This window comes from Agrilus planipennis, unplaced genomic scaffold (genome assembly GCF_000699045.2).
Source record: "Agrilus planipennis isolate EAB-ADULT unplaced genomic scaffold, Apla_2.0 scaffold36, whole genome shotgun sequence".
Taxonomy (NCBI): domain Eukaryota; kingdom Metazoa; phylum Arthropoda; class Insecta; order Coleoptera; family Buprestidae; genus Agrilus; species Agrilus planipennis.
In genome coordinates this window covers 944,516-1,016,604 of record NW_020438956.1, presented here as the reverse complement: position 1 = coordinate 1,016,604, position 72,089 = coordinate 944,516, and the positions used below count along the sequence as shown (strand labels likewise).

At 35.1% G+C, this 72,089-nt stretch overlaps 1 protein-coding gene across 2 annotated transcripts; it reads left to right on the top strand.

Annotated features, from left to right (window-relative positions):
- The first annotated feature begins 30,777 nt into the window (after nt 1–30,777).
- Nucleotides 30,778–53,968, top strand: LOC108734001. Of its 2 annotated transcripts, none has more exons than XM_018465377.2 (8): nt 30,778–30,877; nt 35,386–35,476; nt 43,812–43,955; nt 44,957–45,899; nt 46,419–51,205; nt 51,304–51,423; nt 52,672–53,388; nt 53,444–53,968. In XM_018465377.2, the coding sequence occupies exons 2-8, from the start codon at nt 35,390–35,392 to the stop codon at nt 53,915–53,917; spliced, it is 7,272 nt and encodes a 2,423-aa protein (XP_018320879.1). In that variant the 5' UTR covers nt 30,778–30,877; nt 35,386–35,389; the 3' UTR covers nt 53,918–53,968. The 2 variants fall into 2 exon arrangements, with proteins under 2 accessions (XP_018320879.1, XP_018320880.1); XM_018465378.1 differs by having other exon boundaries at nt 53,440–53,532.
- The last annotated feature ends 18,121 nt before the right edge of the window (nt 53,969–72,089 follow it).

Sequence of the window (72,089 nt, the reverse complement as noted above, 5' to 3'; positions counted from 1 at the left end):
TAGTATAGTACGTATAATATTAGGAGAATTTGAAAATATCAACAATCTTACTAGGATGACTTATAAAGAATTTTTAATCGACTATAAGAAAATAATGTTATGTTTGCGTTTTGAAGCGTGAAAAACAGATGTTTCCGTCTACGAAATCCACGGTTCTGAAACCGCTCGTGTGTGCCAAAACACCCCCGATCCGGTGGGGGTTGTATTTTTGAATTGGAGTCACGTGCTCGACGGCTCGGTCCAGACGCTAGAAAGGAACGTCACGGCACGGCGTAGGCGTCCCGATGTGCGTCTCTTTAATACAAAATTTACTTATGTATGTGTCTGACACTTTTACCGCACGACTAAACCTTATGCAATCAATTTAAATACACTCAATAATTATGTCCCAGAAGTATATCGTCATTTAGAAAACAATGAATAGTACCTACCCACCGTAAATAGTGCAAGAAATAAATTAATTTTATTACGTGTTAGCTTTCATTTTCAAAAGTTTGTGCGTCCGCAAATTAGGCAGCGTATGCTTACTATTCTCACTCAAATTTGTCCTTACTTATTGCGAAACAAAAAGGTCTTATTCGGCTTCATCTACAGAAAGAGGGTTACTGCTTTCGAAATCCAGGTTCTTTAATTATTAAAAATCACCGATGTTGATGTATTGAAGGCAACAATTGGAAAAAAGTGGTCGGGTCTAAATATCTATATTTTGTGTAAGATTGGTTGCATACATTCGAATAACGTAATAATCATTAGGCTTTTGTTTAACGTGTATACGAGGGTGGATTGATAAGTTTCCGGCCTGACCAAGAAAAACAAGGTTTTTAAAAATTTTTTTTTTTTATTTCTCAACATAATCTCCTCCAAGGCTGATACATTTCTCATAGCGGTGTTCCAGTCTATTAATGCCATCTCTATAGACTGATTCGTCAAGCTCCTCAAAATAACCATTTACAGCTTCGATTACTTCTTCATTGTCCGCAAATCTCTTACCGCCAAGCCATTTTTTGAGATTAGGGAACAGAAAATAGTCACTCGGGGCTAGGTCTGGAGAGTAAGGAGGGTGCGGCATCAATTCAAACTTTAGATCGTTGATTTTAGCCGTCGCAACGATTGACGTGTGCGCTGGTGCGTTATCGTGATGAAACAAGATTTTTTTCTTCGCCAGATGAGGTCGTTTAATTTTCACCTCGTGGCTCAAACGTTGCAATAAGTCTGCGTAGTATTGACCAGTGATAGTATTACCCTTTGCAAGGTAATCAATGTATATAATACCTCTTGCATCCCAAAAAACAGTAGCCATAACCTTGTTCGCCGAAAAAATTGTTTTTGCCTTCTTTGGAGTTGGTTCCCCTGGTCCAATCCACTGTTTAGACTGTTCTTTGGTTTCAGGAGTGTAGTGGTGGACCCACGTTTCGTCAACGGTTACGAATCGACGCAAAAATTCGCTTGGATTACGCTTATACAATGACAATTTGCGGTAGAAATGTTTTTTCGAATCAATTTTTGGTCGACTGTTAGCAAACGCGGCACCCATCTTGCACAGAGCTTTTCCATATGCAAATGTTGGTGCAAAATATGTTGCACACGTTCATATGACATCTTACAGGTCTCAGCTATCTCACGCACTTTCAATCTGCGGTCTCCCAGCACTATTTGATGAATTTTTTCGATCATATCTGGAGTTGTGACCTCAACGGGGCGTCCTGAGCGAGGCCCATCAGAGGTGCTCACACGACCCTTTTTAAACTCGGAAACCCACTGCTTAACGGTTGAATATGACGGGGAGGATGTCCCCAGTGTTGAGTCCATCTCTTTTTTAATTTCCTTCGGCGTTAACCCCTTCAAATAAAAGTATTTGATGACAGCACGATTTTCCTGCTTTTCCATTTTTACGAAAACCACAGAGGCGTCTTGTTCAGCGTGCTGTCAAACCTACACTAGCAAGGAGATCGGGCTGAAACTATAGCTACAAGCTATCCAAGGATGGTACTATAGAATGTCACCTCAAGGTAGGCCTAGTGGCGTCATCTCTTGGTTAGGCCGGAAACTTATCAATCCACCCTCGTACCTACTTGGTTGCATATATCAAGCATATTACAATATAGAATTACTAAAAAATGCTCAATAGTTAATAAATAATTAGGTACAAATATTCTCCAAGCGGTAGTGTTACAGGGGGTGGTACATGGGTGCCTATTACTACTATTCGATTACTTTAAGAATGCTTCATATCCAAATTATTCTTATTTCTGCTTTTCTCTGTATAGTGCATGATTTTTACTCAGTCCAATCACTACATAGTATAAAACAATGTCGGTTCCCGATGTCTGTCCCTATGTATGCTTAGATCTTTAAAACTATACGCAACGGATTTTGATGCGGTTTTTGAAGTGAAACTTCTTTACGCACGGTAAGGTAAGTTCGTTTCATACGAGTTGCTATGTAACGAAATCATGCAAGGGATGTCTCCCCTCTACTCGGCCACGTAGTCGAGTTCGTAGTGGGGATCGCTTGAGCCATAAGCGCGCTTCAGTGCAACGTTCGTTACAGGCAACTCCGGCATGTATAGTGTAGCCCTAACAAAATGTATAAATGTATTTGTATGTGTTTGTGTATGTGTGCCTACACTCTACAGTCGAAACGACGCCACTGACGCCAATTCCTTAACCCCTATCCCGGTATGTTTGTATGTTTGAAGATGTTTCACTTCAGTAGCGTGTTGTATAATTACACGTTGTATTTTTTTTAATTTCCAAACAAAAGCTTTCTTGGGTATTTAAGTTTTTAATATTAGTACAGATTAGGAACTGGCAATTCCACCGACGTATTTTGTTACTTCTTAAAAACACTGAACACACCATAGCTATATTTACGTAAGTAAACTTGTAAACTTGTAAACTTGTAAACTTGTAAACTTGTAAACTTGTAAACTTGCAAACTTGTAAACTTAAAATATCCAATACACAAAACAAAAATTTTAAAAATTATGAGTCAGTGTCACCAAAAGTTAATAAATATTTTGAAATAAATAAATAAACTATCATCTTAGAAAAATTCGCATTAGTACATATAATCTGATCCGACGGGACGAACCTTGACGACTCTTGTATAAACTAGAGTGAGTGGATCGGTTTGCGAGTTTAGATTATTTAGGAAGCCGGACCATTGGTTCAACCATAATGGGGGGGAGGGGGTTCTTATCAGCATTGGACCCGTGCGAAGCTGGGGCGAGTCGCTAGTCTAATATAATTTGTATATGATTGCTTTATTATTATATTTGAATTATGGATTTACCTAATGAAGCCGCTATAACATAAATAATTATGTCAAATTGCTGATTCTTCTTTAGGCCTTATGATTTGATCTGATTTGGTCGTTTTTTTGTAAATTAAACGACTTCCATAATTTTATGAATCTTTAATAATCCAAGTAATGAAAACCTAAGATTGTTCAAGATTCATATTTTAAAGTCATGAAATACTTGACAAAACAATTACGATTTCTATTTCGAAGAAAAACGTAAACTATTGCAACAGTGACTTTATAATAATTTTTTATCACATTTTCTATAGCATAAAATTACTAGAAAAATATTTTTAACATTTTAATGTCGTCTATACAAACTAAATGTGGAGCACGTTCTAAAACTTGCCAATTTTCAACGGTTTGCAGAGAATTTTAAATGTTGCTTGCTTTTCTGGACGTAATGTGAGGCACTGTAAAATATTTCAGGAAATTGTATTTTAACGTCTGTAGATAAGTTCATTTTGCGGCCCTGCAATTTTACGGTTGCACGATGCTACTTTTTACGGCCGAAGATAAGAACAATTCGGCAAATTCAAATATTTAGCAGCCAGTTAACGTTTCATTGAGAAAACTCTGATTGCTGCGAATTTTAAATGCACGTATGCATTACGAAGGAAAATATTTTTAGGGGCCTTAAAACAAAACAATTTTGTTAAAATTAAATCCCCATGCAACTAAAGCTAAAATTTTGAAAATCTTGCCAGACAGAAAATTGCATCCAATTCGCATATTTAATTTAACTATTACAACAAAATAATAACACTAATTGATATAGAAACGTTTTTTCTTAAAAATCAACAATTTATTCGTAAATATTAGTGTCAGGAAGCAGTAAAAAAGCAAGAGATTCCCGTTGACTATGATAACATAAAGAAGGGGAAGACCTTTTAATTTCGATTTTTATACGAAGCATATTTTATCAAATATACTATAATTTTAAAACTCAGAAGGTTTTAAGTAAAGGCCAAAAATTAAACTTAACGGAAGATATGTATGCATACGTTTCAGCCAGTGTGATTAAACAGTGATTATACATAATGACTGGACATTATGTACATCGGCTAATTTTGATTTCAGGCTTTCACGGCCGGCGTTGTTTTCTGATATATATATACACTTTCCGGGCTGTTGTGCTTTGGTCGGTTAGGCTAGGTTGGGTTGATGGGTTGATGATTGTCAACAATACGTAACGCTACCGTCTGAAGATGCCAGAAGTAAGATCTGTATATATATCAGAGAATCTGATAATTTGACAAATTACTTTATCTAGGTGTTATGCTACTTGGAATAAGTTAATGTAATTAATACTGATTAATCCGTCAAACAAAATTGGCTTTTGTTTAATTTTTGTTGGTTTTTACATTCGTGACTTTTTCTTAACCTCATCTACCCCAGCAGTATCATCATCATCATCATGATAAAGTAGTCAGTTCTAAAACTTTTCGCTGAAACTAGAATATTTATGAGCAGTAATCTAATCTAGGTCTACATCTACTCCTCTTAGTTCCTGTGTCTGCTTACAATAAGTCTAGCTAGCTATTCATGCTTCAGAAGGAGTCCTACTAACCTATCTTGCCTACTTCTTTTTGATCCTTGCAAAACTAAACTAAATTAAAATTTATTGTGCTTTAGAGACACACCTCTGTTATTGACATATTATTTGAAGAAAAAATCAATAGATAATTTCCTTGCAAACCCTAAAAATAAGGATCCATGCTTACTACAAAATTTTCAAGTAAGTAAGGTTGGAGCACAAGTGGACGGCATTATCAGACATCCTGATTATTGCAACCACATTGTCCTTGGCTACATCAAAAGGCACAGTGATTATAGTAGGGAAGGGTGTAGATCTCTTGGTCATCTTAATAGATTTAATTTTGCCCCAATAATCACTTTGTTTAAGTTAGGTAGATATTGTATATAATCACTAGATAGTGTAAATACTATCCCAATTAATTACTTTGGCTATAACACATACATAAATAAAAATAATATATAACACCAAATTAAAACTAAAAATTCTCCATTTCTCAATTTTCTATTCTTTGTTATTGTAAGTATGAATGTTATATTTTACCGTACCATTAAATTTTGTGTTTCAGAACTAATTCTTTCTCGCAACTTCTATAAAACGATAAAAATTTTATCCGTATTTTCTTCCATTATTTTTTTCATGAATATATGAATAAATGTGGGTGATATGCTGAATTTTAATCGATACCTAATGTTTTCATTAGGTAGTAGTTACAGTGTACTAGTCATAAAAAAGATGAAAAATAACCATTTTGTACTTCCAAATTTTCCGATAAGCTATTAAAAGGTCGTAATTAATGTAAAAGAAATATGGCGTTTTGTAATTTTCTTCTGTTCTATTGCATATCTTTTATAATATCTTTTCAATAAAATGTTTCAAAGCAAAAAATAATCAAAAAATTCAAATTGAATATTATCATCCATCATCAAATATAAATTATTGCATATCACGAATGCGGACAAATCGGGATGTTAAACAATAATTACATTATTATTTCTGCGACGTTTCGACTCCTTTATTGAGTCTTCATCAGGCATCATAATATGAATTATTTAATAAACAATCCCGTTATGTACAATCACGTAATGCCAAATTACCGAATCAAAGAATTTTGTTAATTTTGTAACTGGGAAATTTGGCATTAGTGATTGAACAAAATGGGATTGTTGATTATATACGTCTTATTATGATGCCTGATGAAGACACAATAAAGGAGTCGAAACGTCGCAGAAATAATAATGTAATTATTGTTAAACATCCTGATTTGTCCAGATTTCTGATATGCAATAATAATAAAAATATTAATTTTATTCAAGGAGAACAATCAACTGTATTTTAAGTACAGGTTGAATACGGCGGATATGTTTTATTCCTGCCTGGTGGAAAAGCGATTTCAGTAAATTTTTTGTGCACCCTTCGGTTATTTGTGATCATATCGTCTTTTATTTATCTTGAAGTGTGTTTTATGGCATCCGAAGCCATTTATTCCTAGACATATTCGTACATATTTGATTATTTCTTGAAAACACTCGAAACAAGGAAGCATTCGAAATGGAAATGTAATGTGATCCTTTAAAATGTTATCCTGAACCACCCAAACGATGACTGAATATTCTTAAAGCAAACAAAGCATTCCGCTAAGTTATTAACAACGCACACAGAGTTACACCCCCCCTATTTAATCACATGCACGCACACTTATTTCAGTAAGTAAAACTGCAAAGTTAAGTGCTATAATGATGAGTACGAAAACTATTTTAAATTTCAAAACGTGAATTTGTCAAAGTGGATTATACCTAATAGGCATTTATAAACCAAGATTGTTATTGTCATTTACCAATACGTATGTATTTCTAGTATTCCGAAATATTAATAGATTAAGAATTAAGTAGGTAGATTTTAAATTTAAGAACAAAGGCATTCACGGCCGGAATCCATAGTAGAATGAAGATTCGGGCCATAGGGCCGTGGTCTAAGTGAACTATTGTGTCCAGACGTTTCGTCAGCTACTGCGGCCGACATCCTCAGTGGTAGTGCTGGATTGACAACGTGAACGTAGATTATATCTCGAAATCTCAACGTGAGCGTAGATTATATCTCGCTGTCGAGACTTTTGGCAGTGAATATGCCTTGATTTCAACTTCGAAACAAAAAAATATTTAGTTTCAATCTCTATTAATAATGAGCGTAAAACTTTTTAATATGTTTAAATAATAATTAAAACTTTAAAATTGCATTTATTTCAGACAATTATAAATATTATCATTATATTATCAAGTAAAAACGAGATTTTCAGCTAATTTTTCATTTTTTCCTCGATAACCATTTAGTGAATTTGAATAACCTTACGCTAAAGTGATTCTCCAGAGTTCAAGTTACTTATTATAAAAGTTTGAAATTTCTGGTAGCTTTTTTTCTGTTAATAAAAATAAATTTAATCTGTTCGGTTAACGAATCTCCATAAAATGGCGTGTAAAATTACAATTTTTTAAAATTTCAATAACTTTTTAACGGTTTAGTGAATCGATTTGTAATTTTTACAGGAGTTTCAGAATTGAATGAGGAACGTTCTTCCAAATTTTTATTTGTCTCGTAGCATTTTGACATACCTCCCAAACATCCTTAACTTATTAGGGAAGTAATTTTCGTTTAAGTCAGTGATACGGTGTGTTATACAAGTATCGCGCATGTTGTTGGAAAATAGAAACTGTATTTTTTTTTGGTAAGAGTTAACAGCAAAGAAACGGGAGACATCGCTAGTAAAACATCGAGATCTAGTCTCGCATATGCAGAAACAGTCGTTGCGCGAATAAAACTACCTACTGTTAGCCATATTCTAGTATTACTTCGGTGTCGGGCAACGACCACCCCTTCGGGAAAACAATTTTCCAAACCACCACTACAACCCCACGACCCTCTGCAGCACCTTTCACGGACGCCTCTAGCGCGTCAGCCTTTACAAAAATATGTTTGTGGATCTTCACCAAGATTTGCTTTATGTTTGAATTCCTGTCTGTCTGCGTGTTTACCACCACTTTTACGACTTGGAGCCCTAAATATTGAAAGGCGCGGGAAATGAAGGGATGCAACTACCGGGCTTTGTCTTCTTATTTGTTACCTGAATTCGGCTGTAAAACAGATTTGACTTGTCGAACCTCACGGAGCCGAATATACGACTACTGCTCGAAGGAGAAAAGTTTATTTTGGCTAGATGCCCAATAAATGTATCCATTATTTGCAGCAGGATCAAATGTGCACTGCAGACAGTTTGGAACGGAAATTTCAACCTCCTTTTGTCACAGAAGGACTCGCAAAATCTTTAAACAACATAAGCTGTCGTTATATAACTTCAAACTTCTGATTATCATCCATTTCGTATAAAAAGTGAACACTACAGAGATTCCATTAAAGTACAAATCCACCACTTGAGGGTGCAACAGATAACTTGATGACTAGTTACCCAATTATTAAAATCAAATGTTACAATCAAACAAAATGAAATATTTATCAGACTTTTCGATCGAATCATTAGGTTATGCTCCAATGTTACCATACGGACGCGTTACATTAGCTGAATAAGGGCACTTTTTATTGACATTTTATATATCGAATGCATGTAAATTATCACTTTTTTGCTTCTTCTGTCCCGTTCATGAGAAAAATGGTTTTGACAGAAAACATCAAATACTATTTATTTATATCAAAATATAACCCTTAACTCAGTGGTTTCCAACATGTGGGGCGCGAGACTGTTGCAAGGGGGGCAGCAGCTGTTTCCAAAATATTATTTTCGAATGCAAACCAAAAAAGTCGAATAGGTGTCAAAAAAATGAATCAGCAAAATAGGTATACGTAATCCACAATCCTCGCCGCGAAAATTATTATTTCTTATAATTTATAATTATGTTTGGAGCACGGCGTTGTACGGGTGCGAAACNGTTGAGTATTTATGAAATTAGATTGTTAGAAAAATTAAGGGGGCGCAACAATTTTTTTTAAAGGGGGGCGCAGGTACAAAAAGGTTGGAAACCACTGCCTTAACTTCTCAACTGTGACCTGCATATTTTATCCATTATGCTAAAACTGAATTGTTACACCAAACAATCGATTTGAAACTAAAAAGATCTAAAAATATTTTAGCAATATATGAAGAGACAAAATGAAATATATTTTCAAGGAAGGTTTTGTTTGTTAAGATGTAAATCCACAAATTCTGATTTTAAGCAACTGGCCCAACTTCACTGTGACACGGTTCGTAATACTTAAAGCTCTAGGGCGTACATATTCGACTTTATTATTCATTATTAATAAATTAAACTAACTTAAAGTCTGGTATCTAATAAAAATAACCATTTCAAATATACAAAAGAAATGGTGATTGGACAATAACAAATTTGTCAACGGATTCTAATCTAATTGATTAATTTTTTATTTATAAAATCTCTTTTAGGCTTTTCAGTTTTCGAATGGTTTTTTGTTTTTAATTTTTTATTTTAATCTTTTGTTTGATATTAGCTTTAGATAATTTAATTTTATAAACCCTTTCTTTCCAGCTTTCAGCGTTTTTCCTGTAATTATAACGCTCAAGTATTAAGTTGAACGGACTTTTAACAAGAGTGTACCCGTTGCTAAAGTGCAATTTAAATTATTAAATACAGATTTGCTATTATACATGCACCAAGGATAACCAGGTCTCTAATGGAACCATTTGTTTACCTGTCCGAAAGAACGTGCAATGAAAATATATGATCCCAGAACGCTTTAGACACTTATATCATTCCCGGAAAGCATTTTTAAGTGTAACGTACCTCCTTTAAACTTACAACAGTGTAAGAAGTCACTTGTATTTTATTAAAAATGAAAAATTAAAGATATTTGTACTTCTTCATTTTAATTAGGTATCTTCATAACCATTATTTTAAGTGAATTTTCTCCTTAATTCTACCAAATATAAAAAATAAAATGCGCTTTTTTTCGAATAGTGATATATTGTTAAAAATTTTAGGAAATCATCATCATGATAGGGTCGTCAGTCTTAAGACTGGTTGAATACATACCTCCATTCTCTTATCCAAAGCTCATCTTCGTATTTCCCTAAAACTAGGACATCTCACATTCCTAACTATTTGTGAACTTAAGTCTAATTTAAGTCTTTTTATTAACTCCTGCTTCTGCTCTTATTAAGTTTATAACTAGCTCTTCATGCTTAAGAAGATTAACCTATCCGGCCTATTTATTATTGAATTCCATAGCGTCCCATATTCCTACACTCAACAATAGGACCCTACGCTATCCCAAAATTTTAGGCAATCCTCATCATCATAGGGTCAGTCCTAAGACTGTTTAGACACGCACCTCCACTCTTTCAGATCCGGAGCTAATCTTCACATTTCCTTAAAATCAGAACAACCCACATTCTTAATTATTTGCGAACAGTAATCAAATCTAGGTCTACCTCTACTCCTCTTAACTCCTGTTTCTACCTCTAACTAGCCTCATGTCTGAGAAGGTGTCCTAACAATCTGTTTCCCCTATTTCTTATTAACTTGCATAGAGTTCTCTGTTCTCCTATTCTTTCTGATACTTCTTCATTTCTAACCTTCTCTAGTCACGGTATCCTCATCATTCACCTGTAACCACATTTCGAACGCTTCTAATCTTTTCTTCTCCGCTGCGCCCACCCTTAACGTTTCTTACTCGTACAGCGGCGTGCTCCAGACATATCCCTGGAACAATCTTTTTTAAATTTCTAAAATAACAATTCGCGTGCATAGAAGTGATTTTTTTGTTAATGACGACTCGACCAGGCGCTATTTTTTGTTTTATAGCTCTACTGATCCTTCCATCCTGAATTATCTGATTTCCTAGATAACAATAATATAATCAGCGACTTCTTTTATTTTTGTTGTTGTTTTGTGTAACTACAATTAACATAGTTGATTACCATTTTATAGATAATATTAGTGATCAATTTGCTAATTTTTTATAATAGAATTTTTGATGAATTTATGAAATTTATTAAGAAGATATTGAAGAATATTTTTAAAAATGTACTTATTAAAACTCTGCTTCAATTGATAAAAAAAAAACATTAAACCTCATAAATAAGTCCCAAGCGGGTTGCTATAAATCCGCAAAGAATTAATAGCCGACAAGAGAATATAATTCCATCGTTTCCTTCGCGAAACCAAAGACACCAAATGACTCAGGTGCGATTAGGGAATTATTATTTATTTGTCCCGCAAAGTACAAGTAGGTAATAACAAAGTAAAAGACGTAAGGAGTTCCGAGTGTAGAAACCTAACTGGAATCAGTGCCCGTGTTCCCGGAACGGTCCGGGACGAGAAGTAAAGTGACACTTCACGCTCAAGCCCCAATTTATCATGTTCAAGAAAGAACGCACACCTGTGCCTCGTCCTATTACCTACGTCTCACGTTCCCCGTATCCTTATAACCGTCCGGATTGTCTGAGTAATTAAATTCCGGGAAGATAGTAGTAGGAAAAAAGGACTGGAAACTGCGGTCCTAACTGATTGGGGAACGACGCTCGCAAACGGGAGCTTTTAGTGTTCTGTTCTTACAGCAGTTATCCTCGAAACTGAGATGTTGGGATTTGTTTTTATTCGAGACGTAATTTCGATTGTAATAAATAAGAGGGTTGGTGGTGCGAATGGAAATGAAAAACCTTTCTTAAGCGACCCTTTATGTTATCATTTTATACAAAAAGGTGACACAAATTAAGGACATTTTTTAATCTTAATAACTTTTAAGGGAGAGGGAGGAGATCGAAAACTAAAAAAATGGAATATTGTAAATATTGGATTGGTATACTGTAAAGCTTTTTTTTTATTAAGTCTTCCGTAAAATAGTTTTTTCTTAGCTAATACTTTTCTATAACTACTACATCTTTTACGTAAATATGTATAAGTATCCATATGAAATAAAAATTTAATGCCCTTCGTTGATATACGCACCAATTGAGAAGGGATGGACCGGTTTGACTAATTTATTTTTAAATATTCATAATGACGTTTTTAGGAAAGAAAATTGGAGCAATTATCCTGAAAATTGGAAAATTCTGGAAAAACTGAATGAGTTTTTTTCTACGAGACTTTCGTATGAACTTAAGAATCTAACTTGTGTGAACGACGGGAATTGCTTAAAAACTAACTGTTATTGTTGCGTAGTGCGAGACACAGTACAAGATAGGAACTCGAAATTTGGGGTAGTTCAAGCCTGCTATAGTCCAATACTGTAGTTTAAATATGATAGCAGATTACAGCATCATTTCTAAAGTATTAAATAGTGAAAATCTACCAAGAAGTCAATATACATCAAAAAGTACAACCATCATTGTAAAAAATAAAATAATTTGAAGTGGTCTGTATTCTGTCGAAACTGCCAGACGCGGATCGCGATTTCGATCTTTTTGGACCTCATCAGCGCGTCTGGCAGTTTCGACAGAATACAGACCACTTCGAATTATTTTATTCGATTAAGCTAACGTGCCTATCACGTTGAGGTTGGCTACGCCGGGATTCGTTTTCAGCAAGTAGAAATCCACACAAGTGGACCTTGTTGAAGCATACGTAATCCTAAAATGTAGCATCGTGCTACAGATGGCGTTTACTGCGTCATTTGTAGTATTTTTTGAAACATCATTGTAAAGTTTAATCTTTCGAAGAAATCACAAATTAGTGTGTTAAACACTTCATAAGAATTATAGTCCTAGACGTTTAATTATTTAAATATATTTATAGTATTGAAGTTCATTGGTACTGATCGCATAGACCGAGCGGTATAACCTGGAGGTTTAGACCATTGGTTAGCATTCGGGAGGACGCCGGTTCGTGTCCGGGTCCGTCTGCCTTGGTTCAAGTTTTTCTGTGGTTTCCTTGAATCACTTAGGCAAATGTCGAGCAGTAATATTCCACAGATAATCTTTCATTCTCTTCTATCTTCATTTCGTCCGTTTTCTCACCGGAACCACCACCCACCCATTCCCGAAAGGAGGCTGAAGAGGGCCTTCCGCCCTACCTTTCGGCGTAATCCGGAGAGACTTCCCACCCATCAGCCTTAGTGTTTTTTTTTCATAAACACTAATAACTTTTTGTCAGAGATACACTTTTAGTAAATAAAGTAGAAGAACTACCTCTCCTTAATTAATTTTTTTTCTTAATCAAAACAGCTTTTATGATTAAAACTGGACTATTTTCTGGACAATGACCTTCTTTTTAAGGTTTCTGCCACAGTCTGTAAAAATTTCCTGCTCAAGTTGTTTCACAGTTCTTAGTTAACGACATCCTCGGCATTAGTGTCTAAGACTGAGTCATGACTAGTCATCAATTTTTGTACCCATAGTTAAATTAATAAGATAGAAACTAAAATTTATTGTTTAGTAAAAATGGTTCCTGATTGAAAAAACTTCTTAAAGAATCTTTTTTTCAAGGTAAATTGATAATTCTTACAAGTTAAGGGTAATAAGAGAACGTTGTAATTATCATTTATTAATTAGACCTAAGGTTATTTTTGAGTAAATAGATTAAGACACGTACATAAGTAAGCGTCTCGTTGAATTTGTTAGGTACATGACAGTTGATTGTGTTTCCTTTACTTGTGTGTCCAACGGGACGCCTTCGCAATTTTCTTCCCCTCTGTTGTTCCGTGCAATGTGTTTGGGGGATGGCTGTCGTGCAAATTACCACATCGTGTGACCAGCATCCGACTGCCTGTCTGAATATTTGATGAATGCGCCGTGTTCAATACTAGTAAACAGCGAAACGTCCGACGAAATACGAGAAGGAGAACAAGAGAATTCTTATTTTCTACAAGTTCTTTCCATTTTCCAGACAATGGTCACTTTCGTTCATCCCAGTCTTTTTTTTTATTTAGATACAATAGCAGGTAGAGACGTTCTTGCATTATGCAAAAATCCACAGCGCGTATAACTTTTACTCTAAGAGCCTTTTCACACGAACTACATTTTGTAGCGTTTCCATTATCCGACAGTTGTCAGTTCGTATTGTAATGTTCGTGGATTTAACAAAATTAACTTCTAAGACTGATAACGACAAAAACTATTTATTTACACTAATGTCGATATATCACTATTCACTGCGCTATTTATTTCACTGCTATCACTGTCAATTTATTTCTGGATTCACTTCTGCAACGGCCAATTTATTTCTTCTTTTCTCAGCGACCGTCTCTTCCTTTAAATACTCTTTTGTTTACTTTCGGGGACCTTCTGGAAAACGTCCGGATAGTTTATTTTTTCTTTGAAGTGTTTTAACTGCTTTCCCAGAACGCAGGTACGACACAAACATTTACAAATACGGCGCACATGAAGAAAGGCGCCCGCGGCTAGTCGGCGAATCGATAAGCCGTTCACGCACACGTGTGCCCGATCGCACACAAACACACTCGTACTCGCTACAGTATGTATAAAGAGCGATTTTTACAGCGCTTCGATTTTGTAGCCGATGTAGTAACGTATCTATTCCAAATTTAAAGAAACAGTTATTAAAATTAATAAAAAAAGAAAAATATAAAGAATCGAAAATATTGGGTCGATCCTTACAACAGCAATCGATTGATAAAAGGATTTCTGTACATCTTTCCAAGATTTATGTCGAAATGAAAAAAGTTTTTGAGTTATTCCTTCTTCCCATGCATTCATTTATACAGTCTGAACTGCAGCTATTGCAAATGCATCAGTCTTCAATTTCGGTTATGAAATTTTCGATGTTGACATTGTCCATCATTGTTCTGTCGCACTACTAAAAACAAGCCAGTGTGGAAGTTTTAACTTAAATAAATGTATTTCTTAGTGAAGCGCAACGAAGGCTCTAAATTATGTAAAACATTCTTATAAATTCACGAACTATTGAGTATTTCATTATTAGGTGGTTTAAAGATTAAAAAGATCACCACAGTCCCTATATTAAAAAGCACTTTTGATAAAATCCTTCTATCAAAAACATCAATAGTGATCACTTAAAAAAAAAAAAAAAACTTTTGGGTGTTTCATTCCCACCAGCCAGTAATGCTGGTGGGCGGGCAGTCCCTCCGGACTATGCCGGAAGGTAGGGCGGAAGGCCCTCTTCAGCCTGCTTTCAGGAATCGTGGGAATGGGTGGGTGGTGGTTCGAGTGAGAAAGATGAGACGGACGAAATGAAGACAGAAGAGAATGAAAGATTATCTGTGGAATATTACTGCCTCAGCATTTCCCTAGGTGATCCAAGGAAACCACAGAAAAACTTGGACCAAGTAGACGGACCCGAAATCGAACCGGCGTCCTCCCGAATGCTAAGCAATGGTCTAGACCTCTAGGCCATGCCGCTCGGTCACTTAATAATAAAACTCTATCTATATAGGTCAAACGAATAAAACGGTTAAAGAAAGATTTCATATACATTGTAAAAATTATAATGGTATATCTATTTTCTTGATATGAATCATATTGAAGAAATGAGACAAGTTCAATCATGTAAAAGGAAACACTAAACAACTAACACGATTTCCCCTACTAATATTTAAGGGAAGAGAAGGGACTTTTCAACAAAATTTAGAATTAGTTATTATTGTCGTTTAACATCAGCGTCATCAAAATTGCGGGGGTGTATTTTCGACCGCTTTTGGTAAGCTATTTTGTAAATCGATACAATTTTGTGTAAAATTTTTCTATAGCTTTGCACGTATTATGAAAGTGTGACATTTGACCATTAATATTTTGTAACCAAAGATCTGAAATTTTTTTATATAAATTAGTATAAAGTCAATTTTGACTAAAGAAATGTACGTGCCAATACTTAAAACGACCACAGAAGGCATCACACATTTTGATAATTTTCGTTACGAAAGTATATTATTGTTAATGTATAAATGCTTATTAGAAAAATTGATTTTTTCAAGTTTACACAACATTGTACGAATTTATTTACAAAATATTCTAGCACACCAAATTTATCCTCATGAGCCATCGATTGAGTCCAACTTGAACCTTCATCGAGCCACAATTGGATCTTATAGCATCTTATCTTTTGTGCTTTTCTGTTATTATAAATATGCGTTATATTTTATATTTAATATTAGCTCCATTAGAATAAGCACTTAAGTGCTCCAAATGCTATCCTTAGTCTATGATTAATGCTTCGGAGTGAGTAAGTTAGACAATGTTGGAGCACTCTAACTAGTCTCCAATTTTTTATATAAACGGGAAAGTTTTCTAATTTATTTTGTACTTTATTTTGAGAAAAAAGTGAATTACATCCTCCTGTTACGAAACGCTCACGTTTTCGTTAATGATTTATTAACGGCGTTATTTCGAAGGAAAACAAATTAACTATTTTTAAATTTCAGTGTTCGTCAATTTGCTCGTTTCAGAAGAGAGTTTTACCCAGTAGTAGAGTAGTAGTTCAAACTTTCTTTCGCATTTCCTCCGCGTCCTTATTCGTAATGGGGACGACGAACGGGACGCCGTGGGGTGGCAGTGAATTAAGGCCGAGTAATTTTAATTAAATATCGTTTAATTGGGACTTATTTACGAACCGTGGTGTCGGGTATCGCTGCTGTATTATAGTTCGATGAATTTATGCTGCCGTCGTGGAAGCGGGGTCGTTTTCGGAGTCGAGTTGGCGTGCTCTAGAAACAAATGGCAGTCGCATGTGCCCGTTTCGTATAATGGAAAAGATGCTAAATTTCGAATGTCGCAAACCAGAGGTACCTACCCCGGGAAAATACACACGCATACAAGGTGTTTGCCATTAATGTATAATTCAACTGGATTCGTTCCAGTTTATTGGTTACGAACCTGTAATAGATGATGTATAGAAGTTTTTAGAAAAAAACTTTATTTGAGGATCTGAATATTTCTTACCAATTGATAGCGGAAAGGGAGCTGACCAAAGTGTGTTTATAAATAAATCTTCGCATTTTCCTTAAACTAAAAAATCTCGTAACCACGAATATCTACTTTGTTCTACCCCAGATATTACACACTTGTGCTAACGTTTTTTCCAATCCTCGAAGCACTTCAAAAGATAATTATTTGTGATCTTGTTCAGGTTCTCCTTCGATGCCTTTTTTATCTCCTCAATGGTGGCGTAGTGTCGACTTCCATGGGCCTTTTCAGTTTACAAATTTACAGGGGGCCATATCTGGGGAACAGAAGAACTAGATCTGAGAGAACTGCGCACAAGCAACCATGTGTGAGCGTGGGCGTTATCATGATGTAAAAGCCAATTTTTGTTCCACAAATTCGCGCAAATTGGGCATAACTTGTAGGTAATATTCCTTATTGACCGTTCTACCCTTTGGCAAGAACTCATGATGCACCACGCCCCTAAAATCGAAGAAAACTATAAGCAAAACCTTCACATTCGACCGAACTTGGCGCGCTTTTTTCGGTATTGGCTCGTGCGGCAGCTTCCACTGGGACGATTGAGCTTTGGTATCCATGTCATAACCATAAATCCATGCTTCGTCACCAGTTATGACCTTCTGGAGTAAATTTGGGTCGTCGCGGACAGAGACCAACCGCTCCTTAGCAATGTTAATGCGATGCTGTTTTTGGTAGAAATTGAGCAATTTTGATACGAATATCGGGGCGACCAGTCTCATGCCCAAAACATTGTTAAAAATCGAATGGAAGGAGTCAATCTATATGTTTAGGTCCTCAACAACGTCTCTGATGGTGATTCGACGATTGTAATACTATTTTCTTCACTCCATCAATGTTTTCGCCTGTTGTTCGGGTATCCGGCACACTCTTCGTCGTTCACATCTTGTTGACCTTTTGAGAACATCTTGTACGACCGATAAACGTTGCTTTGGTCCAAGGTAGCTTCACCATATGCCATAGTCAACATTCGGAATGCGTTTTTCGCACTTGATTTTGTTTTTCACACAAAATTTGATACAGATTCTTTGATCAATTTTTTGGAATAGGCAAAAATCGAAGACGAGCCAAAAAGATTAACTGAACATTCAACATGACCGAACTTATCGGTATAAATGAGAGATATGAGTACCAACATAATGCCACAAAAAAATCGAATATACGTAATCCGCTGAAATTCAAAATTCGCGATATTTTTTTAACAGACCTTGTATATGAAACCCTGTAAAATGCAGTCATTATAAGCAAACGACGCAACGTCATTGGCAAATTAATGAAGTAAATCCTTTCGATCAATATTATAGAGGCCGTTGCGTACTTTTACGTATATGAGCCGTTCTGTATATAAGCATAAGTCTCTTTCTCTGTCTAATTACTTCGTACGTGCTCTTAATTTATTTCCGGCGTCGTTCGTTGGTGGAGTATGAAGGAATGAACGGGAAAAGACGGGCGCGGCCAACTTGATTGCACCGCGCGAAATTTGCCCGAAATTGATGCGATACTAATGTGCACGTGCCACTTAGTTTACTGCTTAATAATGACGCCTGACGTCGTCACACTGTTAGCTGTTAATCGTTTCCGACAATTTGCTAACTAATCCGAGTAACGGTAAGGAAAATTGCGAAATGAAGCATTTTAACGGAATTCCAAAAGGAATCTGAGTGCACGGACGTGTGCAGATAAACGTGTAATACGTATATGTGTATGGAGGTATAATTGATGACACATCAACACCAGCTTCCAAATAATATCAGGAAATGGTAGCGAATGTATACTGATTCTATTCCAGAAAGAGCAAAAAGAATAGTAAATTTAACCTATGTAGTATCCAGTGGCGGATTATCCATAAGGCAAAGTAGGCATATGCCTAGGGGCGCAAGGTTAAAAAGGGGCGCGTGCGGAAGGTTCTAAACCTAAAAGAAAAATAAGGAAGTATCTAATAAAAAAAAGTATTTTGCAAAATATATGATCGCCAGAGGGGCGTCTATGAGGTGCTAGCCTAGAGCGCTCTTGACATTTAATCCGCCTCTGGTAGTATCCATAAATTCTTTTTTAGCCCGAGATAAAAATGTGCAGTCTCTCAGAGTCTCTGAAAACGAGACTTGAGCCTCTATCTCTCATCGAGTCTCACTGATGTCGCTGAGAGAGACTGTCAAAAAAACTGTTTAGCGTCTCGACTCGAACGATAAAATTGTTAATTCAGAGATTCGAGTCTCTCACAGAGAGACTGAATGAATAAAACAAAAAAATTGAGAGACTCGAGTCGCTCATAGAGAGATCCTGATTTCGTATCTAGTCTCTGATCGAGAGACTCGAATCTCTGAACGAGAGACTCGAATCTCTCAATAAGTGGTGTTTTGATACACATGGTTAAAATTTTCTAAGTTCAACATATTTCAGAGATCCCAGTCTTTCTACGAGAGACTCGAGTCTCTCAATTTTTCAGTTTTATTCATTCAGTCTCTCTGTGAGAGACTCGAATCTCTGAATTAACAATTTTATCGTTCGAGTCTCTCATACAGAGACTGTGAGAGATCCATAAAAACACCTAGGCAATAACTGAGAGACTGTGAAAGACTGTGAGAGACGCTCTCAGAGACGCTGAAAGACTCTGAAAGACTCTGAGAGACTGGAGAGAGACTGGAAATTTTTGTCTAGGGGGCCACTACTATGAACGTGGTACATGATAATAATTTATTGAAAACTGCAAGCTAATACCTACTTACCTACTGGGTTAGTAGGTCAATTAGCTTCGTTTAAATAGAGGAATCAATAATAATCAAGCGATGAGTCGAGTCCAAGATCACGAAGAAAGGTGGTGAGGCGGCTTGCAAATTCGCTCACCCTGTGATACTTCCCTTTTCTAACAGTGTCAAGATGAACAGTTTACAAAATATTTATGTGAACACAAATTTCAAAATGGCGGCCGAAGTAGGTACAAATTGAGACCATTCCGGATTTACATTATTGGATTGTATTTCAACACTATTTCTTTAAAACCTTAGCTAGCGCACGTTATCTCTACGTGTGAGGATAGATATCAACGTATAAAAGAATAAATATATGTATTTGCCTAATGCTCAGGGTGACATTAACAGTCACAGATGGCGTTTACAACTCTATCTACTGTTATTTATTAATTTGGCCGTTAAGCAATAATAGCTTCGGTTTGTCAGTCTTCTGTCAGAGCAGACAGACTTTGAAATAGCGACCCACTCCTGACAGTTTCCACATAATGCTAACCAAGAACTTATTGCTCCTATATGCGCCATTAAATGCGAACAGAACAAAGATTACATTCATTTAAACCGAGGACTACTATTTTTGTACCTATTACGCACATTTAGAGATCCATTTTAGTAGCAATATTTCGCAGGACTCTGTAGTTTCGCTGGGATTTAATACCAGTTCATAATGACCAGATATTTAATTTAACGACGTCGAAAACGTTTCTAACACTCCTTACCCATTCCTTCCATTGTTATTAACGTAGACCGGTTCTCCTATACCGTACACGTCCAAATTGCAATCGTAATAAAATATAATTTGGCATCTGAATAGATTTGAGGGAAGAACACTGTTCGGGAAGTAGAAACAACATTAGCAGTCGTGGAAGTTTATCGTTGACAATTGGTCGAACGTTTTAGCCTCAACATAACGGAATTTATAGTTGCGCCCGTCTTAACGTCGGCCGATCTAAATTGACTGTCATAAAGTCTAAAAGCAAAGCTAGCTCTAATTAAATCCGCTATAGCGCTAATTTATCGTCGACTACAGGCTACAGGCATCAATTTTCCACTCATAACACTTTTACCGTTGATATATATATATACTCTCGGTTTGGCTCAAAATGGGCAGAGAACGACCGTTGTTCTATTGCCTTTGCCTTAAAGGTTTTGCAGCCCTTGGGCCTTATTTCCTTCACGGCTACGCAAATTACACGCTTAATCGATTAATCGACCATTATTTTAATTTTTTAAAAATAATCCATTAAAGCACCCGCATAATTGATTTTAGTTGACAAAGCTAGTCGACTAATAGATATAATCGGTTAATTTAATTAATCGCAATGATCGATTGTTTAAATTAATCGAAATAATCGATTAATTAAATTGTACATTAAGAAAATAATAGCTTAAAGATAACACCTTTTATGGATGAGGTTAACCGCAATCTTTTTGTGAAACTGATTATTTTTATTTTGTTATGCTTCATCTAAATAAATATTAAAAACACGAATATCCCTATTATTCTGAAATGGTTGCTTTTAAATAAAAAGTTTGCAATCGACCCCACCCACAAAATATATTATCTTCAACTGATTATATCCCTACTTAACAAGTTAATTAACGATTATGCCGATTAATTTAAATGTCAGATTGATTATTTTTATTAATCCATTATTCTAGTTAATTTAAATGACCGATTATTTCATTTATCGAAAGTTTTCATTTTTCGATTATTCCCATAGTCGAAATAACCCATTATTTTCTTACAATCGATAAAATCGAATATTAAGTTTAATAATCGCTCTAGTCCTAGTCGCACTCCCTATGCTTCTTGGATCCTTGCAGTAGGTATATAGAAGGATCCAATTGGATTTGCCCTAACAAATTTGTAAGATTAGGTATCTTCAAATGTAACTAAACAGTTCATAAAACGCTACTGCTTTCTCTAGTGGTTAAAAAACGCTTAGGCGGATTATCAAATAATGCATTTGACGTTAGGATAGTTGACATTTAACTACAGGAACTTAGAAGACCAGCGGTAGGTGTGGAGACAACATGGCTTGCATTGTATGGTGCGAAACATAAGAGCATCGGTAATTTCTGCTTAGTGGTCCGCTGCGCATACGACTTGAGTTTGACAATTAACAATACCGAAATGGATGCGCAGTCGCTCATCGCGCAATTGACCGCTAAATTTTTTACCATTTATTAGTCCTGACTTAGTCCCCACTATCGCCACCACATAACTTAAGTCATAGTTATGTGAATTACTTTGCTTAATTAGTATGTCATATGCATTTCACTTAACTTATTCGTTTGAGGTTATAATTTCACAGTTTACGAAAAAGCACTCCCTTTATTGCATTCTGGCTATACGCCCAATTAGTAGTTGCCCTAATATATATGAGAAAAAGTCAGAATTATCAAATTGGATAAATTACCATTACCTATAAAATTGTATACTCAGCACATGAAGCTAATATTGGTTTCACTTTTTCATTGCATAAGCTATAGAATTTCTTAAAACCGTTCGTATATTTTGCAAACTGTATGAAGGTTTAGGTACGTTCTCCCTTTTTTCTATTGCCTCGCACTAAAATTCTGCGTGATGCTAAAGACATTTATCACATGACATTAACCTAACGCATTATCCATGACCTTTTAAACGAATAGGTACCTAGTGAAATTAAATTGCTGAACATGATAGTTTTATGACCACGTCTGTGGTTGAATACTCGTCCACTAAATTTCGGGAGTTTATGTAAAATTAAAATGACTGTGCTTTTATTTACAGCGTTTTTATTATGTTACATTAATTTTGATTGACTTCAATTATTTCATTGTCTGGCAATTAAAAATTATGATTATATCGATTCAATGCAGAGCAATGCAGGTAACATTTTTATGTTCTAATACACAATATGATTTACCTATAAAATAATTATTGGTTAGTAGGAATTGTAGAAACTTGGGCAAACTATGTTCTGCGATTTCCTAACTGAAAAATTATTTTAATTTGATCAATACGAGGTTTGTTCAAAAAGTATCGTAAATTTTGATTTTCCACGGGTTACGTATATTCGATTTTCGATTTTTTGGTGGTGTTATGTTGGTACTCATATCTCTCACTTATACCGACAACATCGGCCTTGTTGAATGTTCAGTTAATTTTTGACAGCTGCTTTGCTTACACATATTTTGGCTCGTTTTCGATTTTGGCCTATTCCAAAAATGGATCAAAGAATCTGTATCAAATTTTCTGTGAAAAACAATATTAAGTGCGCGGACGAATTCCGAATGTTGACTGTGACATATGGTGAAGCTACCTTGGACCAAAGCAACGTTCATCCGTAGTACAAAAGGTTCTCAGAGGTCCGAGAAGATGTGAACGACGAAGAGCATGCCGAACGCCCGAGCACGTCAACAACAGGCGAAAATAGCTTGGTCAATCGTCGAATCACCATTAAGAAGTTGCTGAGGACCTAAACATATCCACTGGCTTCTGCCATTTGATTTTTACCATTGATTTGGGTGAGTCGCTGCAAAATTGCTCAGTTTCTACCAAGAACAGCATCGCATTTACATTGCTAAGAAGTTGTTGGGCTCTGTCCGCGACCACCCAAATTTGTTCCAAAAGGTAATAACTGGTGACGAATCATGGGTTTATAGTAACGACGTGGAAACCAACTCAATCATCCCAATGGAAGCTGCACTATGATAATGCCCCTGCACACACATCGTTACTTGTGTGCGAATTTTTGGCCAAAAACAACACACTAATAATGCTTCATCCACCGTATTCCCCAGATCTGAACCCCTGTAACCTTTTCTTGTTCCCGAAACCGAAGAGGCCTATGAAAGGACGACGCTGCGCTACGATTGAGGAGATAAAGACGGCATCGAAGGAGGAGCTGAACAAGATCACAAAAAATGATTTTTTGAAGTGCTTTGAGGATTGGAAAAAACGTCGGCACAAGTTCAATATCTGGTGGGAGACAAAATAGATATTTGTCACATTTCCTTGGCCCCCCTTGTCCATTGTCATATTTATTTACGAACGTATTTTATGAATGACTCCAAAGGATTCTACTTTACAAACTGAATTGACAACTTACAGATTTATATATGTGATAGGCTGATAGGCACGCAATCAAAATTAATAGGGAACATGAAATTCTTAATCAGTAGTTCGTAATTTTGTAAGGTCTTTGTCAAACATTTGTAATACTTGAGTTAGGAGTGGTAGATGGCGACATCCTGTCAATACCATAATACGATTTACAAGTTTTATTTTTGAATTGCTTCTGCTTTGCTCTGTGCAACGATATTTCGGGCAAATCGCATATATTCTTGTCTGCTTTCCCAAGCACCCCCTTAAGCCCTCACAAAGAGGCGTCCATATTTTTTTAAAAAACTGTTCAGTTGAGTAATATTTAAAAATGCCTGGCTTGCCATAGTTTTTTGTTCGGATCCTGCAGGATCCCTACGTCGTACTTCATGTACGGTTGCCACAACTTTCCGCGACAAATTTTTGATTTATCTAAGTCGTCGGAGTTGGGAACATCGTCATTCCGCAAGGGAAAAGACGTCGGTCGGCCGGCCGAAAATCAACCGAAGAAATAAGACCCTAGCGTACTAGTTCATTGATAAAAATGAGCGTAGCAAATTGCTTTATACACGCCTTGGGCTAGTACCATGTTTCTTTTGGCGCCCCTCGCCGCGAACAAGCGCTGTCATAAATAAGGAAAACGCGACGGCTCAGCCACAACGGTAAGTTTCACGTCGATCTCAAATTGATATAGCAACACTAGGTCGTGAAATATAAGCGCACTTTCTGTATTTATTACCTCCCTTGAAAATTCAACTTTACTGGCGGCTATTGCTTTTCGTTAACGTAGACCTAAAGTTCAAAGAACGCGTTTTTGTTATAAAGGGGTACAGCTATATTATGATTTATTTATTAACTTTATTACAAGTACCGAACTACTACATATTAACTTTAGAATTATCGGGTACGAATAAATTTTATCTGATCTGAGCTTCAGTAACTATTCCTTGTTAATTTTATAAAAGAACTGTATAAGTAGATAATTAAAAAGTTTACAGTTGGTTTGTCTACTAATTCCGAGTATGACATCACGTAAAACGTTTAAAAAGCAAATAATAAATAAGAACTGAGCCCTATTGTAGTCATTTTAGGGTAGGATATTGTGAATTAATTTACATTCGTCCCACAACGTGGATACTCTGTTTGACTACGTAAATACCTACCACCCACTTCTTCCAATTACACGGAGAAAATGAAAAACAAAAATTTACCTAAATATTAAAGCGATATCCCACTAACCCGTTGCTTCGTAAGGAAAATTAAAAAAATTACAATTTGGACCCGAATTTGTAAAAAATAAAATCCCAGCAGAAATAAATTTCCTAGGTATTTTGGTTGATATTACAAATCTAATTGTAATAATTAAGAAACTTGAAATAATTGTTAAAGAAACAATAAAAAAATTACAATTTGGACCCGAATTTGTAAAAAATAAAATCCCAGCAGAAATAAATTTCCTAGTTATTTTGGTTGATATTACAAATCTAATTGTAATAATTAAGAAACTTGAAATATTTTTTAAAGAAACATGTCAAAATTGAGATTATTACAAGTTACCTAATAAATTCTACTATTTCTACTGCAAATTCAGTCATTTACAATCGAAAATTGTAATTTTTGCATTGTCATAAAAATCTAGTTTCATCCGTGTGTACTGGACATATGGAGCTAATTTTTAAATTGAGTGTTCAACCTATGTCTAGCCCTAAATAGTTTAATGTATACCAAACGTTACAAGGATTTTAAATCGTAATGTCAAATCCACTTAAAGATCCTGCAAGTTCATGATCACAATTTTCGAGGGTTGGAGAGTCGATAGTCAAAATCTTGGAATTCCCGACTAGTAATACATCTAAACTATTACCAAAGGTAGATCGCGATTTCGAATTGATTGGCCCTCGTCAGCACGCCATTGGCAGTCTCGATAAATTACGGACGAAATCGATATTGTTCCATAAAACGAAGATAATGTAGTATCAAGCAATAGATAATATATCGCAATCTAGTAATTTTGAGTCGTACTGTTGGCAGCAAATATCATTAAATGACGATATAGGTAGGTACTACCTGTTGCTTGATATTAAGCCAAAATCTTTTTCTGCCTACTTGTACTGTTTTTATCCTAGCAGGACTATAGTACCTCTACCAATAATATTAATTCTGCTTATGTCTCAAAAAGCTTTAGTCAAAGCCTTCCTACTGTTTATATGAATAGGTTGGTACTTCTTTTTCTTCAAATAAAAACACTGACACTAACCTATTCACTATCTGCCTTTAATTCTCAACAGTTTTTTCAATAAATAGCTCCGTATAAGATTCTATCCGAATAAATTAATTTTCGCTTGTCTTTAGTTCGTAATTATAAAACCTCAAAACCTGTAACTCGACTCATGAGGGCCGAATGTACCCATTGTGTGGATAACGCATTATTTCACTGAAACAGCGTAATTCCTTTCCCAATAAATTTTATCAGAGTACGAAGTTATTTACTGAATAATAAATTTTTTATCGGATAGTTCCATGGCAACACGGTACCTCAAGTTCGTGTATTTTCCGTTTTCCTGCCCGTTTCAATCGTTTAAATTTTAAACCGGAAACAGAAATCGAGACGAAGGAAGTGCCGTTTACGTCGTTTTTGTGCGAACCGAAGCCACCTGATATATGTCCATGCGAGAGTGTAAGTTTACCCCCGGGACCGTAATCGGTCTCATTTTTAACCCGCAAACCGGCCGCCTTGATCCTACTTATAAACTCAAATATATACCCCCGGGAGGACGGTGGCGGTGGCACCTCTGAAAGAGAAGATCTCCAAATCCGGAAATAAATTATGTCGCTCCACGTCCAATACGCCACATTGAACTTTAACCGAAATTAAGATGAAGGGTGCCGACGATCTTGATGAAATTGAGATAAAGCGTTGCCGTGCCACTGAAATTTTCAAATGAATTCTGTAAAAAATTGATGTCACTGTTGTGCCGGATTACAACTCCGAAAAAGAACCCTCGACACTCTCAGATGTCTCTTCAAGTAGTCCAAAAAAGTGGAAGAAAGCCTACATTTTTTATCCATTCGAATATAGTTCGAAACAAGATATACAGCCTAAGTACTGTGTAAATAAAAATTAAGAATTTTATAAAAATCCATATCTAGTGCTTAAAAAACAGAATAGGGACATGATTTAACCTATTATAAAACTTATAATTTTTCAATTTTATGAAAAATTATTGGGTTATTTATAATAATTAAAGCACAACACGTTCTTTTTTGTAAACTGATGATAACCTTATATTATATCGTAATTATTACAGACATTGTGACTTAATGATTATTTTAACTTGTAGTTAGGGGTGAAATGGATGTGCTTTAGCGGATGTGAATGATGATGTGAACATTAGTGAGGTTATGAAATTGTAGATTTTTGGATGCTGATGAGGATGCGGCTGAGAATATGGATGAAATAATGTTAACCGTTCCTCAACATAAATATCGTATTTGTTGGTGTAACTTTGTGGCACAACAAATATCTGCTAAATATCTTCATCAGAATGTACGAATCCAGATGGGGATGCGGATTTTAAACAATTTAACTTTGCGGATATGGACCAGAGTGCATTAAACTTACTAATGGTTCATCCACAGTTACGGATGCGTATCTGTTACAACCTTACGTGTAATTACAAGTATTAATCGGTTTTTAATAATAGGTGAATGCGCTGGACACGATTATACACTACTTTCTATGATCATTATACATTATCGGCAAAGCTGGGTTTCAAGCTAACCAATTGTTTTTCCTGGAAAACTCAACTAATACTTTTTGGTTATTAGACCAATTGTTATAAATATGTCAAGAGCAAGGCATACCTCAATCGAAACTAACTTATAAATTACTTATATATATTATTAGATCTTTGAACTGAAGTTTAAGTTCAACCTGTCTAGTGAAGATTTATGAGAAATATATATTCAGACTCTTGTTTGAAATCATCAAACTAAACACTTGGTGACATTTTTTAAAATAGAGTTTACTTCACTATTATTGTCATAATATAGTAGTTTGATGATTTTTTTATCCTTCGGTATTTCGTTAGTGGTACAAAACAAAAACTTGTTTTGTGACCAAAAAAGAAGTCGTTTTTTGTTTCATTTTTATACAGTTGCAAATTACCACTGCAATAAAAATCTATATTAATTATATTTGGCTATTAAAGTCACTGGTCTGTAAATTATTCAACCAGCCATACATCCAAACATAGACATTTAAACCCATCTAGTTTTTTCCAATTGTTAAGTATATTTTAATCAGCAAGTTCCAAAATATCGTATTATAAGAGAAGATAACGGCACCTATTGCAATAAAGGGTGAAAACGTTTTTTTTAACTATTCATTTCCTAATAGCTTTTAAATCGTTTAATAAAGTTGGATAAACTTGTTCAAAGTCATTAAAAATTTAAATCGATCGCCTTCAGTAAATACCAGAATATATTTTACCAAAAAATGGAATATTTAATTGCTAACTGATTAATAGACAAACAAACCTACAGTAGAACATTATTGTATATATTTCCAATACTTTTCACATATTCTACTGTAAGATATACCTGCACTCTTCAGAAAAACCCTCCTTATAAGTTCGTGTCACGGGTATTTTAGTTCGCAAAGCTTCAAAGCACTGCAACCCTCTTCCAATACGATACGCAATCATTTTCCAAGGCAGTTTTCGTTCCTCTCTCCAACAAACCATTACAGTTCCGTCTCGTTCGGTAACGTGCCTTATATAGTACATTTAGATTACATACATAGGTTTATACACATAGGTGTATATACATATACGGGGCAATGGCGTGACTATAAAGTCTCACGATGACGCCGATGCCAACGCTAGTTGTTTGCCCTCAGTTATTAGCAAGGCTCCATAAAATTAAATTAGATTAGCTCGCGGCTTGCCAGGAACAGGAGAATAGCACCACGGCCAACAGACCTACCAACCCACACGTGCAATATTCCGTTACTCTTCATACCACCCCTTCCGTATATAAATTAAGATTCTATACAGGGGCGACTCGTAGGTGTGTGGTACGAGAAGGCAACAATGATGCCGAACGCCCAGCATTCCAGAGGGTGTACCCATCTATTATAACTACTGACGTAACTAAATTTCTGTACAAAAGTCCTGTCAGAATAGATAAAAAATTAATGATATACAGGGGCAAAATATTAGTATGCTTATATTTGCAGATGATGTAGAAATATTAGCATCTAGCAAGGAGGATTTTAGGTATCTGGGAAGTCAGATAAGTCAGGACGGAAGGATTAGTAGGGATATAAAGCATAGGATAGCATAGGGTCGAGTAGACTTCAATAATAAAAAAGAACTTACTTCTATGCTCGCGAACAGTTAATTTAGAAATTCGAAAAAGATTATTAAAGGTGTATGTTTGGAACGCGACGCTGTACGGGTGCGAAACATGGACGGTGGGCGGTGCGGAAAAGAAAAGGTTACAAATGTGATGTTCAGGGGCGCAACAAGGGGGGGTCCACGGGTGCCCGGGCACCCAATCGATTGAGTTGGGCACCCAGTCGATTCCAGTCGATTTAGATAATAACCCAACTTGAAAGTTCGGTTCAAATAGTTCAAGCTTGAAAATGACAAGCTCGTAAATGAGCAGCCGAACCCGATCTTTTCAATACAATACATTGGTGACCTTTTTTTTAGTCATTTATAGTATTATGATGGGAGATCCAGTCAAACTGTAACGTTATTGCGCCCCTGGTGGTGTTACAGGCGAATGATAAGGATTCCGTGGATAAAGAACGTTAGAAATGAAGAGGTATTAGAAAGAATAGGTGAACAGAGGACTCTGGCCAATAAAAAATAGGCGAGATAGATTGGTAGGACATCTTCTCAAGCATAAAGGGCTAGTCGGAGAGATATTAAAGGCAGAAACAGGAATTAAGAAGAATAGAAGTAGACCTAGATTAGATTACTGTTCACAAATATTTAAAGATATGGGATATTCTAGTTTTAGGGAAATGCGAAGATTATCTTAGGATAGGAAAGAGTGGAGGTGCGTATCCAAGCAGTCTTGGAACTAACCACCCTATGATACATACAGTAAGTGTAGGTTATGAAGACGAAAATATGAAGATTGGAGCAAGCATGAATTAATAAAATGTTGCTGTGGAAAAAGATACAGGGTGCTAAAGGTTATTATTTTCGTTTTCTGGTAAATTATTATCAAAATGGACAATGGATGTATAACATTAGACAAGAAACATTAACTTAAATTGACTTGTCTGTATGGCCTCGTCCTACCCGTATGCTTTTTCTAGTTCTTCCATTATTTCTAACCTAGAGACCGCCTACAAAAGAAGATTTCAGGATCAGGACCGGAGTTGGTAGGTTATTGTTTCGGGAAGTTCGGGGAAATACTTCACGTGGGTACATGATACTGTCTGCAACAGATTTTATTTTCCTGTGAGTTGTGAATATTTACGAAAATCTAGGTGTGATAGAACCACACAGCCTTTCTCAAGTCGTAGAGTTGATATGCAAAAATCGATGTCGACGTGTAGACATCCTTTATCCTCTAAAAGACGCTAGGTCGTCCTTGAGATGTGATAACCTTAAAGTTTATCTAATTTAAAGGGTTTTGTTGCAAAATAAATGCACACATTGCATGATAAACGAGCAATTCCGAGTATGCAGCGAATGTGGGCCCTACGAAGTAATAAATACAAAGACCAGGTTTTAAGAGGCGAAAGCATACTAGATTCCACAAGCTAAAAGTTGAGGCAAAATATTAAGGTCTCCTCCTTACCTTTTTCAAGCAATACCATCAATAATAATATAAATAAAGTAACTAATAAAGCAGTATAAAACATATAGTTTTGAGAATCGAAACAGGAATTTTTGGTCAATATGATTATTGAAAATAAAACAATGTTTTCTGTTTATTCAACATAGGTATCATCTTTTTCCATTGATAAAATTGTTGTTCTACCTTTTTTTTATGATTAAAATGTACGTTACCCCACATCTTCTAAAATTAGAATATCGAAAACCCCCTGATTCAATTATGTACCTACCCATTTACTCACCAAACAAAAATAGTTTTTTAAGTAAATTTTGTTAAATTCAGGTTGAAATGTCAGTTTAAGTGAATTCAATTTGATCATAATGTCAAACACAAATTTCAGTTCATTTGAAAACATGTCATTAATTTAATATGATCTTACAGCAATAATAATAAAATTCGAATGTTTCCTAAAACCGTTCACCTTTCTCTAAGTTTAAGGGGTAAGTTATACATAATATTTATGCCCAGTAAAATAAAAATGCTAAATTCAGTTATTTGGTAATACTATAGAGTCGAGAGGTGATTCATAACAGCATGATACTTATAGGAAACTTTTTAAATTAATTAATATAAGTAATAAAAGAATGTAATAATCATTTACATTACAGAAATTCAATAGATTTGGATATAGCATTGCGTTTATAACAGAAATTGTTCGTTTAAAATAAAAAACCTTTTATTTATTTGTATAAAAAATGTTGAGTCTCTCAGAGTCTCTGAAAGCCAGACTCGAGTTTCCGTCTCTCATCGAGTCTCTCTCAGGTTTAGTATCTCTGAACGAGAGACTCGAATCTCTCAATAAGTGGTGTCTCGATAGAAATGGTTAACATTTTCAAAGATCCCAGTCTATCTACGAGAGACTCGAGTCTCTCAATTTTTCAGTTTTATTCATTCAGTCTCTCTGTGAGAGACCCAAATCTCTGAATTAACAACTTTATCGTTCGAGTGTCTTATACAGAGACTGTGAGAGATCCATAAAAACACCTAGGCAATAACTGAGAGACTGTGAAAGACTGTGAGAGACGCTCTCAGCGACGCTGAAAGACTGTGAGAAACGCTCTCAGAGACGCTGAAAGACTCTGGGAGACTGAGGAGAGACTGAAAATTTTTGTCTAGGGGATATAAAGCAAGAAGTGAAAAGTAAGTTTAGAACTAAAAAGAATTAAATTTTAAAATATCCATCGTGATAAAAACTGACACAGCATTGGTTTTTCTTCTCCGTTTTAGAAGTCCTTTTTTCTTGAGTTTGCTGCACTCCTCTCTATTTTCGAACTTAGGAGCGCTCGCTGCTTATTCTACCTGCAAAACGTCATCTGAAAAACATGATGTTTAATTAATTTAAAGTGACGCCAGGCACTCACTGACTTTAAGAGATAATTAACCCCCGACATTCAGTCTCGTACAACTAGCTATCTCACTTTTAAGAAAGTTGGAAAAGCTGCTGGTTGCATTGTTAACATAGCGAAAACGGAAAACGGCACGACACGACAAGACACGACGCGAACATCGGCCGCAATCGAGCAAATGGCATAGAAAAAGATGCGCTGCTGTTTTTGGTCCACCCCACAACACACATCCGTTCACCCACACAACCCCATCAAACACATGCCTATGTAATATAGGTTCATACGTGTACGTAGGTAAGTACAATACATCCATTTACATACATATCTATAATATGCATATGTATCTATATCAACGGTTGGGTACCGTGAATTGTCGGGAGAACATTTTGCTCGGGGATAAGGAGACGACTACTCGACTAGACTCAACTCGACGCACATGGAACGAGTGGATCGTCGGAGACAAAAGGCAGAACGCTCAAAATAATTAACGTGCCCAACAATGCCTGAAAAGGAGACAAAAAGACAATTAATCAGCACAATGAAAATATAACATGACTGACTGTGATGCGGTTGCATCGCTGTCGACGGAATGGACGGATCGGACGGGCAACAACAGGAGAAAATGAGCGAGCAAGTGAGTGAGTGGATGATGACGACTGACTCGAATGTTTGTTCCGCTTTCCATCGTTGCACCACCATCATCATCCTCATCACTGGAAAGCGCATTCAAATTAAAAAGATGGCCGTACGAACAGCAGGAGAAGTGAGGTATAATTATAAAAAAAGCACCAGCAGTTTCGGTTGAAATGAATCGCCGACGACTAAACGAAACCATGATTTGCCCCGCAATCGTTTTAATATCGTCTAAAGAATTAGCCGGAAATCGTCTACGGGGTGTTATTCCTAGACAAAAATTTTCAGTCTTTCTCCAGTCTCTCAGAATCTTTCAGCGTCTTTGAGAGCGTCTCTCACAGTCTCTTAATTATTGTCTAGGTGTTTTTATGGATCTCTCACAGTCTCTGTATGAGAGACTCGAACGATAAAATTGTTAATTCAGAGATTCGAGTCTCTCACAGAGAGACTGAATTAATAAAACTAAAAAATTGAGAGACTCGAGTCTCTCGTAGAAAGACTGGGATCTCTTAAATATGTTGAACTTTAACCATGTCTACCGAGAAACCACTTATTGAGAGATTCGAGACTCTCGTTCAGAGATTCGAGTCTCTCATTCAGAGATTCGAGTCTCTCGTTCAGAGACTGGATACGAAATGAGGATCTATCTATGGGCGACTCGAGTCTCTCGTTCAGAGACGCTAAACAGTTTTTTGGCAGTCTCTCACACTATTTCAGAGTCTATCAGCGTCTCCGAAAGCGTCTCTCACAATCTTTCACAGTCTCTCAGTTATTGCCTAGGCGTTTTTATGGATCTCTCACAGTCTCTGTATGAGAGACTCGAACGATAAAATTGTTAATTCAGAGATTCGAGTCTCTCACCAGAGAGACTGAATTAATAAAATTGAAAAATTGAGAGACTCGAGTCTCTCGTAGAAAGACTGGGATCTCTGAAATATGTTGAACTTTAACCATGTCCATCGAGACACCACTTATTAAGAGATTCGAGTCTCTCGTTCAAATATTCGAGTCTCACATTCAGAGATTCCAGTCTCTCGTTCAGAGACTGGATAGGAAATGAGGATCTCTCTATGAGCGACTCGAGTCTCTCGTTCAGAGACGCTAAACAGGTTTTTTGGCAGTCTCTCTCCAGTCTCTCTCAGCGACACCAGAGAGACTCGATGAGAGACGGAGACTGGGGTCTCGTTTTCAGATACTCTGAGAGACTTAACATTTTTATCTCGGGACGTCCTCGATCCCTCGTACATTAAACACAGTTGTCTGCTCACAGCATTAGTACGATGCGACAGTAATAGGTCGGGGTGGTTCACGCAAGAGGTGCACAATTTCAAGATTAGTAGCCGTAATTGCCAATTTTTCACCGAAAATTTTAAATATTGTCACTTTACACTTTGTCGTGAACAAACTAAAGCACCTGCTCAGTTGTTAGGAATTATGTATCACTGACGGCGCTTTCCCCACTTCCAATGTAACGTTAAGGACTGAACAGATCAATGATTAACCTCTGCTTGTCCCAGCTGCATCGAACAACGACCGAAGGGCTCGCAAACTATGAATACTGTTAAAATTCACATTATAAAATGTTTAAACAAAACTTGTAATTAAATTACCTCCTATGAAATAATTCAGGTATATTATTTGTTCTATACAGTTCTCGACGTTAAGCAGATATCTATAGCCTTATGTGATATTATAAGGACAAGTTTTTTTAATAGATTAGCGTGCCTGACCGAACTTGTTTTTAAGAAATACGTTTAAGTGTAACGTTAAAATATATTTTTATATAGTCTTGAATTATTACTCGAAATAAGAGGACATAAAGTATAACTCCCGGAAAACTCACCCAATAACCTAAATGCGCAAAACCCTAATATATTATAATACCTGCAGTAAAACCAAAAACGTAAATATAGAAAAGGGGCTAAATTCGCCGAAAAAAGAATGAAAATAAGGATGGGTGTCAATGGTAGCCACTGACGAAGTTGACAGATAAATCGACTAGTTCTTTTTAACAAACCTAGTTCCTTTTTCACATTTATGTTTTTGATGGTATATCAGTACCATTTGAAACATTATTACTCTCTAATTAAATGCATTATTTACGTAATATTTCTTGCGTTTATGAAGCATTCTACAAAGGTTGTAGTTTACTAATATTTTTTTATCGACTTATCGCATACTCAAAATTCGGGCATCAATATTTCGAGAATGTTTTATAAAAATTGAGATTATAGATAATAGACAAGCAAAATACAACTGTGCAAGGCAAATATATTTTGAATGAAGTCGAGAATAGCTTGAAATGATTCGTGTAATGTACCACACGGTCAGTGCACCGTTTTTTCAAACAGGGCGTTCAAAGTGACCTAACCACTTTTCCCTGAATCGTCGTGTGTCCACGCAATGATACCGACAGGCAGACCGAAGTTTCTAGGTTTTCCACATGGAGAATTTTCCAGATTAGTTAATATTGCTACCAAAACTGTCACATATGCATTCATATTAGGACTAGCAAATTACAGTAACCAACAAAAACATTGAAAATAAATCTATGTCGCCTTCACCTTCCTATTTCCGTCTATTCCAGATTACAGTAGAATTTAATTATAATTTTCCTTAATAGTATGTCTAATAAATAATCTTTGAAAACATTGCAGAGTATCTTACAAATCCAGCATATTTTTGTTTCAATTATTTACATAATTATGATTATGAGGCCAAATTACATATGTTAGTCCTTTAAATCAACTAGATCATATTATCCTTGCATAAATTACTCTTGGGTTGATTCCCTTGACAAACACATTTATAGAAAGCATATAGTATTTTATGGGTTATTATACCTGTTTTGTGTTCCAAAGTAAACAGTAGTCATCAAACACTAATATGCTGTTTAATCACAAATTTTATTTCATAAAAAGAAACAAAAGCAGAGATATTATTCGCTATAATAATTTTTATTGTTTCAGGTATATGGCTGTAGATTTCTCCAATAAACTACTATTGGTACTTATCTTAATTTCGTCTCCAGTTGAAGTAGCCAATCCTAACATATTTCAAGTAAGAAATCAAAAATGTAATTAATTAAATACCTTATTTGAAGGTTCTATATACATAATTGAAACCTAATTTGAAGGTTCTGTATATATCAGCGTCGTTTTTATTGACAAACGTGTAGATACTATGTTGCTATATTGTCGCAAAGAATTGGAAATTACTTAAATAATTCAATACTTATTTTAGCTACGAACTGATTTAGAAGCATTCTAAATTTATTTCCTCAGTTGTTCAATTATACAAAATAAAATTACAGTCAAGTCAAATTCGTTCCTTCATATACAAAAATAACATCTAAAAGAAATATTTTTCTGGCATAAAAGGAAAGTTTTGTGTTCAAATATTATTTTTTCGTTCTATATTCAGAAGTCAATACGTAATGCAAACCTAAAGGCATTTCATCACATAAAGCTTTGTAATCCCATCGGAAATTAAAACATTTTTCTTTTCGAATCAGTGGCAAAGCGTGAAGTAGGAATAAGAAGGCAAAGCAAAAGTCTAACGTGTAGATATCCCATTTTAAATAATTTGAAAATATATTTTAGATATAACATGTCACTCTTAAGTCATCATTTTTGAATGGTTTATGCCTAACATTTTAATTAACAAATAGTAACTGTTACTTTTTCTGACTTAATAATGCTCGTACTTAGAAGCGAATAAGAAGATTTGGACCACACTAGAAAGTAAATTATTTTTTTATTGAAAAAGTTCCTGATTACAAAAAAAAAAGTATAGATGGAAGGAAGGCAATAAGCCTGACTGACTTCTCTGTTATCTAAATATTTCCGTAAAATCACAAAAGTATCTCAGTCCAATGAAATATTAGTTATAAGTACCACATTTTCTCCTGATTCTTTCTTAATCCAAATTAAATGCTACTAAGGGTGAAAGCTTTTTTTACTTAATCTTGAATTTGATTCGGAATTTATATTGATAGATTCATCATATTTTTCAGAGACTGGATACGAAATGAGGATCTATCTATGGGCGACTCGAGTCTCTCGTTCAGAGACGCTAAACAGTTTTTTGGCAGTCTCTCACACTATTTCAGAGTCTATCAGCGTCTCCGAAAGCGTCTCTCACAATCTTTCACAGTCTCTCAGTTATTGCCTAGGCGTTTTTATGGATCTCTCACAGTCTCTGTATGAGAGACTCGAACGATAAAATTGTTAATTCAGAGATTCGAGTCTCTCACAGAGAGACTGAATGAATAAAACTGAAAAATTGAGAGACTCGAGTCTCTCGTAGAAAGACTGGGATCTCTGAAATATGTTGAACTTAGAAAATTTTAACNGCAATCGAGCATAACAAAGGTGCCGCCGGTATCGAAGTTGCAATCCGAAGCCGGTCCTGGGCGTGAGTTGAATGAATCTTGATTAGTCACATTTGATTCGGAATTTATACTTAAATATTCATAATATAATTACAAACTATATTGATAGATTCACCATATTTTAATGAATTTTTTATCACGTCTATTTATTTAAAAAAGACTTAAATTACATTCAAGACTTGTATATATTGAATAGGTAATTTATTTAACACACTTTAATCTTATTCGCAATTAAATTTATCTATAACACACGGCATTCGTATACAACAATGATGCCGCCGGTATTGATCATCCTAATGCATTCTTTCATAAAGGTATGAAATAGGCAAAAATAGTAATTCAGGGTAATTTATTATACAGGGTGTTTCTGAAATAAGTAGCACGCTTTAGAGGGTGAGTAAAACAAAAATTGTAAGAACACCAGACGAAGTTGCAATCCGAAGCCGGTCCTGGGCGTGAATTGCCAATGTATAGAAAAATTACGATAACAACTAAGTAACTACATCGATAAAAAATGTAAGCAATGACTAATACCCTACTACACATAATAATCTTTAAACGCCCATTGCAATAACAATTAATTAAATAACTACTTTGTTAATTGCTACTTTTTAAAGTACACCTCGATATGGTATTAAGACTGGACCTTGACTGTACTTTCAAATACGGTTTTTTCGAAAACGATGAACATTCGGATCAATAAACATTTACTTAATTTTCTTGTTTTTTAGTGCAGAAACACCCTGCATAACGTAATGCTTCAAAAATTTTTCAATAAATAAACTTACTTGTTACAAAAATTTATATCTATTTATACATCTACAACTGGACACAGATTTTAATTGCCGAAACCTATGCATCTTTTGTGGTCATTCACATCCTATCGTTTAGGTAGGCAGGTACCCAAGCTAACAAGGAATGTGTTTTGAGGTTGACCTTAACAAATTAGTGGAATTATTCATTACCGTGTATTGTTTTATCGCTTTCGGTTCCCTAGTATTCCTACATATTGTGCATATTGCGCCAATATTCTTTTTATGTACTTACCCAGTATAGGTAGGTATACAATATTGAGTTGGCTTCCGGCTGATGTATCGTCATATAAGGTTGTAAATCCGAAACTGCTGCGCCAATAAAGTTGCCAAAACGACTGGAGGCTTTCCGACTTATTGGGACACGAAACATGTTTTTGAAATGTAACTACCTGCTCCATTTTGCGTTATATTTTAATCAAATCGATTCTCTTTATTTCCTCGAATATAAAATATATGGAATTACATAAAGTATTATTATTATATTAAACTTCGGAGGGTTGAGACCGATTTGAAGCTAATTTTTAAAATAACCAGATCATATCAAAGGGTTTCTGTACAATGCCTGATGTAATCATATACCTTAGAAAGGATCATTGAAAAATTGTTTGGAGTTGTGAAAATTTTGAAAATTTATGAACAGATTTTAATATCATCATTATGAGGTGGTCTGGTTGAAGACTGGTTGAAAACGCACTACCAGTCTATCCTATCCTAAGCTAATCTTCACATTTCTCTAAAACTAGAACATCCCACATCCCTAACTATTTGCGTATAGTAATCTAATTTAGGTCTACCTCTACCCCTCCTAACTTCCGTTTCTGCCTCTAATATGTCTCTGACTAGACCTTCATGCCTACCAACCTATCTCGCCTATTTCTTATTGACTTCCTTAGAGTCCTCTGTTCTCCTATTCTTTCTAACTTTCTATATCCACGGTATCCTCATCATTCGCCTGTAACACTATATTTCGAACGATTCTAACCTTTTCTTTTCCGCAGCGCCCACCGTCCATGTTTCGCACCCATACAGCGCGGCGCTCCAAATATACGCCATTAACAATCCTTTTCGAATTTTTAAGTTAATCGTTCGCGAACATAAAAGTGACTACTTTTTATTGAAGACAACTCGACCCTGCGCTGTCCTCGGCTTTATATTCCTACTACTCCTTCCGACCTGACTTATCTGACTTCCTAGATACCTAAAACCAGCCACTTCTTCTAATTTTTCGTCTCCTATCTTTATATTCGCTCTTTCCCTACTTTTTCTTCCCTTGCATACCAGTATTTTTGTTTTACTTTTATTTATTTTCATATAATACTATTTTGTCAATACCGCTTCCATTTTGTTTAATGCTATCTCTAACTCCTCCTTGTTAGATGCTAATACTACTATATCATCTGCAAATATAAGCATACTAATCTTTTGCCCTGCATATCTATCCCTACAGTTGTAGTGTGTTTAATAATATTGATCGCGTCTTCGATGTATAGATTAAAAAGTAGCGGTGACAGTGTGCATCCCTGTCTGACTCCCTTCCTAATACCTTCTTCTCTACATTGCAGTACCAGCTCTATAACTGCCTGTTGCTCTTTATACAAACTATTAAGTATCACTCTTCTATCTCCATAATTCATCCCTACATTTTTAAGTATAGTTAACATCTTATCCTATTTAACATTGTCAAAAGCTTTATTTAAATCTACAAATCCTATGTATGCTCTCTTTCCCTTTTTTATCGTTTTCTCTGTTGTTACCCTAGAAAGCTAGAATGTCCTTCCGCGTTCCTCCATTTGTTCTAAACCCAAATTCTCCTAACCGTTCTTCCGCCCTTTTATCCATCCTCCTGTGTACAATTCCAATCATACAATTTTAATGATTATTTATTTATTTGATAGGTTACCTCAAGGGTTTTCCTAATTTTAGAAAAAACATCCCACCTCAAAGGTTGAAAAATTAGAAGACGACAAAATATTAATCAGAGAAAATACAACAACCCCGTTAACTTTTTAACTTAAGTTTGTGCATACAGGCAAATTATTGGCTTTCCTGAATTTTCCGACCCGTTTTTCCTCCGGACTTACCTCCAGGTTAAAAACTAAGGCAATATTGTAATGCACGTAGTCGATAAACTTTCTTTTTTTATTATTAATCTAGCAAATACTTTTCATTCCAAGCTGTCGAACAAATTGACAGTCTCGGGTATATTTTTAAAAATATTAGTACCTACCTGCAACGCCCATATTCCAATCCTCTTTCTTCCCGGTCGACAGATATTAATTAGAAAGGCAACGGTCTTTAAGTAATACAATACATCAAGCCACAGTAATGAGAAAGTAATAAAAACAGATCCATTATACAACGGCGTGCGATGCAGCACAGGGGGCGTCGGACCACCTCTTCTTCCTTGTTTTCTTGGGCACCTGCACCGCATAATCCTTGCGCCTGTAAGAATTAATATTCAGAAAATTCCGAGGAACATCTGTTCTGTAGTCAATCTGTCTATTAATATTACATAAACAACACGCTTGCGGCTTGCTACACATTTTACTCAATCTCTCCCAAATAGGTATGTATACGTACATATAACGCGTCATCTAATTTACTTGTTAAATTCGTAATTTATTGTTGGGGTGCCTTCGTGTATTTGCTTTAAGAATATTTTACATTGAGAGATTACGATTTGTGCAATCTGAACCAAAAAGTAACGTGAACATAAATGTGAAACACTTTGACATTTAATAGGGGTTAATATCAAATATTAATGTGAAAATTCATTTTCAATTTTCTCCCACTATAAACTACCTCAAGTTAATGAGGGAAGGGTGTGAGAGCAGCAACAATTTTTCCCTCATTAACTTGAGGTAGTTTAGGGGAGACCGGGGATGGTTGACTATAAGGGTAGGTAGACTAACTACCGAAAACTCGTCGACAGTGTATGGACTATGTCATCTGATCGCGTTCCGCTCAGTTGTCTGAAGCACCACATCGCGGTCGTGCGTTGTTTTCGAACAGTGACATTTTTTTCATATTTCAATCACATAAGTAATATTTTGATATATTGTATTTTTTGATCTGATGCCTACTCGTTTTATGTAAATCATTTTTCTATTAGTCCTAGCGTTTAATGAGGGCACATTTATCATATTTCATATCTTATTTTTCAAGTCAACGGCGGTGTTTAGGCTAGCCATGCGATCAAAATTAAAAATGGCGTCTGGGGTTGGTAGACCAATTTTTTTCGGGGCTGGTGGAATAATTATTCAAACAACTCCAATGAAATATGTAGTTGAAAACAACACGTAAATTAACTTTTTATTGGACTTTTAAATCGTTACGTGGCCAAATTAAAAGAAAAATTAGAACAGAATCCGAAATTGACGAGAGCAGAATTAACCCTGGACACAGTGGAATATATAAAAAATAGACAAATTTTTACTAATCTAGAAGAGGAAACTTTAGCCAGTTATTTAAAGAAGGCAGCAGATATTTATTATGACTTGACGCCATATGAGACTCGAAAATGAGTTCGCAAAAAAATAAAGTTATGCCTAATTCATGGAGAGAAAAATTGCTAGCTGGTGAAGATTGGTTGGACTCTTTTCTTAAACGTCATCCTTCTCTATCAATCCGATCACCTCAAGCAACAAGCTTATCGAGAGCTACGTCATTTAACAAAAGCAACGTTAATTTATTCTACACTAACTTGACCACTGTTTTCGATAATTTTCTTAAGGACTGTAAGAAATGCTTGTATACCTGATTTAAGTTGCTTATTTTTTAACAAAAGGCTCAATTATATTAAAAAAATGTTTAATTATTTGCTCCTTCTCATGATTTGACTCTTGTTGGTACATGAGTCAACTTACCCCGGGCATATGGTCTACCTACCCCGGGCCAGGGGTAGATTGACTAAGATTTAATATTTTGTAAAATGCATTAAATCATCACTATTATACTAAACTAAGAACTAAATATTACATATTTTTATTAGGTTAATAGATTTTCTATCAATTAACATGCTTTTCTTGTCTATATTCATTAAAACACAAAAAATATGAACTATTCAGTAAAAAACTAGTCAACCATCCCCGGTCTCCCCTACTACACAGCAGTAAACTGCAGTGCCGGTACACGACTCCAACTCATACATGATCAGAATTCGGTTAATTTTATTCACCACTTCAAAACGTTCATACAAATTGCATTTATAATTTATATATGATACACTGAAATAGAATTCCTTTGAGGCGTGTTGTTTATAGGGATGCAAGGTAACAAGGGTCTCAACAATTTCTTTTTCCATTTTGTTGTGCTTACGTTGTGGTAACTTACCTTAATTGTGCCCGTGCTTCTTCCAATTCAGTCCTGGTGATTTCCCAGAAGGTTCGCAGTTTGTCTCTTTCGAGTTGAAAGAAATTCCTTTCTTCCCGTTCTCTTTCATTTTCTTCTNATAAAAATAACTTGAAGACGTTTACAGAAATATTCTGAAAAATACGAGAAAATGTTTTGTTGTTATTTTCAAAAGTAACTAATACAAATTTAGAATAATCTCTTAAATTGAGTTTACAATATGTCAGTCTGAATTAGTTAACAAAACCAAATATGTGTGTCTACATATAGTTAATCGATAATATTCGTACATTATATTTAAATCTGTGACGAATTAATAGAAGAAACAGCGTTTTGCTTTCGTTCGTACAAAAGACTGCCAATATTAATCCGAAACATATGCGTACATGCATATGTATGTAGTAAGTGTTTAAGGAGCTTAACACTATTTACGCTTGCCGGGATCTTCGTTAAGCTGTCTCGCCATATTTCCAAGAACTTACAATAATCTTCAAACAGACTGTGAACAACGCAGATCTTACCATATAACTCTCATTCATTACATCACAAATTGTTGACATACATAATTCTGGATATACATTTTAATTCGTTGATTTTAACCAAAATATTCTTTAAACTAGTTGCCTTATTAGTAGGCTTACAGTACTTTCTGTCGGGTATATAAGTAAAATATTCGTATAATACAGGTTTTAAAAAATTTATGCTTAAAAGTGCCTACTTATTTCAAATTCGTACATACAAAGTGCCTCGAAATTGTTGTTGGAAACATACATATAGGTAACACGTTTATTACTTACGATTATAACTTTGAGATAATATTATATTTTTAAATATGGTCCTACAAAAATGAAATATTTAAATGAAAATATTACGAAAATAGGAAACAATATATACTTAACTATACGACAATTGTCTCAACCAAGTCGGTCATTTTCAAGACGATAAAATGACCAACTATAGATCGAAGCAGTTGTCAAGTAGTTAAACATATTACTAATTCAAACATTCTTTTGGGATGTTTTTCTTCATCAATCGTAAGACATTTTTTCGAGAACACACCTCATCATCATAAGGTCGTCAGTCCTAAGACTGGTTGGACACGTACCTCCACTCTTTCCTATCCTGAGCTAAACTTCGTATTTCCCTAAAACTAGAACAACCCACATCCTTAACTATTTGTGAACGGTAATCTAATTTACGTCTACTTGTACGTCACTTAGTTCCGGTTTGTGCCTCTCATACGTCTCTTACTAACCCTTCATGCCTGAGAAGGTGTCCTACCAACCTATCTCGCCTATTTCTTATAGAACTCCATAGCACCCTCTGTTCTCCTACTCTTTCTAAAACCTCTATCACTGTTCACATTTCGCACCCATACAGCGCTGTGTTCCATACATACACCTTTAATAATCTTTTTCTAATTTATAAATTAACCGTTCGTGAGCATAGAAATGTTATTGCTATTGCTAAACCTGACTGGACCTTGAGCTATTCTCTATTTTAAATCTCTACTGTTCCATCCACCCTAAGTTATCTGACTTCCTAGGTACCGAAAATCAGCCGCTTTTTCTAATTTTTCGTCTCCTATCTTTATATTCACTCTAATGCTATTTTTGTTTTACTTTTATTTATTTTCGTAAAAATACCGATTTGTCAGTATCACTTTCGTTTTATATGAGGCTATTTGTAACTCCTCTTTGCTAGATGCTTATACTGCTGTATCATCTGCAAATCTAAGCATACTAGTCTCTTGTTACTGAATATCTGTCCCTAAAGTTCTCTTGCCTTGAATGTTGTTTATGTAGATTAAAAAGAAAAAATATATTACTTTCTGCAGAGATTTACACCCCGAAGAGAATATTCCCCCGAGTTGAACCACTTTTTAGAACTTTTGCATGACTCCAAAGAAGACTTAAAATGGATTGAAAAGACTGCACGTGATGTTCTTCACGCGAAAGAAAGACGTCATATACAATCTGAAGTATGCTTAATATATTACTAATTATTGAATAATATTCAGTTTCTCCATTAAGGTAGTTCACGTGTGACAATCAAAACTAGATTTTAATAGAAATAGAAAAAGCGTATTTGTAACGAATATAACCGACACTTCAGTTACTAAAATAAACATTTTGTGATAAGATCAGTTAAAAATTTATCACAGATATCCTACTCAGATTTTGTAGAATACTTCAATATCCATATTCGGGGATTTTTTATCTCTTTTTTTATCAGAGATACAAAATTCATTATTCCCCGCACTAAATTTGTTTACTCGATAGTACCTCGCGTTTACAACGTTCGCTTTATCACAGTAGGAGACCAAAAATAGGAAAATGACTAATGAACACTTACATATACATATAACAACTAATTGAGATTACGTTTGAGTGTCTTTTGAACGTGTAAATTTCAAAAATAAATTATATCTACGAACTTATTAGATGCACCCAAAGCTAAAGAAACTATGGATTCCATTTCTTTCTCTTATTACCGTTGTCTTGTACACATTTTAATATAAAATGATTGATGTTGATTTTACATCAATAAAATTATTTGCAACCCTATTTTGGCTCTGATCTTTCACGCTAAACAAACTACTTTGGTATCTGGTGTCTTCTTTCCAATTAAAACGGTGACGAAAGCAAATAAGAAAGCATATAGAAGAATTATTTGTTGTTGAACTGAAGAAACTGTAACAAAAATAGAAAAACTATATCTCAATCACTTCAAACAGAAAAATCACAGCTAAGCCAAACACCACCATTAGTCTAGAAAAATTCCAGTATTTAAAAAATGAGCAAATGCCTTCAAGGTTTTTTTAAAACTTAAGTAAATGTAGAAAATTAAATAGGTAGAGAAGAAAGTATTTTGAAAATACGTATTTTGCATTTAGCATTTAAAATACAAAAAGGAAATTTTATCAGTACCCGAGCACAACTCTGGTTTCAAACTCATTTAGTAAACCTTCTCGTTCCACAGAAAAAGTTTCGGAATGGATACATGTATCCAAGGCAAGATAAGAATAATTTTTACAACGATAAAAGTACACGTTCAGTAAATAACAAGCATATTGTTCCTGCAAGACCTGAAAACGACGCTTTCCCGTACATGTACGCCAAGCAATATTATCGTAAGAAAAGACTTTTTGACAGACGGAGAAAAAGGACTCTTCCAAGACGAATAGAGAGCATATATCGCAGGAGAAATGAATGGGACGATAAACCCCATATTGACTATAACAAGTATCACAATACCCAATTTAGAAGAGACACTAACTACATTGGTGAAGAGAAACCACGTCGTATGAATGTTGACATTTTTCCAAGAAGTCAAGAGGGTGTGCTTAGAAAGCATGACTTTCCAGATGATGAACATGTTAAAAACGATAAACTGATACGTGTGAGTAAGAGTTGTGGTTGTAAAGGGCACAAAAACGGTCCCAAGTGTCAAACATCCAATTGCAAACATAAGACACACGTATCATGCCAGCCTGGATCCAAATGCAAGGAAAATCACAATGCCCACGACCTAATATACGAAGATTATTTAGCAGGACCGGATGTGGCCGATATTGATTTAGACGACGAATTAATAGAAGATTCGCTAGGTGATTTAGAAGTGAATACCGATAGAGAATACAGAAAAAGTAAAGACATATTTAAGTGGTTCAAACATAAAGATCAATCCAAAGTTCAAAACGAAGAAGGCTCAGTAAGTAATTCTGGGTTAGATTCGAATGAAGCAAAGATACAAACAAAAACTTCGAAAAGAGGAAAAGGTAGTGCTGCCTGTGATTTTGAAAAATGTAAAGGCGATTCGGTTAAGTGCGGATGCTCGTCCAAAAAAACGATGGGAAATTCTAAATCAGAATCTAGTTATGGGACATCAAAAGAAAAAATGACCCCTAAAAATCACAATAATGGTAACTATTTTAAACTTATGATAAGAATACGTTGTATTCCCAAATTATATTATAAAATGTAATTACAACTAAATTCCTTTCTAAATTCTATAAAAATTAAAATTTTTGATCGATTAAAAAAAATCAAATGTTCGAAGTAAACCAATAGCAATTTAATCGTTGCTAGTAATTAACATTGGTAACTTTTGTTTTTAATGACATCAAACATATATGCATGTTTTGAATTATATCTTTATAATTTGTTAAAATTAGTGTAGATATAGGGAAAGATATATTACAAATAACCAATCAAGAAGCAAACGTTTTATTTCCAAAGAATTCTTTAAATACTGAACACAAATACTAAAACAAACCATTTTTTGGCCAAACTAGAAAAGAACTTAATTTTTCCTAAAAAGGCGTTTTCCTTTCTTTGGAATATGGTAAAAAGGGATACATTTGATTCCTCATTGTAATAATATACAATATGGTATACATCTTTTTTACTCTGTTACTTACATTTTCTTTGATTATAAACAGATAAAAAAGTAGGAAGTAAACATCGATGTGGAAAAGATTCCAACAGGAGCAAGTACAACAAAAGTGATAAAAAAGGAGCGCAACAAAATAAACGTGAAACAGGACATTTAGAGGAAAATAAGGAAAAACGAAGTAAAATTAAAAAATTACCTGGTAAAGATTTCATTAAGAAATTACGAAGTAAAAGTATTAAAAAAGAAAAATGTAAAACTTCTGACAAAACTGACGACGAAGACATGAACGACAGTAGTACCAAATTTGGCATTGAAAGACTAGTTACTAGAACAGCTCATTCTGAAAGGAGCTGTACTGCGAAAGGTTGCCAGCAAGAACCATCGACAGAAAAAAAAATATTTACAAATGAGCGCAACAATAAAGAAGAAGAAGAAGAAGAAGATATAAATGATGCAAAGACAAAAAAAAGTCATAAAAATTGTAAAGACTGTAAAGAACATAAGCAATCATCTGATTCAAATATCAAAGATAGATTAAAAAGTAAAATATTTCCCAAGAAAAGCAAAAGTTCCAGTAAAATAATTAGTCGCCACTCCGGTCAAGAAGATCTAAATTCCTACAAAGATTTAAAGAAGCTAATCTCGTTGATTTCGGATGCTACCAGTAATAGGCCTCCTAAAGACATTAACAATTTATCCGCGCAAGACACCCGCCATTTACTTAATACGAATGCCATAAAAAAAAAGGTTGATGAACTTATGCAAATTTTAAATGAATCAAAAGGAACCAAAAGGATTTCTATAGATTCGAATGAAAACGATGTAGAGAATCAGCTTAAATCTCCAACAAATATAATAAAAAGAAGATCGCAAAGGGATGATCACGTTGATAAAGAAACCTCCACTTTATTTACTGATAACCCTACTGTCATTGAAAAAGTTATTACGAAAATGTTATCAACAGATAAGACTGATCAGAAACCACAGTACGATGCATCATCCACTCCATCAATTGAAAAGACCTCAGACAATCATATTAATACTCTCGATGAATTACAGGAACCTACATCTGCTGGAGAACAGCGTAATCTTCTCAACGAAAACCCTGTTTTATCAATGCCACAACAAACTACAACAAATGAAAATTTAGACACCACCACAGATAATGTTATACAAATAATAAAACTGAAAAGAAATCCACTAGCAATAGCGGATCAGTTCTTTGGTTCCCAGAAAGAAGGAGCGCCTCATGTCAAAAAAATACTCAAAGAGGAAAACGAACCAGTTATAAATATAAATCAAGATAAATCGGACATTCACAATGAAGACAATGGCATATCAGCATCTTCTTCTGGCAACACCAAGTTGGAACGGAATAATAGATTTGATACTCAAGAACCTTTTCTGGGCAACGATTATTCGGACAATTTGGAAAACTATTACGATTATGAAGCAGACTACGACTCTCGAGCGCAAAGGGAAAAGAGAGATTACAATAAATTTAAGAGCTTCAAAAGTCGTAAGCTTCATTCAGTTCAACCATCGACATTGCAAAAACCGAAAATCTCTGAAGACAATTCAGAAGACTCTTCACATCTCCGCAACAATAACGATTTCATTGAATTCTACGATGATCCTAGTTGGGACATTCCATTAAATAATGCTGATACACGGATCCAGAAAAGATCGGAGGATGACGAATATGAAGAAGCCGATCCTGTAATAGGCGAGAAAGTGAAGTACAACCTTATCAAAAATTCTCAAGTACGCTTCGATAATAAGTTTAACAATGCCCAAAGTGCGGACGAATATTACGCGAAAAAAACAAACAAACATATCATCGATAGTATCAGTGGTAATTCTTTGCATAAAATGAAACAGAGAGAAGATGAAAATGATAACGAAGATATAATAACAATCAAAGAAAATTTCGAGTTTTTCCCCCATGAACAACAGGAAACATCGGAAATTTCCTCCGAACCTACCCCTACAACTTCCGATGTCGTCAGCCTTAACCCTTCCAATAGTAATAATATAATGACACTTCAAGGGAACCTTAGAATTTCTCCCCAAGTACAAGACAAACAATTTCTTGTAAATATTCAACGATCCTCAACATTATCGACGGAACCACCCACAGATCAGAACCTTGATTTTACCCTTCAACCGATCGAATTTTCATCTAACGCATTTCAAAGGGACGTTATAAATCCACCGCTTATGTTACCGAGAGTAACAATTTACCCCCATATGTTACTCCTTGCAACAAAGATTTCTCTTAATCCTATCGGTAAATCCTTAAGAAAAGCGAATGTTTTCCCTGAGCAATCGTCTTCAAGTTCAACAGAATCCAACGGTTATCTCATGTTTACAACTCCACAAATTTCCGACCAAAATTCAAAGTTAAGTTCTTGGCATACCACGAAGAAGTCAACAAAATTTACGAACTTGCTGAAAAATAAATTTAAACACCATAAGGATCCCGTATTAGACATAATCCGCAACAATGAAATTGGACTATCTATTAGTGGTTTAAAACGGGAGAAGAAAACAGTTGCAAAAGGGTTACAATTCAATGAGGTGGAAAACTCAGCTCAAAATACTGATAAACACAGATTAAAACGTACAGTAACAAGTATCTCACCATCGGTAACGACAACTCCCCTTTCTGAATCAACTATAACTTACCCCAAAAAAATTACTTCCCAGCTTAAAAGCACTACCTACGTGTATCTTAGTCCGAAATACATAGAAGCAAATGAAAACGAGGATTATTTAGCAGATTACTCTAATTCAGATGATCAAAACCTCAACCGAAATTTAAGATGCATACATTTTTTTAATTCCGCAAAAAAGCCGACCGACTATAAAAAAAATTTCGTCAATCAAAAATCTCATTGCTCCAAACATAATCGTCTTCAAAAACTTCATCTCAAAAATAAAGAAAATGAGAAACTTAGAAAGGATGGTCAACAAGTCAGATATGAAGAAGACAATGACTTACCATACTCCACAATAAAAAAATATAATGAAGATACTCCCACTGAAGAGAAGTATAAAGATATACAAGTACCCATCGAAAGAAATGTACTTCTCAATTTCTTGCCACTCAAAGATAATACATTTCTTCAAAACCATGAACTTCCTATCGATGATTCAAATTCATACACGTCGCTCGATAAACCTTCAGGAATTCCCTTTGATCGCCGTGAATATCAGATAGTGAAACCTTCTGGCGAAGGCTTTCCCTTTAATAAAATCGTGAATCCTAAGCAACACAGTCTGCCTAAAATGAGCAATTTTAATCCTTTCGATACAATTTTTAAAAATGGTAAATATCACTTGGGCCCTGCTGAAATAGAACCAGAAGTGAAATATGGAAACGATGTTAGTCCATTTAAAAAGGTTACTTCCGACTTCAAAAGTAACAAACAGGGTTCCAATCCACAACTGGTTTATGACGGAGAACAAATACGAAAAAGCTTCCATCCTTTTGACAGTATCAGAAATATTCCTCAATACGAACTGCGCTCTCTGGATGATCCACAAAGCTATAATCAGCAAATCCAGTTTCCACCAATGTTACAAGATCATTTTCCTTTTAATTTGTTAGATAATATCCGTGAAATACCAACAAAAAATGTACCTTCTTCCGCTTCAAAAAGCGAAACACAATCTTCTGCCGACTCTCAAGCAATTCCAAACCAAGTAAACTATGATTTTCCTGACAGTACTCCAGTTCTTTACTTTCCTTTTCCATCAAACAACGACTTCAGCGGTAACAAACAAGAAATAAAGACAGTGAAAACAAGCCACAAAGGAGGAGGTGGAATTCATCCAGTCGAAAAGAACTTTAAAAGCCGATATTACTACAACACAATGCCAACAAATCTTGATAACAGTGCTGTCGAAGTACCGAACCTAATACCTTCAGTTAATGAAAATAAGGAAGCAGCGTTAACACCGCAAACGATAAGCGATAGCAACGTCAAGCACAGCTCTCAAGTTCGTGATAACTCATTCGAATTCAGTACAGCGAGCAATGACGAATGGCTGAAGGATATTCAAAAAAGATTGCAAGGCTCCACATTAAGCATTTGCCTAAGTTTATCTTCATTTGATGGGACTACACCGACTTCATCAGGGGGAGCTATCAAGCGATTTGAATCTCAAGTCACCCATACTCCATATGAACAATCCAAATTAGAAGGCAATATTATTCAAGCAAAAGAGTTACAGATAGACTTGCTCAACAACCACATATTTGATAGAAAACCCAGTAAATTTACCCCAAAATCCTTAATATCGAGTGATTTCACTCCAAAAACCACTTCTGAAAGCATCCCTTTTGGAACCACGCATTCAGCTACCACCAAAAATAGAATAGCAAACGAAAAAGTGTTAAATTCAAAACCAGAAAAAAATAGAGATTATATTGACGACTACGATGCTTACGACGACATGTTTGAAACAGAGGAAAGATCTGGAAAGCTTGTACGGGATGCTAATGGAGAAAGACGTCGTCTGTCTTTTACAAACTCAAAATACACACTCCCAGTACAAAGGGATTTTTATCAACGAATTCGGAAGAGGTCGAGACCCAAGCAACGACTGCGTATACATCCAACTAACAGAAGAATTCGAAGAGCTACCAATCTGTTACCCAATTATTTAAGGAATATAGAAAAATATAAAAATGGACAAATTATTCGCGAAGATTCTCATCAGTTTTTCGGCAACCGAAGAGATACGATTACCGAGACACCATACGACCTGCAGCTGCAACCTAGCAAAAATGTACGAAGAAGAGATTCTATTAATATAGCGACAAGTGTGAGTAATATACATTCTCAATATCTAGAGACAAATTTTGTGAACACAAAAAAACTGCAAATAATTATTGTAACAATAAATAAAACTACTTATTGAAGGATGAAGCCACCAACGACAAACTTGCCTTGGCAATCAGAGAAAGCATTGCTGACCTTTCAAACAAACAATGGTCTCATTTATTAGACAAAGACTCGCCTGCAGACGCTTTAGGAAAGCAAGTGAGTAATACTAAATACTCATATTTAGGTATAGATTCACTCTTTAGAGAATGTGATTCCCAAAACCTGAAACATCGGATAATTGGATGCACATTATGAATACTCTACAATTTAATTTCGTTGACATGATTCAAAAAGTATTATAAATTCACTCACGACAATAAATAATGAAATTAAGTTTTAAAATTCTTAATGTTGCGAGTATTTTAATATGTCCTTGGACCGCCCTATGCGCAATGGACAGACCTTACTGCATTCGTTTTAGTCACATATCTTTTCAAGTATGTTTCTTCAAGTGACTTTGACTCACATCAATTATAAATGCGTTAGGTTTTATTGATAATGAGTATTTTTACTTCCTCCACTTCCCTTGAAGCGCAACCTCTTACTAATAACCGAAGTTTCAATTCAAATAGAACCTTCTATAAAAAAGTTGTAGAGATAGGAGATTTAATAGGATTTAATAATGAAGGGGTTTTTATTCATCGAAATTCTCTTTGGTTTGGTTCGACAGCTCAAAATATCACGACTTTCTAAATATTAGCAATAGTTTTGTTAGAAAAATGGATACTACTAGAAACATTTTATAAATTAAATATCCACCTAGATTCCTCAGCATAAAAAAAACTATTATCACTCAGCCCCTTTTAAAGTACATTACCCAGATTTTTAATGGGTGCCTATGCAAAAAGTCAAACATACACGATTCAAAAAAATAATCAATGGAAAACTATAAGATTTCTGCGAGCCAATGGTCTATGATCGTTCTATTTAGTTAGATAATGAGGAAGGTTTCTTACGTAAACCGGTTAGGTGATATTGTCACCTCAAGCAGTTTCAACATTGAGTCGACTATTAACCATATAATCAATTACGATTAGACTGTCACATGTCCATTGGTTTTAGTGACAAGTAGAAAGCAATGAACAGGTGGCTTTTGTCAAACCAAGGTCAAGGTCATGGTCCACGGGATTTTTAACTACCTCTACCATTAGTTTTTCAATATTTTACGGTGAAGTAACAGCAGCAATTGTAGGTCGTCCTGTAGGGGGTTAAAATGTCTTGTTTCGCACTTTCAATTACATACATTAGCAATTTTAAATTTAAAACTCATAATAGTTTTCGAGTTACTGCAAAAAATTAAATTAATTTCTAGAATTTAAAATATTATTATCAAGTATCAATGTCAAACATAAAAACAACTTTTTTATACTAAAACTGTAACAGCAGACTGTTAAATTTCGTCAGGTTTATCGAGACAATGCAGGTGTTTCGATAGAAGTAACGATAGACGACTCCATCTTAAAGTTGCTTCAACAGCTCAAAGAAATCATGTTAAAAGAAATAGAAAGAGAGTCTTGTCTACAATTAACTCCAGATCAAAGATCTTACTTGCAAGCCATCACGAGCGAATCTCAAACTCACGATCTTTATTTTAAACGGGAATCCCCGTCAAAGTTTTCTCACGAAACAGAGCCGGGATATTTCATGTTCAAAGGCAACAAAAAGAAACGTCTGTTTTATGACGACGATAACAGAGCCTTGCAAAACTCTGAATTATCAAAAGAGATTGATTACGAGAAAACAAAACGAGACATCAAAATAAAGTACAAGAAAATCAAAAGACTACTAAACGAATACGAAAGACTGGACGAAGACAGTAAAACAAAAGTTGCACCAGTTGAAAACTATCTTAAAAGAAACATGCGGATTCTAAGAAGTTTATACAAAAACGTACTGATTGATGAAAATAAACCGGAGTCGTTCAGTTCACGTAAGAGGCACTACATGTATGATTCAAACCAAATCACCGTTAATCCCTATTCAACAATGCCCTACGAAATTATCAAAAAGGAAACCCATCGCATAAAATCCCCTAGCAAAGAAGAACGCCACAGGCATAACAAAATTACAAAAATTAAGATTGAAAAGAAAAGAGAGCCCGCGCCTTATTCATCTTCTGCGGTAAGCCATTAATCTCGGCATATTCTAGCTCCTTTACTTTACTTTTTTTAGAAAGAATAATCACAATGCTGAAAAGTCGGTTTCTGTAAAAGAAAATAGAAAATTTATTCAGCAGGAATCGGGAAACGATATGAAAAGAGATAAGCGTAATTTAGAAACTAATGCAAACTCTACTGCAAATTCTTTGAAGAAAACTGTTGGCGATGCAGTGCATAATTTGTTGGACAAAACATTTAAAAAGCACCAAAATGAATCGACTAACTGTGTAAGCACCACAGCTGCTGTCAGCGTTACTCCAGAGACAACTCTTGCAACTTCGAGTTCATCACCGACACAAAATACAGCAGTTCACGAGAGAACTGTGTCAGATGAATATAAACAATTAATCGAAGCTGTTAAACAAAGTCATATTAAAAGACAGAGTGACGAAAGGCTTGGTATGTTGTTCGGAAACGCTGTGGAAGCAGACTCTCGATCCACCGAAGATAATTCTAACGCAGGATTCGAAGTGCCGATAATTTACAATTAAGCTTAGATACATAATTAAATAATTATTACGTGCTATTATATAATATATTATTTTATAGGTTTATACATATATATACCTTATTTTTTAACATAATTTATGATTTAATTATACTATTAATTTCTTATAAGTAAATGGCATTTTCGAAATTCCTTTTGAAGGGAGGACCAAATGGATAGCCTATCTCGTCTTTGAACGGTGTGGGACGTCGATTTGTGACATTTTCAGGANAAAGTAGTATAACGTAAATGAAAGTTAGTATCAGCAATTTCTTGTGCTGAAGTGTACGATGTGTTGCATACCTATTTACAAACAATTACTTTAATTTAATTTTTCAAACAATTTTTAACACAAAGAAAGTGATTAAACAAATTGTTCACAAAAGTGAATTTCGACCACTCGAAGCACTGGTGCTAACAGTTACAAGCTCACAGTGACTGATAGGGGGGAAGAACTTGTTCCATTAATAGATCAATAACGTGGCCAAAGCAAAAGTAAAAGTTTGTGGGATGTTTTTTTTTTTACTTATAAATATTAAATATTATTTGATACATATTTAACAAAATGAAATATTTATTTTATTTTCTGAAAATTTCATATTTTTTTTCAGAAATAAATTTAAGCGATCGTTGAAGATCTTTCTTCAACGTTCTTCTTTGCCCTTGAACACTTAATTTTTTATGAACGTATCCATACAAAAATACTAATTCCACATTGACTTAAAATAACAGTTAGATATTCTGCTTAGTTTTAATTATTTCACTTCTTCACTAGTTGCTGTTGGTAATTGTTATGCAAAACAATTAAATTTATCCTTTCAACTGTTACCAATAAATCAGGGCAGGGTAATTGCTAGATGCAACATCAATTTTATTGGAGGTGTGCAATTGTGTAACGTTGTCACTGAGATAAAGAACACAACAAGAAATACATTTACTTTTACTTTATTTCGAAGGCAATGATATGAAATGAAAATATTTACATCATTTAATATTAAAAGCACCCATCTGTAAATATAACTCTTCGAAGAACTAGAATAATTAAGAGAAAATGTTATTATTTCGTTTGGATGGGAATTAAAGCATAGGATTAAGTACCACATGCATCAATTATTTGGACGAGAGTTGAGGGGCACCCGAAATTTCCGCCGGTAGAGTCACTGTCATTGTTACTATTTACTGTATTTACTAATCATTATTATAATATGTTATATGCTTTTATTATAAGTATGTCCTAGAAGGAGGCGAATAAAACATATCCTAAGAAGAGGTACATGTTAGCAATGCAACGGAAATGTCATAACAAAATAGAAGCGGAAACAGTAGTAAATTTTTGCGGAAGCGGATACAAAAGCAAAAGTGTAATAATTTTAGGTGACTTTTTAATGTAGTGGTCGTACGCCCTTTTCACGAATATTTTGTTACTGAACTTCATTTTGGATTTAAAGTTGCATTTTTAACTTAAAATTTACACCACTGAGCAAAGTATCAAAATAAATAAACGCTATAACTGTATTAGTATTTTTGAAACAAGGAGTACTGGTTGAGGAGAAGCTGAAAGTCCTGGATGTTTTAGGTAAAAGTAAGAAACTAATAAGAGAATAAAATTTGGAAAATACCTACATACAAAATACTAGGAAATAAATTTAAGCCCCAAACTGTAATAAAGTTCTTTGAACAAAAACAATATTATTATTAACAAGATTTTGCCGGTTATAACGCTGAATTGACGCTAATACTTTTATTGTTCCGATGTATTGATTTTCAAAAGGATGACAATTAAGATTTTGTTAAGTTCCGATAAGTTTCCGTTATAAAAATGCGGAACTAGATGTGTAAATATATGCGGAACTTCCGTACATGCGGAAGCGGAAGCAGAGGTCTGTTGCAACACTACTACAGGTACATATTTCCGTTAATGCAGGTAAAAAAATTAAAAAAGAGATATTGTATTGGATGGATATCGAACGTAGATCATGTTGAACCAAAGCAATTATATTCGAGGGAATATAAACTATAAAATTAACGTAGATATACAAGTAAATATTGTAAACTCAATTCAGTAATAAATATACAAAACACTCAAAAATGTAACTAATAACTTAATACAGTAGAACCTTGATAACTTAAACCTCTATAACTTCATAAAATTCTGTGTTCCCTTCCCTTCGGACTCCAAAACCTCTATTACTTAAAATAAAAACCCGACATAACTTAAACGAATAATTTGAGCATCGCACCTCAGTAAGCAGTGAAAAGTGGTTTGAATCGGGAGAAAGTCTTCTATGTAAAGACGAAGAATTGCTGAATTTCCTAATTTAGAGAAATGCTTGTTTACATGGTTTAGACAGTGTAGAAATACGTAAAAACATTGGTATTAGTGAACCTATACTAAAGAAAAAAGTTGAAGAGTTTGCTAAGTCACACTAAATCCATGATTTTAAAACTTAAACTTTAACTTAAGCCCTTAGTAAGTAAAAACCTCAATAACCCAAATTATTTTACGTATCCCTTGGTCTTTATCTTATCGAGGTTCTACTGTACATTGATACATATATCGACATTTTTGATTAAATAAATTATATACCATCTGTAGAACTTTTCAATTTGTCGTCCAATCTAATGCTATTTCGAAATGTCGAAATCTTTTTGAGCAGTTCTAGTAAACCGAAACACAAAAGTGATTTAAGCCTCCTCGCAGAAAACAATACAACTATTCGTTCCCAACAGATTTTGACTGTTCGTGATGCAATTATAGACCATCTGCGCGGAAAATGATTAATGTTTTCCTGTCTGACAGAAGTAGATACTTCGCATTTGCTACCTTTTTGTTTCTTTTAAAAACCATTAAAAACTTTCGAAACCGATATAACGCACACATTTCTACCCAATAATAAATAAATAATCGATACGTTAAAAATCCCTTTGTATTTTTTAAACATCATCATCATAAGGTCGTCAGTCCTACGGCTGGTTGGACACGCACCTCCACTCTTTTCTATCCTGGCCTAATCTTCGCATTTCCCTAAAGCTAGAGCAACCCATTCTACATAATAGAATTACTGTTCGTTTCAAGAAGTTAGAGATATGCCCCATCCCTTTATAAGGATGCGCGGTAGCATAATTCCAAATTCAATCATATTTGTCTGCGGAGCTCATTTCTCCACCGATCGTCGAACGAGAACTAGACAAAAGTGTACAGTACCATTTGCAAAATTATTTAAACTGCCTCGTTAAAATTTAAGAATATGCTTTATTTAAAAGCATATTTAGCCAAAAATAATAACAAGTGAATTAACTTAACGTTCTACACACCTATAAAACTTTTGCTTTGTTTTCTATTGTTAATTTATATACATTTTTGTTTTAAGAAATTGCTAAACATTTTCGTCTAGTACTGTACAGTTCTAGCCGATCTCCTAAGACCGCCCATCGAGAGCTCTGCTCGTTCAAGCTTGTTTCAACTATTTCTGTCTTGCTCACGCCTAGTGTGTATTCTTTCTATCTTCGCGCAGATTTCTTCAAGGTCACAATTCTAACAAATTGAAATAGACTGTAGATATTAAAAGGTAGGGGAGACAGTTTTTTATAAATGATAATTTTTCAAAATTCAAATCACAATTCTAAACTGTAAGTACTGGAAGAGATGGGTGAGGAATTTAGGGGCGGAAGGGAGGGGGTGTTAAAAGTTATACAAGCATTGAATCTCTTTATCTCACCATTGCTACTGCATAAAATTCTTTTATTAATACTAACAGAAGAAATAGCTATGCATACACCATATATCCTTTGACGTTTACTATAATAAAAAAAAAATGTGTCTCTCCTCTTCAAATATAATCATTGAACCCTCAGAAATTACCAGAAATAAATCGATGAAATTTTTGGAGCGATTTTGGTCTGGAGTCCCAATTCTAGGAATTGTATGAAATTCCGATATTGTACTAGGAAATGTGTAAAACTAATGCTTTCTGTGAATAACATATTCTAACATTCTGCGGACAGGGGCATTGAATAAACTCCAGTCTGCCATAAATCTACCTATCCAAATATAGATGTCACCAATGCAAATAATTATCCAGACTTGGGGTAATTTTGAAAAATTACCATTCAAAAAATTTTTTTTTTTATTTATCAAGTTATAAAACCTTCTAATATCTAATTCGAATACGTAGAATGACTAGAAATTGATGAAAAAAATTTTGGAGCGATTTTGGTCTGGAACCCCAATTCTGGATAATTACCTTATATTCTACATAGCCGAAATTTATCGTGTGGAATAAAGTAAATAACCCTGTATATACATAAATATTTCGTATTTATAGAAAAATCTTTTGTATTTCTATAACACAGAATATTGAAGAAAATTATATCCTGATATTTTTTCTCTTATTCCTTTGAAGTAGCGAGTCTAAAAATGAAAAGAGATAAACCGTTGCAGGGACCGCCGCATATTTAAATCTTGAAACAAAATCCTGCGCTTCTACGGCATTTCCTTTTAGCTGAAAATAACACCCATTCAAGTCTAGTACTCGCGAACTGAGCGGCGCTATCTGCGGCCAAGACAATGAACGGGAAATGAAAGTGTCGCTATCTGGCGGCTCACAGAAACATTCAAAACTACCCTTAGAAATGGCATTACCTATGTTTCGAAACGGGACTTCGTTAATGCAGCAAACTCCGAATCATTGTTTCACTTACCAGTTTGCCACATGCCTAGCGAATACTATCGCAGAACAGACGAATGAATGATATCGCAGAGAAATTCCGGATTCATTGTTGACAACGCAGCAAACTCGATGAATTAAAAAAAAAGTTGCTTATTGTATGAAGTGTCTGTTACTGGCTGTTCAAACTGTTTAACACATGGGGGACTCTGCACAAGATGCATTGAAGGGAATCTATTCAATCATTGACACCCACGCAACGTCAGTCTACGTACAATAAGTAATAACTACACAGTGAACACCTACGTAAGACCACACAGTAATTAAAAAACAAAAAATATTCACAAACAATTCTGAAACAAAACTAATCGACTGTGTTTATTTATCATTATTTATTATATTCTAAACAATGGAAGATTTATTTCCATTCAAAGAAATTTTAATACATTTCCATTGTTAATTGAAACATAAAAATTTTAAATAATATTTCACGAAATGAACAAATTAACCACAATGCATCCTTAATTTTTTTGTAAGGCAAAAAAAAGGTTAGAAATATGAAGGTATTAGAAACAAGGCCGGCAGAACACGCGAATCCGAGTGGGTAGTGAGATAGAGTGCCTCCTCAACCCCCACCCCCTGTTACTATCATTTCAACTAAGACGGACTAAGCCTAAAGCGGGCTCTGGGCAACATTATAATTCCAGGCCTATTTTTCAGTCATGACCCTGAACTAATGTGGATCTTAATTTTTTTTTTATTTTGGCTATTACTGAGAATGCTCTTTCATTGCTTTGCCTATTGGAAAGGTTAAATAAATTCTCAGAATTATGTTTAAATTAGGGAATGTTGCAATAATATTATTTTGCTGAATAGATGACCATGGATATAGCCGAAATAATATTTTCTTTACACTTATAAAAGTCTTAAATTGTAATACTTCATTTTTCAGTTCTGCTAGGTTTAAATCTTGTTCATAACATTTTAATTCCTCTATTGAAGAGTCACTATCATGAAAAATTGTTTTGAATCTATTTCTAATAGTTTTATATCTTTCAGATCGTTTTTTAATGTTGCTAATTAAAGAATCGCATACAACAAAAAAAATATTAACTTTAAAATGTTCTTTGGCATGTTCTGGAATTTCATCATGAAATAATTTTCGTATTCTATCAGTATATCCAATTCACTTAATTTTCGGGCCCCAAAAATTACGGTCCCTAGGCCTTAGTCCGCCCCTACGTGTGGGTAGTTATGCACTTAGGAGTTTTCCAAATCGGCAGTATTACCTATACTGACATATGCCCTTCCGCTATAGCCTTAATTAGAAAAGTAGAATAGAGGACATTATGAAAATCAATAAAAAAAATTGGCTAACGGGGTTAGGTTAGGTTCTTCTCAGATATGAAGGGATAGTTAAAGACATGCTAAAAGTAAGAACAGGAGTTAAGGGGGGTAGAGGTAATCCTAGGCGTTCCCAACTAGTCTTGAAACTGAAGACCTATTATATATAAAAGAAATTATGAGTGCTGTCAGCACAGGGCAAAGTAGTATTACATAGTTAGTATATACCTATTTACAAACAATTCCTTTAAATTTTAATCGTTGATTACTATACATCTATTAAAAGCCATAATGGCCGACATCAGTACCAATGCGACAACAATTGAAAAAGAATGATGGCCGACAACAGCAACAATTAGAAAAGAATGATGGCCGACACTAGTAACAATGCGACAACAATTAAAAAAGAATGATGGCCGACAACAGCAACAATTAGAAAAGAATGATGGCCGACAACAGCAACAATTAAAAAAAATGATGGCCGACACTACGTCATAGTATTGTTCATAGAAGTGAATTTCGACCACTCGAAGCAATGGTGCTAACAGTTTCGAGCTCACAGTGGCTAAAAGGGGGGAAGAACTAGTAATTTTAAAATATTTTTAATAAACATTATGTAAATTGTTATTTTTTGATTAGAAATGTTTTCAGTGATTGGTAAATTGACTCTTTCCTTTTCTTATATTGTATGTATTTAGCAGAACTTATGATTATACTAACATAATACTCTATGCAAATGTTAAACGAAAGAAAAAAGCATTTTATCTAACTTAATAACCAGCCATTCCTTTTAAACGCCCAAAATCCTGTTCGTGTACAAGCAACTTCTTTAATTTCGTTTCTTCCCTTTTAAAGCTTCTATTATTCAGGAGGAGTTATTTGCGTTTCAAAGATGTTCAGGAAAGCGCTATTGAATAAAGAGGGAGTGTGCCACTCAGGTGCGCTAACCATCAATATTGATTATAAAGCTAATTATATCTATCAACTTATAAACTCCTCCACTTTCGAGACATTTATAAATTGCACTTTATGTTTTATTTTCTTTTTGCGGGAGTTGAATTATTTTTCTTTGTCGCAGTTATGGTTATATTAAACTCCAGAAAAATTCAGCTAAAAATCCCTTTAAAAAACTCATTTAATTTAACTAAAAACAAATTGTGTAGGTACCTAATAAGGATTCTACACTTAAAGGGCACTACGAAATTTTTGCAAAATAATCCACGGGCCGTGTGTCCGTCTGTCTGTCTGTAACAGCCATTTTTTTCAGAAACTATTTGACTTAAAAACTTTCGCATACTAATAAACCATTTTAACCCGTCGTGTTCCCATGGTCAATATTCAAAATTATACAGAAATAATACAGAGGCGGGTAACAGCAATAATGCAACTGAAAAAATAATTATTTTGTTTCAATTGTAATGTGGCATACATTTAACACAAAATCATTATCCCCTTCTTATTTCTGTAATACTATTGAAACTAAAACTACGTAATGAACATGAATGAACATGACGAACTTTGCAAGGAAGTCACTATTCCTTAAACTATTTTATTTAGGAATTCACAACTTCCTGAGATAAAAATATTCAGTTTCTCAGAGTCTCTAAAAGCGAGACTCTAGTCTCCGTCTCTCATCGAGTCTCTCTGATGTCCTTAAGAGAGACTGTCGAGAGACTGTCAAAAAAACTGTTTAGCGTCTCTGAACGAGAGACTCGAGTCGCTCGTAGAGAGATCCTCATTTCGTATCCAGTCTCTGAACGAGAGACTCGAATCTCTGAACGAGAGACTCGAGTCGCTCATTGAGAGATCCTCATTTCGTATCCAGTCTCTGAACGAGAGACTCGAATCTCCTAATAAGTGGTGTCTCTATAGACATGGTTAAAGTTCAACATATTTCAGAGATCCCAGTCTTTCTAGGAGAGACTCGAGTCTCTCAATTTTTCAGTTTTATTCATTCAGTATCTCTGTGAATCTCCAAATTAACAATTTTATCGTTCGAGTCTCTCATACAGAGACTGTGAGAGATCCATAAAGACATCTAGGCAATAACTGAGAGATTGTGAAAGACTGTGAGAGACGCTCTCAGAGACGGTGAAAGACTCTGAAAGACTGGAGAGAGACTAAAAATTTTTGTCCAGAGTTATTATGAATAAAAAGCAATTAGGAATTATAGTTAGAAGTAATTACAAATAGCCACAACCACAATGCAAAATTAATTTTTTATCTAAAGGAGGTAATAGTTCTTAGTAATGTACCTATCTACTAATAAATGCAACTGTTAGAAGTGGTTAGAAATGTCCACAACCGCAAATCAAAATTAATGTTTTATGTAATGGAGGTGAAATAATAGTTAATAGGAAGTTTGAATTTTTGCTTGCATACATTGCTTATTTAATACTGTTGTTGTTTTACTGTTCAGAAGTTCATTTATTTAAAAAATTAAAAGAAAGAATGTATGAGAGCAAATGCACTAGAAAATTCCAAAAGCAGCACGCTGATTCAACATCATTATTTTCTCTAAACTTATTGATATACATATATACCCAAAAAAAAGTTATGGACAAACTACTGATAACTAGATAAAAACGTGATTCTTCGTAAATGTTTAGCTGTTTTCCGATTATATTTAGTAGTAAAAATGAACAAAAAATTTTTAAGAAATATATTTCGATAGAAAACTTAATTGTGTACAAAAAAAAACAGTATTATTATATAAATCTTTTCAAAAACCAAAAATTGGGCAGTTTTGGTTGGCTTTCAAAAACGCACCCCTCAATTTAGTAAAACTTTGTGATTCTATGATTTTTAGAAGTCAAACGTACATATTAAAAAAATCATTATCATAAGGTCGCCCTACTGTGGTTGGATACGCACCTCCACTCTTTCCTATCCTGAGCTAATCTTTTTTTTTTTTTAATGTATAATAATAGGGTTACGAATGAAACCACCTTAGGTATTGAATATATACATATATATACATATATTCAATTCAGGAGATGAAATACTCCAAGGTGTGTGACCTTATACCGGTAATTTAGACAATTCGTACGTATTTTCACCTATTTTTATTAAAAGAAAGTGATGTTTAAAATAATAGGTATAACAAATCAAATGAACTTTATAGTAAAACCAGGTTAATCATGCGAAAGAAGGCGAAAAGCAGTAGAGGAAAAGTGTTATAAATTAAGCCGCAGCTGGTCAATTTACATAACAGGAAGAAAGATGCTAATTACCGATACTATTTGCAATTAAAAGTATAACCACTTACAATTAGTCCTGCTAATTATTACATTGATTTACCACGGTAGGTAATAGCCAGGAGATTTGCGAGCTTCTTGCCCACCGTTTTCCGTACTCTAGGGACCCGTATTACTTAAAGGGTTGCTCGAAATATGGCTCTATAACTTACAAAACTACACCAGTTTCGTGCTTCCGGTACATTACCACTTAAAAAATTATTAGGCTTGTAAGATGCAAGAACAATGTTAACTTTACAATCTATTTAACTTTAAATTATAGCTTTATTTAATTGTATCATCTAACTCAACAAAATTAATCAAAAATTGCTGGCCTCCAAGTTACATATGTATCCATAAAACAATTTTTGTAAAACCTCATTTTTACAGTGATAGTAGACAAACGAAAGTACTCTAATGAAATTGAAAATTCTACAGTCTGCAAGATAAACAGTATCTATGATCAGGATTAATAAGCTTGTAACAATATAAATTTTGGATCTAGGAAAAAAGGCCCCCATGAATAAAAGCCCCCGGGAAAAAAGCTCCGGAAAAAATCACCTCGGTAAAAAAGCCCCGGAAAAAATCACCTCGATAAAAAAGCCCCAGGAAAAAATACACCATTAGAAAAAAAATCACCAAAAATTTATTCTAAACTTTATCATGAGAATTAAACAATCAGCACTTCAAGTTATTGTCTTTGTTGATGATAACGTTGAATAGACAGCATTAGTTCTAGTTAATTTCCTACTTGATTTGTTTCATTTTTGCTAATATATGTAACGATAAAATTATGTTGGGAGTTGACTTCCCAAGAAATATTTATTAATTACCTCGAAGATATCCATATTTCACTAACAAAAGTTTGTTTTCTACTAATTTATAACAACAGATGATAACGATGTAACAAATTATCTTCTCGATCGGTATGGGTCTAGATGATGGGGGATGGGGATCGAAAGAGGAGGTCTCCCCCACCACTGTACAATAAAAAGTTCGTGGCGGTCTCACCCCCCAAAAAAGTTATGGGTGTTCAAAGTTAATAAATATGCCAATTTTTATACATTTCTAGGCATGTAAATATTTATATAGTCATTCTTAAACAATATTCAAGGGTAAAACTAATGAAAAATACATAAAAATATTGAGAAAGTTATATAAAACATTATTTAAATATCTTTATCAATAGGCTAAGTTAGGTTAGGTTATCGGGTTTTGTTCAAGTGACCACCCTCTTTCGATCCCCCAATTCCACCCGCTAGAAAATAATTATTTTATTTAATTGTCTTTGAATTATAGTGTATGAAAATAATCAGTTTTCAACCCCCATAACTATTTATGGGGGTGAGACTGTCGCAAAATTTTTATGGGGTTTTACTCAGGTGACCACCCTCTTTCGATCCCCCCTCCCCTTCGCGGGTGGGGGTAGGGGGCATTGAAACACCTTTACCAGTCGATCTATTCTTATTTCTATTAAATTGTATTAAGAAAATTCTGCACGTTGATTTCCTTACACGAGCAATATTTATGAATTTTATATNTTACATAATTAATTGAGAACAATTCTTTTTAAGAAAGTGTCTTCAGTAAGAATAAAAGAGTCATACTTCTCGAGCTCTTATTTACATTGAATCACATCGTTGAAAGTGTCTAATTTCCTCACACTTTAATTGGAAATCTACTAGGCGCCCGTGTAATGAAGGAATCACGTAATTAATTACTGACGAACAATTTTGCATCGGCATCAGTCGATGACTAGTTTGCAAATCCTCCAGCAACACGGTTTAAGCTCTCGTGTACGTATATTTTAATTCCTCTCCTATACTAACGTCGCATCGTTCCTTTATTAAAGCCTGGTAAACGAAAGTTTCCGAATAAGTATTGGAAAGTTTAATGAGAGTATATACGTACGTACCTATAAAGTTACCGTATTTTAAGATAGGTCTTCATTAAACAAAGAAACTTGTTGTCATACGGTACATATGATGATCTCGCGCCTAGCTTCCTCGAAAGTTCTTTGAATTTTCGCTGTTAGTGCTTTTGTAACTTAAATCTGAGGCTGAAATATAGCACGTCTGTTAAATTTTCCATCGACTGACTTTTATCTTGATGGATTGGATAAGAAATGCAGTTCCGAATGTGAGTATCTTTATCTCTGATTCAAAGTTCTGTCTGGATATTTAGCCCTTATTAAAAATAAAATTGGGTGTTTTGGACTCCTCATGTTGTCACAAATTCCTGAAAATAAGTAGCTCAAACTTTTTAATAGGCGTGGGTAACGCATTAAAATTTTTCTTCGTTGATATACCATCAAAAACCTATCAGCACATTGCGTTACGACCCATTCAGTTATGACATGACGCATGTATTTTGCCTTGGGGGTATACAGCGCCCATTATCACTGCTAGCTCACGTGTGAGGATTGTTATTAAATTGTTGTTGTTCATCATTATTATCATATGGTCAGTCGAACAACGAAGTTAATGGGAGCTAATCGACGTGTTGCAGACAGCTCCGACAGTTTAGTTTATCCTCGAGGAGGGGAAATCTTCAAAAGACCCCCTGAAAGGGGGGTAGTGTCGGATTTGCCGAAACGCCTACCGACTAAAACCCGTCCTCGAGTAGGGATGTCAACCCAAAAAGGTTGTTACTCCCAAGGGAAGATTTTGGCTAGATTGGGAAGGGGAACGTTACTAATAAAATTTGCCATTTACCTTATACTAGATTAAGGGTATTATTTTTTTCCGAGGGGGGATCTTTTTCTGGGAGAATTTTTTTTGGGGGCTTTTTTCTCGGGTTTTTTTCCGAGACTTTTTCTCGGGAATTTCCGATTGCCAGAAATTTTATAATAAGATTTGTACTTATTGAAATCAATAACAAATAGTTTTAATAATTTCAACTGATNTGGAATTATGCTACTACCAGAAAGATGGCAAAAGGTGTTGGACCAGAACGGTCAATATATAATTTAATAAAGTATTTGTTTATTATACGAAAACTGTCTTTCATTTCCACAAAAAAAAACGAAATGACTTTCCGAACAACCCTATAGATAGTTTTTATAAGAAAAAGGTAGTCATCATTACCAAACACCATAAACAGAGGTCAATATTCGAGGCTATACAAGGTGAAAATCGGTAAATTTCAGTAAAAATTGGTAGGAAACTTTGGCAATGATGCAGCAGTAATTTGAACTTTTGTTGTTTGTTTCCAGCTTCCCCTCGTAGAATGTTATTGTTTATTAAAACTAAACGTACAACAACAAACAGTTAAATATATGCATTCAATATAGATTTGTTTACAATATGTATAATGGTTAAATTCTGTATTGTTAATATCATTGTTTAAAGGACAAGAATTTAAACGCCACATTAACGGGTTTTGCGTGTTTCTGAGATTTTCGTCTTCTTGACTGGCCCGCTTATCAACAATTGACATTTAACTGCAATTACAAAATTTGTGTTTTTAGGTCGTTATCATATTGGAACGGTAAAAGTTGCTTATATTTACCTACTCGGACCGACAGTAATAAACTTAAAGTTGAATATTTCTATCACCAATGATTTCAATATACAGTATTAATTATTTACCCTGCTAAGTGTGGAACTTCTTCATTACCTGCATTTCCACATATGACAGAGTAAATTACGATAGGCACTTTTACGTATATATATATCGTGTTCTTACTTACAATAAATATGGTCTCTTGGTCATGAGCTAACACAAATGAAACTTATATAGATAAAAATGTGAAACAAAAAATTGGTCTATTAATGGATAGAGCTCTCCCACCGCTGTAATGCCAAAACAAAAATACTGGTAAGCAAGGGAAGAAAAAGTAGGGAAAGAGCGAATATAAAGATAGGAGACGAAAAATTGAAAGAAGTAGCTGATGTAGGGTATATAGGAAGTCAGATAAACCAGGACAGAAGGAGTGGTAGGGATATAAAGTAGAGGATAACGCAGGGTCAAGTCGCCTTCAATAAAAAGAAGTCACTTTTATGCTCGCGAACGGTTAATTTAGAAATTCGGAAAAGGTTGTAAAGGAGTTTTTTGAACACGGCGCTGTACGGGTGCGAAACAGTGGACACGGCGGAAAAGAAAAAGTTAGAAGCTTTCGAAAGGTGGTGTTATAGACGAATGATGAGAATATCATGGATAAAGAAGGTTAGAAATGAAGAGGTATTAAAAAGAATAGGAGAACAAAAGACTCTATGGAAGTCAATAAAAAATAGGCGAGATAGGTTGGTAGGACACCTTCTCAGCCATGAAGGTTAGTCAGAGACATATTAGAGGTAGAAACAAGAGTTAAAAGGGTAGAGGTAGACCTAGATTAGATTACTGTTCGCAAATAGTTAAGGATGTGGGTTGTTCTAGTTTTAGGGAAATTCGAAGATTAGCTCAGGATAAGAAAGAGTGGAGATGCGTGTCCAACCAGTCTTAGGACTGACCTTGTGATGATGACACAGTGTCCGGTCGGATCCTAAAAAAACTGCCGATACCCGGTTTGGATTAGATACCCGGCCCATCTCTAATTTTAACTAGGTATTATTTATCCATGACAAAACCCTTTCCAACATTTTCAAGCTGACTACATGAAGATCGACTAAGTTTTCAGGACAATATTGACATAAATCGAAATATGTTATTTCTGTTCATTCATGACCCTTCGTTTTTTCGAGACCGAGCACATTTTTTGAAATTGCTTTCGTTTCAAAACAGTTCACTTGTCAGTGAGCTAACGTTCGTCCGAGAATGTAATAGAAAAAGTTGGTAAACTAATTTGCGCAATGCGTAAAAGGATCGTTTGTCTTTTGGCGATTCATCCTTGCATCCGGACAACCTGAAAGCTAAAACCTACGTGTAGGTGTATGAGGGACCGACTGACCAAGACTATTTGAAAGTGTCGATTCGGCTAGGCTTTCATGGGGTAATTTATCAGTTGCCGCCGGCGTTTTCGACAGCAGTCGCGGCGACCACCGGCTTTCCCCCTCGTACGCCGCCACCCTATTTAGGCTGTCGACTGCTCCTGCCATCTACAACAAACGTCAGAGTGCCAGCATGTGTGGCCATCGCCATGCAAATGTGTATTAATAATACTAGATTAATGACTGTCAGGCCGTAATAGTTTCAAAATTAACTGCCTTCTAATTACGCATCCCATCTCTCGCCGCTCGATTACTTTATTTGATTGATTTTCGACGCCACTGTTTATTCGAAATCCACTCTCATCATTCCATCGTCATTTTTTCCATAGTGAGATCGCAATGATCATTCGTTTACCTGACGGTCATAATAAAAACGAAATACGGAATCTAGTTACTGATGAATCAGAATTCAGCAAAATTTCTCCTGAAATCAACCCTCTCTTCTCAATTTACCGATGTGTTTATATCATTTAACAATGTTTTAATGTTATTAGAAGAAAAAATTGGCAAAAAAACAAACAGCGGAAGTGGAAGCGTGTCCACGTAATCGTAAGCATCGACGCACTGAATTATGAGGCATTTCTAGAAAAAAAAATTTTAGGGTTTTCAGTGCGTTAAAGAGAATTAAATTATGCAATGATGCGTAAAGCTAGGGACCGGGGTTCGATTCCCGGCGAGGGTGTGACAGCAGCAACAATTTTTCCTCATTCATTTGTGGTTACCTGGTAAAACATAATTCACTGATGAAAGGCCCTGGTATATTCTTATAAATCAAAAAAAATTTAGATTAAGTTCACGGTAGCGGAAAATCGAAGGTGTATTTATTTGTTTAAGCTTTGGACATGTACACGCTGGTAGCTGGGTACGTGACGGTGGAGCCGAGCGGGACTTGTAGAGAAAAATCGCCATTCATTAACTAATTTTTTTTAACTTTTGGGTATTTCATTCCCACCAGCCAGTAATGCTGGTGGGCGGGCAGTCCCTCCGGACTATGCCGGAAGGTAGGGCGGAAGGCCCTCTTCAGCCTGCTTTCAGGAATCGTGGGAATGGGTGGGTGGTGGTGGTTCGGGTTAGAAAGATGAGACGGAGTGAAAGATTATCTGTGGAATATTACTGCCTCAGCATTTGCCTAAGTGATCCAAGGAAACCACAGAAAAACTTGGATCAATGCAGACGGACCCGGAATCGAACCGGCGTCCTCCCGCATGCTAAGCAATGGTCTAGACCTCTAGGCCATGCCGCTCGGTCATTAACTAATACGTGTTCGAGTGAAAAAGTTGTGTTTGTGTCCTTATAGTTACTGGTAGCAGCATTTGAGCGAGACGAAGATATTTACCTAATCCTAGGTGATTTGATTAGTATTTATCTGTTGAATTTGTATTTATTTGTATATTGCAAAAATATGCGTTTTATGAGGTTCGTATATGGCCATTTATCGAATAATGATTGTTGGGGGTGGTGACGACCACCCAGAGGAAACGTACCCGCCAGTGAGTACTCACATTCCTGGGGGTTCTTACCATGGAACTTCCTTGATACACCTCCAAAGGGAGCAGATCGGGGACGATCAGAAACATCCCTAGATTCCTGTGACCGAGGGGGTGGGGACGATCCCGCAACCATATGAGGGCATTGTGCTTCTAGAGGCACTTAGCACCCGCGAGTGCAGAGCCAAACTGCCTTGAAAACGGGGATGGTGTCCTAACACCAATTAACGTCTTTTAGAGTTAGTTTACAGGATATTTGTATAAAACGTGCACTCAACCCAAAATTGACCCAAACGGCTTTAGATGCAATGTTACGGACCCAGAAGTGCTCAGCGAGGGCAGGGGGAGCCAGCTCCCCCGGTGAGTCTATTTATTTCGTTAAAATGTTTGAATTATTAAGCAGGGGTTATTTTCTTTTATTTCATGTTTGTGCTGCTACCACACGTGCAAGAATTTTCTTTAGGAGGCCCTCCGCGTATACATTAGTCCTTGAGGCCATTTATCACCTACCGGTAAGTTTGCCACATATTTTGACCATGGCAAACACACCTTGCGCCTGAATAATTTTATTTTTTTTTATTCTCAAAACGCTCCTTCGAAAAATCTCCTTACACTGAATTATACCAAACTTTTTATAAAACTTTGATATGAAGAGGAATACTAAATGCCACAATGATCCATCATAAATAAATTTGCGTGTTCCAAGGTTAACGGCGGTTTTCAGTGCATTAGACAAAAACCTCTAGGTATAATTTAACGTAGTGGATTTCGAAGGCACGCTCTGTTACTTTCTAATAGAATATCTCGATAGCATCGGTTGGAATCAAGTGTAATCAAATCGTCAAATGATTGACCTGTTTGCTGGTCTGCCCCAGTTTCGTTTAACGGCAACGTATTTCGCGAAATCGATTGCCTTTTAACAAGATTAATTGCGAACTGAAGCAGCGAGCGAGAAATGTAACGGACACGTATCGATACGATCGTGAATTCGTCTGTCAATTATCGCTTCAAAGATGTATAATCTTTTATAAATTCAGAAAGCTATCCCTAGGGAGAGACGAAGTATCCTTGCGCGCCTTTTGTGTTTTCCACAAGAAAATCCAATTATTAGCAACGAAGAAATGTCTGTCAGTTAATAAAATAGGAAACTGCTTTGACAATATGGCACAATGATGCACGTATACAGGGTGAATTTTTAGGCATTTAAACAGCAAAGCTATTAGGTGCTGCTATGACATCCAGGTTTGGTTTTTAAATAAAACGTTGCACGTCCCTATCAAGCAGCGGTTACGTCCCTTTGGAAGTCCACCTCAACCCCCGCTCAGGGTCGTAGCCACCTTTTTTGCATGGACCAAAGGTGGCCACACCAATGTAGAGTTTAAGATCAGTATAACCCAAAACGCGTTGAGTTCCGTGACAATAGTAGTACAGTAGACCTTGATAACTTAAACCTCTATAACGTAATAACCTCTATAACTTTATAAAATTCAGTTCAAAACCTCTATTACTTAAAAAACCCTCAAGTCTTCAATGCAAAAGACGAGGAATTGCTGAATTTCCCTAATTTAGAAAAATGCCTGTTTACATGGTTTAGACAGTGTAGAAATATGTAAAAAACATTAGTGTTAATGGATCTATACCAAAGGAAAAAGTTGAAGAGTTTGCTAAGTCACTGGAAATCCATAATTTTAAAGCTTAAACTTAAACCCTTAGTTAGTAATAACCTCAATAACTTAAATTATTTTACGTTTCCCGTCGCGTTTATCTGATCGAGGTTCTACTGTATAAACACATTGACGAGCGTTACAGAAGATTATAATAAACCAAACTACATAAGGTGCATTAACAATGGATTTGTCCAACACTTCAATTATTTCCAGTGAAGAAATTAATGTGATGGTCAGAAATATTGATGAAGCAAGAAAAATAGTGAAGAATTTATTACCCATAAAGTCATCTGAAAGATACAGACGATGTTTTAATGAATTCGAGGCATGGAGAACAAATAAAAACATAACCTCATACGAAGAAAATACGTTCCTTGTTTACTTACTTACTACTAAAGAATTATACAATCTACAATGACTTTTTAACCTCTAAATAATTTACTCTCATTTCGTCAACTATCAAGACGAGCTTTCCGCACAAACATGACAAAAAATAGTATACGTACCTCGGGAACAAACAGGGTTATCTCAGACTGCAATTGAATCGCCACCTGAGCTGAAGGCCTGTTTCTTCCCTCGACACCTAATGTACTATTAAATTTGTTGAGAAAATAGAACGATGATAAAGGTCAATACGTATGTATAAATTCAATGTTGACTTTGCTTCATTCAACACGTTATTGGAAAGATGTAGATATTCTTACTAGATTCTGAGTGTTGTTGCACTGGTAGCAACATAGAGCATACACAATAGTTGTAATACTAAGCAAGCGGCAGATCTGGGGCAGCCGAGTTATAGATAAATGCTGTTAGCCTTTGCGTGTGTTACATAACCTAATAAAGGCGC

Bases quoted from the DNA above. Each gene is read 5' to 3' on its own strand.
- LOC108734001 (XM_018465377.2), top strand. From the start codon at position 35,390: ATGGCTGTAGATTTCTCCAATAAACTACTATTGGTACTTATCTTAATT. The intron at 43,956-44,956 runs GTATGCTTAATA...CTCGTTCCACAG, and splicing joins GACGTCATATACAATCTGAA to AAAAAGTTTCGGAATGGATA. The intron at 53,389-53,443 runs GTAAGCCATTAA...TTTTTTAGAAAG, and splicing joins CGCCTTATTCATCTTCTGCG to AATAATCACAATGCTGAAAA.